At 43.6% G+C, this 68,944-nt stretch overlaps 1 protein-coding gene across 5 annotated transcripts; it reads left to right on the plus strand.

Annotated features, from left to right (window-relative positions):
* The first annotated feature begins 17,287 nt into the window (after positions 1-17,287).
* Positions 17,288-45,836, plus strand: MYB (MYB proto-oncogene, transcription factor). Of its 5 annotated transcripts, XM_075087693.1 has the most exons (16): positions 17,288-17,444; positions 21,324-21,441; positions 23,053-23,124; positions 23,781-23,873; positions 24,286-24,506; positions 25,998-26,232; positions 27,074-27,154; positions 27,555-27,659; positions 28,980-29,237; positions 30,298-30,663; positions 32,248-32,390; positions 32,788-32,902; positions 32,989-33,114; positions 33,789-33,899; positions 34,540-34,647; positions 44,397-45,836. In XM_075087693.1, exons 1-16 carry the CDS (start codon positions 17,422-17,424, stop codon positions 44,511-44,513), a joined length of 2,292 nt encoding a protein of 763 aa, XP_074943794.1. In that variant the 5' UTR covers positions 17,288-17,421; the 3' UTR covers positions 44,514-45,836. The 5 variants fall into 5 exon arrangements, with proteins under 5 accessions (XP_074943794.1, XP_074943792.1, XP_074943796.1 ...); XM_075087691.1 differs by lacking the exon at positions 30,298-30,663 and having other exon boundaries at positions 17,322-17,444; XM_075087690.1 differs by lacking the exons at positions 17,288-17,444; positions 30,298-30,663 and adding an exon at positions 20,697-20,814.
* The last annotated feature ends 23,108 nt before the right edge of the window (positions 45,837-68,944 follow it).

The following is a 68,944-nucleotide window of genomic DNA, read 5'->3' on the forward strand; positions in this document are numbered from 1 at the left end:
GTACAGAGGAATATGCTGTCTGTTTTCATTGCGTGTGCACAAGTAGCAATGTATATGTGAATTGCTACCAAATATTATGATGTATACATTTTCTTGTGTTATGTTTGCAAAATTAATACAAGATCTCATTGAATTATTCATCTCCCATTTTGTCCCTTATACTAATAAATCATGAAAAAATAGACAGTATCTTTCTCACCAAAATATATGGGGTAAGATGCGGCCCTGTTTTGTTTCCAACTATCTAGGGGGTTTTTATCAGTATCCCAGAGTCTGAGCTCCTACATGAGGGTAAAAATGTCTCAACTCTAGTCACAAGCAATTGGGTGAGTACACAGGGAAGAGGACTGACGAGTGTTGTTTTTGTGGCTGTAGCATTAGGATGGAAATGAGTGGAGTAAGAGGAATGAAAACAAGAGACAAGAAGAATGTCTGATTTCATATGTACCCCACAAAAACTGAGGAGAAAATGGTGCTAATTATCAGCTTAATGCCAGGTAAGAAGAAATTGTATTTCCAAATTTCGGGCAAAGAGTCACAATATGGAGATTTGCTGTATAAAAGAAATTCCAAGAGATTTCTGGGGAAACATCAAAACAACTGTATTGAAACACTATTGGAATGTTTCTGCTTCATGATGTCAGTTTGACAATACAAACTGTTATTATTCTTTCTAATGTTAAACAGAATACAGACATCATATTAGCACTAATGAAAAGGTTTAAAAAAAACCCCAAAAATATGAATGAAACAAAAATGAAATGGTAGAAGAAAACTAAAATAACACATAGAAGCTGATATTGCCAGTAAGATTCAAAATATTTAAAAAATTAAATACCTTGTAAACTATTTGTATTTTGACAACAGAATGGCATCTTCTGATTAAAAAAATTCCAATAATTTGAAGGAATCTGATAATTAACATCACAAGGATGTGATACATTAAGGTCATGCTTGTCTTTTCCATTTTTTTGGGTCATTTTGGGTTTTGGACAATAAAACGTGCAACTGGAGATATTAGTATCTAGTTCTTTTTGTATAATGGAGAAAGGTTATGATAGGATACAGTTTTAAAGGTATTTTTCCTTATGAATCATCTTTATTCTAAAATAATATAAAACAAATGCCCATTCCACTTATAGTCAGCACTTCCCTACTAAAATGCAACACCATGTAACGTGGTTCTTACTTTAAGAGCAAAGCAAGCTTTCTTGAGAAGTGTGAGAGAATGTATTCAGAGGAAGATCAAGCCACAACAGACAGCTCAAGCCGGACCCTGCTCAGCTAAATTTTTCCCTACATAGGGCTGACAGTATCCGTCCAGAACCCCGTTGCCGGTGATGCTGTGTGAGTTGATACCATTTCATCTATGTACCTAAACCTGCAGGACCTTAATTCCTGTTGCCCTGCTGTGTCTTGAAAACCAGAAGAAAAGGACACTGGGTAGGAAGCTGCTTACAATCATTCTGCTACATTTTATAAGATTAAATGAGGGGATTTCCCATCAAGGTGAAGGAGAAAGCACACCTGTAAAGACTGAACATCAGCAATAATTTGGCATAGCCTCCTTCCTGCTCTGAAACTTGCTGGAATGTTTTTCACTTTTTTCAAACTCTCTTTTGTGTTACCACTGAAAAAAACCCCAATTTTAAAACTGCGAAGCTGTACTTCCCCACCTGCTCACGTCTTAACATGAGTGGACTATCTTTGGTGTAGAAAAACTGGAGAATTGCTTTTATACCTCTCTACTACTTTACCTTCCAGTCTTGCTCTGTGATTTATTTTCCCTCACTCTGCCTTTCTCCCTCATGTGTCATTGTGTTGAGGGTCTTTCAAAACTGCCACACCCTCTGTACTGCACCATTGGGACAGCCTGGGCTTTTCTCGTGTTTGGATCACTTGCTTGGATGTCACTTTGCTGATAGAAGCCCGGAGTGCAGAAGGGAGATAAACCCCATTTCTCCTATATGAAATAACGGTTGTACAAGAGTTAACCAAAATACGTTCTGAAAGGGCCTGATCTAATATCCCCTGCAATCAATGGAAGGCCTTTAACTGACTTCAGCAGGTCTCAGATAAGGACCCACATTAATATTATTACCATTATCATGTATAACGGAGGCTCTGAGCACTGCTGTAGAGTATGTTTTGTAAGAATAAGAAAAAAATATGGGATAGTATGTTCCTCTCTGCTGTTTTAAAAGAACATTAACTTCATGCAAATTTTTGCTTGCTTTGTTTTCTTTGCTGCTTTTATATATCAAATGTTCCCTTGTTAGAAGTCCTCCATGTGTTTCGAGATCTCTCAAGCCTCAATAGAAAGATAAGAATATTAAAAATCAACAAGGAAGTTTTGCTCACAAATAGTTAAGCCATTTGCGGTGATTAAGTGTTAAAGAAAAAAGACTTCAGAATAATTCAGATGAAAGAAGTTGTCCTACCTTATTTAATCGGGTCTCACTTGTATGGGTGACACTGATACCATTATCCTTCACGTTGCATTGTGTTCCAGGAAGAAACAGACCTAAGTATCTGATATAAAAACCCAGGCTGAACTTTCTCAGGCCGGAGATGTTGAAGGCTTAGAAAAAGGCATAAATACTACTCCCATTTCAGAAAATTGCCTAAATATTATGTAATAAAAATCTGTAGAGATCACAAAAATTAATAGGTCTGTCTCTGCCTCTGTTGACCCCCACTGCGTGGAAAGAAGGAAGTGGGGCAGGAGAAATTGTTCTGAAAGAAAGATATCTCTCAGACAGTTTTTTTGCTTCAGTAACTTTCCATTTGATTTATATCACAATCATTTAAGTAACTCTCATGAACTTTAGTGGATTAACTTTTGCAATGATGTCCTCTAAGGAACGGAAATGTTATTACCCCTTGTAACAGTTCTTAAGCTGGACCTGCTGAAGCTAGATGACATACTTTGGGTCATGCAACAGATCAATGGCAGCATGCATTGCCTCTCCTCTTAAGCTCTTAGCCTGACAAGTGAGCTTAGCAGCTCCAAGATCACACTTGATCACTTGAGGAAGACAACTTCCTGTGTGATTTGCTGCTGGTCGTTGCTCTTGAAGTCACCACAGCTAGGACTGAGCTTCATGTGTTATGTTGTGGGCTTTGTCCTACTCTCATTTAGACAATTAGAAAAGTCCTTTTGGCTCTGCTATAAACAGAAGCAGGCATACAATATCATGCAAGGAGCCTGTTCAAGAATCAACAACTAAATTCAGGTTTGCATCTGAGTCTGAATTCTGCCTAAACTGATGCATATACTTACATATACACACTTATGTACATATCTTTTTCTATTGGTATCTAACAGCTGTTTCTTACACCACTTTCCTCTTTTACCTCCTCTCCCTGATTTGTTACATACCCTCACCCACCATCTTTGCCACTATGAAGTTGAAGCGAGCTTTTAAAATTGTAGTTTGTATGCCCAAACCTCAACACAGGAATGAAGCAACTAATCAATAAACACTTAAGTCATCTACTTCTTATCTCTAAGAAGTATCTCGTAACTTCCCCGAGTACTTTGGCTTGTGGGTTTTACTAACTCAGTACATTGAGAAGTGTATGCAACTAGGGAGTTTAAATGAATGTGAATAGTATTATTTAAATATCACGAGTGAGGTTTGTCTGTAATAAAATTAGATCATTTTAAAATTACATTCCAGTTAAACTGATGCAGTAAAATTAATTCAAATGTGTGATTTGTATAAATTTTATCACAAATGGATAGTTAAAGCTAAGTTAATACATCAAGCTGAACAAAAAGGATATCATTTATACCGTGTCTTGCACTGTTTTCACTAACTTGCTTTCCAGTGTGATTTCAAGATAAACAGCTTTAACTTTGGTAAAGTTGAAAACCTACATCTGGCCTTAGTACTCCGAAGCACTAAAATGCTGACGAAGTTACAGAATAGCCAGAATAGAATGAATTCTCACAGGTAGCTACCAAGTTTTAACACAAGGACAGTTAAAGGTAGGTGAGAGATCCCTCAGTTTGCAGTAGGGTAGGAGAAGAAAACATTGGTTTGCCAATCATAGATTTTCTAATCAAGGAGAAAAAGAAAAGAAAAAAAAAAAAAGATAAAAGCCTTGAAAGCCTCAGGAAACTTAACTATAACTTTATGTCCAAATAAAGCTTTATGAGATGGTAATACACCCAAAGGGAGACTGCGGAGTGTTTGCCAAGATGTAACTCTGAGAATAATTAAATTTGAGACAACATGGTAATTGTTATTTCTGAAAAGGATTGATGGATGACTTTCTAGACATATAACACTGGCACTCTAAAGAACACTGAGACGACCCTAAGAAATAAGAAGTCAGCCATTTAACAAAGTATCTGAGACAAACGTTATGAAAGTGTTTCCAACTAATGACAGGACACAGAAAAGCATAGCAAGCATATGGGATCAAAGCAGTAGGCAGTACTTTAAAGACTGATCTTGATCACAGATGTGCTAGAAATGCAAAGCGTAGGAAATGCCAGAGAAAGGGTCATTTTCCAGTCGTGTGCTGAACAGAAGGCACCCATGAGCATGCAGAGCCATTCTTCTCAGGCTCTATTACTTGTATCGGTAAGTCTGATGGACCCTGGAAGGTGGATTTCCTACTTCATGGTAAGCATGAGATCTAAAACAGGCCTGGAGTTTGTGTTGTCAGAGCTAGTATACAACAATCTTCATTACCAACCCAAACTAAAATAAACCAGTGTTGCCCTCAGTAGCTCAGCGGGAGAACTGGACTTGAAAGGGCAGTTTACAGAGACAGGACACAGTGGCTGTTTGTTGAGACCCAGTGTACAGGTTAGCAGTCTGTTGAGCTATAGTGTCATACCAATACAGATGATATAGAATTTCAAAGGGAGCGTCTGAAGAATGTGGGTCTCTTGAAATGTGAGGCAAGAAAGATGAAAAGCTGGAGAGGCAATTCCCCTGTAGCAGTGATGCAGAACATCAAATCTCATTTCTCGACAAGGTCTGGAAGATCCAGCCAAAAGATCCAAGTGCCACAGTAATGGATCCTGCAGGATGAAACATAGCATATGTCTAGACCAAAAAAAACCTAAGAAAATCCTGGTAGGACAGGAATATATTCAGGTAACTGCTCTCCCAAAGCCATCAGGCAGGCAGATATGTTTCCCCAGGATATGGTATTTCACTTGGACTTGGGCCGAACTTCCTTCTTGCAAATAGTACTTATTTTCAGATTTCTCCATTTGGCCAAAGCTTTTAATTTTGGTATTAATCTTTTGGTACTGGCAATATTTCCCCCTTCCAACACGAGAGGCTAATTGAGGAAGGAAGGTCTGAGACTTTTGTACTTCTGTACTCAGTACATGTGCTTAGCCAAAAGGAGGTCAAGAAGGTTTGGGTGTTTCCTTAAGGTTCATAAGTGCACAAGTGTTTCCCTGAATCAGGGCCTATATCACCATTACTAATTCAGAGAGCGCAGGAAATAACTGCAAGTGGAGAGCATCTTCCTCATGCAAAGGGAAGCATCTGGTGTGTTTCGTGCTGTTCTCCTGTGAAATGACACCAGTGGAAGACACTTACTCTACAAATGAATCTTTTGTGAGTTTCACTGTTGTCTACAATAACTCTGAGGTCATTCTCCGCAGACAGCTCATCTATATCAGAAAGGAAAGGAATACAGCATGACAGGACCAACACCCATTAAAAAAAAATATTGTGCAGTGTACCAAATTGGCTGAAAATGTTCCTTGTAAAACATAGAATATTCTTGGTATTGCTACTTCCCACGTAAAACAGTCCTCTTGCTTTCTTCCCTTATACGAAACAATGTGAAGCTTCTGTGACTTGTTCCTTACATACGATTTCTGCTAATAGAGTGTTGGGGTAAAATACTCCATGACCTCGTCCTACAGAGAGTTTTGATAACAACAGATATCCCAACTTGTCATCCAGTTACAGAAACAAAAATCTCAATATATTTATCTGTGGAGGAAAGCACAGACACCACAGCGTCAGGGAAATCTACAGGCCATTGCTCTTTGGGAAAGTCAAAACCAACAAAACTACATTTGCCTGACCAGAACCTTACAGAGTAGAGTAAATGGTCACAAAACACCCCCTGCCTTTTCAAACAGTAGTGAATTGCTAGCTACAAGCAAAAAAAGAATATTCTTTTGTAGGTTTAGGGTAATCCCTAAAACCTGGAGAGGAAACTGAAAATAGAAGACAGGATGGCCCTGAGGCTTTTAGAAACTGCTGAAAAAACCCACAATTTCTAGAGTAGCCTACAGCATGTAAGAGAGCCGGAGTATCTCTGAATTCTGACACTTTAGTAAGGCAGTAAAAAAAAAGGGGGGGGGGGGGGCGCGTTTTCTGATAAACCCAACTTTGTCTGAGGAAGACCGGAAGAGTGGATATCAATCTTTGTGCACTAGAGGGAGAGAAATAGCCAGCTGGTCTAGAATATTAGCCAAAATACTTATGAACTGTGTGGTTGCCAAGTACAACTAAAATGTCACTGGGAAGGTTAAGAGTATGTTTTCTTACTGGGGAATTCCAGAGGAACTATTATGAAAAAAAAAAAAAAAAAAAAAAAAAGACCATGGTTTATAGGGCAAGGTTTCAAAGCTTTTTTGGCAAGATATAATTTTACTGCATTATCACCAGCCCTCAGTATCCTCAAGCAAAGGCAGAGACTGGAAGAAATGTGCAGACAAGATGATCCTTCCTTGGCACAGTTACGTACAGATCAGCTCCTGTTGTGTCAGCTAAATAAAACAGACTTTGCAGAGAAGCACTTGCCATCTCAGTGACTGACGCTAGAAGAAGCTCTGCCTACCTATCTATCTACCTACCTACCTATTTGCAGAAGATAGAGGTTGTACAGACTATATTACAACAATGTCCAGCTGTCTCAGAAACATTTGGATTTAGATGGGGGTTTAGGTGAGGGGCAAAAGTGAGCACTGTCTGCAAAATCACAGGAAAATTTGTCTCAGCAAAATCATGTGAGGCTTTTCTACAAAAGACACTGAAGTATTATCAGGAGTACCTAAAACTGAGCATTCAAACAGAAACAGCAACGTTGCCTCTATTGCTTGCAAAGCCGAGAAGAATCTGAAGTTAAAAAAAATCACAGGATTTGCCACAGAAGCAACCTCTGGTACTGTGAAAATAGGTTTAACACACGTCTATTTCAGCTGAATGGTTTTATCCCCTGCAGTTGCATAGTCAAAGGAACTTGTGCAGTATGAACTGGTATGGGATTTATGCTCGTGTTTAAAGCAGCCTGGAGAAGCAGCTCCTGTAGTCAGCTCATGACATTCATTTGGCTAAGTCTGAAAACTAGAGATGGACCATTTAGACATTGTCATTGACTACTTCATAATTTATATTAGAAAAATTTAAAATGTTTCTCGGTTCTGTCAAAATTCCTCCAGAACTAGATTTCTTCTACCCTGGTGCAAATGCCTTCAGCTTCATTCTTGACCTATAGAAGGCACTGGCTCCTCTGAGGTGAGAGAATTTGTGCATGTATGTCTGTGTTAGCTTACTACGTTGAGATTTAGGGCATCTGAGGTTAATTTTAATGCCCCTTCCCATGTAATCAGATAGCTCCTACATGTCTGTCAAGAAGTCCTTTGTCACAGCTCCGTAATGGCACTTAGCTGGTGTGTTGACACTGTTGACTTCTAGTAGCTCACCCTAAGAGCTGAGTCCTGCGCTCCAGTTACATTTGGGCAGAGAATGGGGTATAAGCAGATATTGGCCTCCTCATCAAATTAAAACATCTGACAAGTGATAGATCAGTAAGGATGGATGCTTTACTTATTCATATTGCACCCCCCAGCAATTTAGCTGGTTCCCTAATTGTCTTGTTTCAGAAAAGTGAGTTGCCTCTACTTGTCCTACATTTCTACCCACAAAGCACTGAGGATCCACCTTGTTTTATCATTCTCAGAGCTACTAAAGGTACTTTTACCTACTTTCTTTTTCCTTTTCTTTTGCACAGCAATCACACCTCATGCCAGGCTGCCTCTCTGTTAGTGGCGAATTTAAAGAAGATGGAATTGTTCTTTAATTTTGCTTATGTAAAATAGGTATTTTAAAAAAAATCTCTCCCCAGAGGAACTACAATCATACCTGTATTTCTAAGTGAAAAAAGGGAATATCCCTGAAAATTTCAATTTACCTAAAACTGGAATAAAGAATTTTAAGTTCCATGTGAAAACGTAAAGAGAAGCAAGGCACTAAGAAATCATATATGATTGCAAGTGAACAAAAAATGAGCTAAGCATAATAAAATTATTATACTCATGCTTTATTCTTAATGAACCAAGTAGTAAATATTTCATTACAGACTTAAGACTAATAGGTGACTAAGTAAAGGAAAATTTTTCCAATAATAATGTTGCATGGCAAGTCACTCAGCCAGTTTTCACAGGAAAAAAAAGGAAGAAATATCCAACTTTGACCTAAAACTACAGAACAGAAAACGTGTCTTTGGCTGCATCTGATTCTAACCTAGCAATAATATCCCCATCAAACTGAAGTCCAAACAATTGCCCCCACAGCAAGTTCACCTCCAACACGAAGTTGAGCGCTCTTGGTGCTCAGTTTCTGTAGCATCTCCAAAACCAACTAATTAATCAGAACCCAACTGCTGACCTGGTGATACAACAGGCAGATGATGGGCCAGCTCCCTTTTCATGGGTCTTTGTGTTGTACAGTGCTGGCAACACCAGAGCTTGTTTTCGTCAGTATACTATCCAGATATGACTCAGAAGACATATGGAGAATAGATATGTGTACTACCAAGATTCAATTTTTAAAGTCACTTTTCTGTTCATAACCACACTGCAAAAAAAAACCCAAAAAACAAACCAACAACCACCATACAACAAAAATGTGCTAAACTGACAAAAACTGCCAGTAATAGTTGTCTAAATCATTATCTGGTCATCTCCTGCCCTCTAACTTCAGTGAGGATGGGAAAGGGGAAAGGTGCTTGATGTATAGCTATGAAAAACGTCCCTTTGGGGAAAGCTCTTAGGTTAACCAACCTTAACACTGAACACTCTCTATTTTACAAAATGAAAAACTCTAAGTTCATGGGAGCTGAACACATCACCCACATTTATTGGTTACTATTCAAAAGAAGGAAAAAAAAGAAATAAGATTTCAGTTTGCCATGGAGATTTTTGCATCACAATACACCTGCAAAATAAGACGTGCCTATAAACAGGAGAACAGACACTTGTGAAGTCCACCTTTGAAGCTATATGCATAACATGGCCATTTGCTGGGCGATCTGTAATCCATTCTAGAAAGCAACAGTAGATGGCCTACTTTTCACAAAAAGTGAGAACTAGAGAAAACCACATGTGCCATAGGGAGGGGAAGCTCAGGCATAGCCTTCATTATTAATTGGCATACACAGAAAGAGCAAGCAGAAACAAGACGAGTAAAAGAAAGGGAATTCTCCCCGGAAACATATGGGAAGCACAAAACAGAAGTAATAAAACATTAAAGAACAGGGATACAAACACTAGCGTGCTGAGAAAGTGCAATCATTAGTAATGAACGTAATGAAAGCACTGGAAGTGTGAGTGCAAAACTTAATGGCTTCTCTTACACGTGTGAGAGAGTGCACGGCAAAAGACCCGGGTATCTAAATAAGAAATGTATGAAAGAGTCTTCCAAGTATCATTTTCTATATAACTCACCAGCCTTCACTGAAGGGAGAAGTAAAGGAAAGCACAGAAAATTCCACTTTGACACCTGTCTTTTAAAGCTGTTTTCATTTTCACAGTTTATCTTTGTAGTTCCTGCATAGCAGAGCTCCTAAAGCCGAGTACTGTCAGCAAGTCACTCTGGCCACAGACCTGGGTTTCTGCTCACTTATGTCACCAGTCCACTGAACCAACTCCTTTTTATAATTAGCCACCGAGGCTAATTTTCAGGCTAACCTTGCTGTGTAAACCCAATACAGGCTCAAATCCCTAAAGAAAACTAAGCACCCAGCCACTGCTGAGGTGCCCTCTGCTCAGGAAGCCGAGTGTAAGCCTTTTCAATACTTTTGACCGTCCCTTTCCTATCTGGTTGAGCTCTGAAACCACAAGTTTCCGAGTGTTGTCAATTGACATTTTCAAGGTACCTCAGGAAATATCTTTGCAGGTCCCCAAAGCTTTTCCAGCCCTGGAAAACCAGTGCACGTAAATGAATGCAGACGCAATGTTACAGGCAATTCAGAGTTATTGCTAAAAAGCATTTGGTGGATGCATTTTCAAACAGGATACACAAAGTTTGTTGGACACAAATACTCAGTAATAACATAGTGATTGCTTCAGAGTTGTCTAAGCGATAAGGAATCCCCTATTCAACCACTTAGTCTTGCTTCTAGTTAGGATCCTGCAAACTTCTTTCAAAACTAATGGAGTGATGTAGGAGTAGCTTATACTGAATTAAATGGCAACGCTTATGGGCACAGGGAAGACAGGAAGGAGCACAGCGTTATTTGTATACACAACCTTACTGCAAACATAAGTTGACTAGCTCTTGAACAGCAGTGGGTAACATGGGTTGCAAGGTATAAAATGGAGGTGATTAATTCTGTCTTGGCCTGAAAAAATTACTTTTCTTGCCAATCTTTTGGCACCTCCTACTGACTAATACAGAAAGGAGTGACATAGGGCCTGAGGATGTAAAACAAATATAGTGAGAAATGAAAAGCTTTACCAGCTAGCTTGCGTTAGGCTACGACAGTGAGAGGGTAAGTATGAAGGAAAACGAAAAAAAAAGGGAGGGATTGATTCCACTTCACAGTATTCACTTAGTCCAATGCCGGGAGAAAGTTTGAGAGGCTTGGAAGGTTATAAGCCTATAAAATATTGGATTTTAATAAGATTATAATGTACCAAGTGGGAAATAGGCATTTGTGTGTGAATCGTAAGTGTCCATGACAAGTCTACAAGATGGGGTTAATGATAGGTTAACCTATAAAAGGAAACCTGTAAGAAAAGACTGCAACCAGTGAGTTAGGGCACAGGAGACACCTCTCCTTTATATATTTTCCAGTGCAAGGAGAAATTAATGAATTTTATAGACAACGGGCTTGACAATGCAAGAGGCTGTCCCCCCTTTTATTTAAACCAGCGTAAATCAGATGTATTTCCTTCCAATATATCAAAGTCAATAAAGCAAGAGGGGAGAAAGACTGCTGTAAGGAGGAACCAGGCCTCCCCAGTGGCTGACAGTGAAAAAAGGGTAAACACAAGCAGTTGGTGTCTATGGGTCATTGCTACGTTCTGCATCACACAAGTAAGTGGCTAAACTCATTCACACATGTTTACCCTGAACTACACTACTATGGTTTATAGATTAAGCTCTGATTTCAGATACAGCCAGGTATATATAGAGTACCTCAAGAAACATCAGTGGAGTCGCTCTGCATTTACCAGAGCAAAAATGGGAGAGAAGCAGCAGGCTGAATTCTCTGCTAAACCAGTGCAAAGGTGCTCCTCTGTCAGAGGACACTTTTAAAAGCAGCTACAGAACAAAAGCCTCTCTGCTTGCCAGCCGGGCATACATTATAGTAACCACACCCTTCTAGGTAAACCATGTACATAGAGCAAATCACTTCTTTTGAGAATAGGGTTTACTTTGTCATTTTGAAAGGCATATTGCTATTTCTTGACATATTAGTATGCTTAAATGAATCACTTAAGAAAATAAACTTATTTGCCTATGTTTACATTTATTTGTCCTCTCTGTTATTAATCAAATTTGTCTAATATTTTTATCACATTGTGTTTTAAATAAATAAATAAATAAATTCCACAATTGCCTTTGAAATACTAGATGCTAGCAATAAAATAAAGGCAAGAAATCACATAGTCTCCCATGTGACGAGAGTAGGTGGAAAGGATGTATTGCTCCAGGTATGCTGATAATATACAATGTCAATACTCCACCATATTGCTAATTTTCTAATGCTTTGAACGTCGGTGCCCTGCTACAGGTTGAAAAGATGGAGCTGCATATGCAAGTAATGCTTCTTATTGTTAGCAGTGTGCTTTAAAAAGAAAAAAAAGAAATTAAATCATTCTGTGTGGTGATGTAGGTTTTTACGTGGAAGGGGCTAGTTTTCATGGAGGGCAATGCACCCAGAGCACCACCGGGCCCACTGCGCTTGGGCAGCCGTCTAGACGTGCGGCTCTGCTGGTGGCCGAGGAGCTCATGCGGCTTACCCTGAGCCTCATTTTGCACCTACTATACTGTGCCGTTTCAGAACAAATGCAATAACAGCTTTTGTACAACATATGTTCAGTTCCTATAGTACGCTATTTTTGCAGTTGGAAGGCCTCAGGCATTGCTCTCCTTCCAAGCCATACACAAACAAAGAGGATTTACCACAAAAAAGAGCCTCTGCTGAAGAGTGTAAGGTTTACCTTTGCTCCCTCGCTCAAGATCCTAATTTCATCAAGTTATGCCCCTTCCTTTCATTCTATATTATATAGCTATAACCTGAAGTTCTCTCCCAGCAGCAGCACAGGTCCCTCTTGATCTTCTCTTACCTTTTAAACCGACACGATCATCCAAGATTTTGCCATCAGGAAAATCCAGATGTTACACCAGAAAAGAAATAGACCTTTTATTCTGCTGGTAATCCCTTTCATATGAAATTTCAATTGTTGCAGTCTGACCTTATCACTGGGTTCTATTGCTACCGGACCTGGGCTAAGGCCAGCAATACTTTAAAAATAAATAAACAGAAAGAAATAATGCAGTCAACTGGTAATTCTTAAATGTTGCTGTCTTATTCTAGCTCTGTTCCAGAACACACTGCAGATTTTCAGTGTAGGGGCTCTGGTAACAGTGGTCTAGTGGGTTCTAAGAACTTAATGTGCTAAAACCAGATGTGCAAACCAGAGACGTAGGCTATGCCATCTACACAGCTGGAGCGGGAGCCAGCAGAGCACCTCCTTCTTTCTCTAAGCACATGGATGCATAGCCTAGGGAGGATCTTGCTTCCAGTTACTGAAACAGTTTCCCCTCAGCTCACTACCTTTTCTCTGGCTTTTGAGCCCAGCTGCAAGAAAACGTGGGTACGACAGTGCGGAGGTAGCCACGTCTCCTGCTGGCCCACAGTTTGCTATCTGTTTTGGCCCTAACCAGGTCCACGCAATGTCCATTTTCATCAGGGCAGGTGGCTGCCACTCACACCTACCTGTTTGCTGTTCTCGGAGTCCTGGCGCACATGCAAATCCGGGTGGCAACACATCCAGCTACCTTTGAGGCAGGTACCCCTCAGGAAGGCAGCAGTGCAGCCACCAGGCTGGCCCTCAAGCACAACACTTTTTACCGGAACAAAAATGCTGATGCACATTGTTGGACATGATTTATATCCCCGGATAGGGGAATCTGGCTAAATATGTGCCCCTGAGTGACTTGGGATGTGATACAACCGCATTAAGCCCCAGTCTCCTCCTTGCCTCCCCAGAGTTTTTAATCAACCTCCTTATCTTCTTTTATGAGGAACTTATGTTAGGAAGTCTACATTAAAGGAAAACATACATTTTTACTTCGCTTCAAATGTGCTAACAGTATTTATTGAAATTATTTCTGCCCAAAATATCAAAAAACATTTGATTTTCAATGATAAAGATACCACAACTGCATTTGAAACTTTACAGTAACTATAGTCTAAAAGTGAAACTAAAAAAAGTGAAAGTTACTTGTTGTTTTTCACTGCACAAGCTGAGAGAAATGCAGAAAGTAAACAAAAAAGCACATACTAACATGCATTTATAAAAATGCTTCTGGCATTCTAAGATGCCTTTGGACCAGAGGGAAAGAAAGGAGGCTATTTGTAATACTTGTGATAGAAAAAAAAAGTGTGTGTGTGATCACGTAAGTAGTTAGACACTGATTTCACAGTATTCCTTGCAGATTCTGTGACAAACCCAGCAGAAGGAGGAACAACACACAGGTAGAGATTGCTGCTGGGATTTTCCAGAGTCGAAAAAGAATTTATGCAGCAACCTCCTATCCATTTGGAAAATCCCAGTGTTTGGGCTTACTACTCTTCTTCTCCCAGCTAAATTTCCTTTACAATTCCTTTTCTGTTTGGTTATGCCTAGTTAACTAACGTAGGCAAAGCTCAGCCCAAGTCACGCCAGCTAAACAGCAGATCGCAACAGGAAAGCATTAAGGATGAAGACAACACGTCTGGGGTTTGATGTTTAACTAGGATTCTTGAAACTTTCTTCGCATGCTTCTAACTCCATTTTGAGGTTCATGTTTGTAGTGGAGGTGCAGGAAATCAAGTAATTCAACGTGTATTTACCATTTATATAATTACTTTTGTTCTATTACTTATATAATTCGTGCAAAGTAAAAGATCAGCAGAACATGCGGTTACATTGTTTACAATTACTCTGTCGGTTGATGCAATTACTATAAATAGGCTCAGAGACATCACTAATTAATGAAGTTGGAAGGGCAATATAAGAAGTCGTCTGCTACTGCACATCTAGGGCATATGATCTCTAAGTTCAGATGCAGAAGGGTGATTACTTTTTCTTTAGGGCTTTGGCAAGGATATATTATAAAGAACCCTCACACCCCAAATTGCCTCAGGCTACAGATGCTCAGGAAAAATAAAATAGTAAAGTCCTGGCTGATTTTTAGCTAAATCTTAAACATTAAGAATGAAGCAACACCAGCAGAGTGTGTGCACACACCTTACTGATTTTAGTGGGGTTTATATAGGCAGACTTGGGAAAGACTGATCTTTAAACCTGGAGCAGAGGTGTCACTTCCCTCTTTATTTTGAACACAGCAAAAGTATATTTTACTTGCAATTTTAACTATTCTTATAAACCAAATGAGGGTTTGGGTGTTTTTTTTTTCATTCTGGGAAGGAAAAAAGTATTTATTCAGAGTTCCTGGAGAAGAAACATAGTCTTACACAAAACCTTCAGAAGAAAATTGTGCGTATTAACAGCTCTCTTGAGAGCAATAATAGACATTCTTTGCATTTATTCAGCAAATTTACATCCAAATCGGGAAGATGTTGGATTTGTCTCAGTTGAGACCGAAATATTTGCAAAAATCAACACGGGAAAATGTTTCCCACAAAAGCAGGAAGAGATAACCTTGCACAGTTTTGTTTGTACCTCTGTGGGAAACTATAGGCAACATGACCACACTGTTTCAGGGAAATGCACATTTGCAGTCACAGAATAAGTAGTAACTACCCTTAAGAGCAGATCCAGTGAATCCTGTGACAGCCTTACAGCTGCACTGACTAGAGGCCCAGCTTCAGGCCTCCTGTGTACATCAGCAATACTCACCGGCAGAGCAGCATTCAGAAGTCTCTTGTATTTTTAAATAACTTTCTGTAGAGGATTCAGGATTTGATCTTAACAGAGCTGTAGAAATATCATTCCTGGTAGTGAAAGCAACTTTTTACACACATACACACACACAAATTATACTCTTGTGGATTATTATCGGCTTTGATTCTAAATCAGTCACTCTGCTTCCTTGAGGAATGAAATTTAACGTCCCCAACACCTGGCAACAGTGGCCAGCCGCAGTGTGGACACTGAGGTGTCTTCCCATATTTTCTCTGGCCTTCCGACGTCCTTCATTCCCCAAACACATCTTTACCAGGAAAAAGAAAATCAAAGATCTGATTGATCTGAGCAGCCTTGCTCCCTGCTGATGCCAGTAGGCACTTTATAAAGTTGACCAGGTGTAGAACAAGAGCTGAATTGTTCCTCGAAAATATTCTTTTTCCCGTTCTCCCACTGCCATTAACATTAAAGCTCACCCTTCCTAGCAGGGAAATGCTTTCCAAAAATGCGAAGATGCCACCTCCACCCTGCACTAATGCTGGTCCCTGTGGTGCAGCAGACCCATTTTACAGATAGGCAAATGGAGGCCAAGAGAGAGGGCAGCTCCTGTCGGAGGCGTGGGTAGGGCAAAGCAGGAATGACGTGCGCCCTCCAGCTAATGTGGGACAAGGTGTGATCCCAAGAGGCGATTCACCTGCAGTGCTCGGTGCGACAGCCCCGGCTGCCTGTCTGCCCCCGCGCTGCCAGCGCCGGTGATTCCCGTTACGGGACGTACTGAGCCTACGGGGCATAAGAGACCCGGCGGGGCGGCGGCGGGGGCTGCGCTGCGCCCCACGCACGGCCCCCGGCCCCGCGGGATGCTCGGCCTCGGGGGGCAGCGGGCCCCGAGTCCCCCCGGCCCCCCCGGGAGCGGCGCCGCGGCCCCGCCCCGCCCCGGCCCAGCCCGCCCCGTCGGCGGCTCATTGATGAGCCGCGGCCCTTTGAGGAAAGGGCGAGTGCGCCGAAACCGCTGCAAAGCCCCGATTTTTCAAGCAGCAGCGCAGCCTGGGAACTTTGCATGTTTCGCCATTTTTCACGTCCTGACTCATTTCTGTATCAAAAAACGTGTTCTCTGGAGCTCATCGGACACCCACCGCCTCTCCCGCCGCGGCGGCGGCGGCAGGCACCATCCACCGCCTGGAAGCAGCAAGGGGAACTATAGCAAAAATCCCCCGCGGTGCGGCGGCCGCAGTCAGGCACTGGGCAGCTCCCTGCCCCGGCCCGCCCCGGAGTCCCCCCGGCACCCCCCCCCCCCGGCCCCCCCGCCGTCCCTTGTACGTTGTATTTCCAGTGGGGGGTGGGGTTGGGGGGGGTCGCTCACCCCCCGAGGGCTGATGCCGCTGCAGCCCGCACGCCACGCCGGGCGCGGAGCAGGTGCACCCGCGAAGGGCCACCCCTCGTCGGTGGGAGACACCTGCGTGGCCCGCCGGTTGTCGCCGAGACCCCCCGTGGGGTGGGCCGCGCCGCCCCACGGCGGGTCTCACCCTCCCCACCCGCCGGGTACAGCAGAGGGGAGGGTCGCCCCGCGGCCCCCGACGGCTCCCTCAGTGAAAGCCTCACGCCGCGGGGGCTGGGGGCCGCGGCCGCCCCGTCGAGGAGCTGCGGGGCTGGCGCGGCGGGGGGTGGGTGTGGGGGGGGTGGGTGTGGAGGGGTGTGTGTGTCCGTGTGTCCCGGCAGGGGGCTCCCGGCGGGGCGGGGCGGGAGGGCTCCGTCGGCCGCGCGGCCCCGGTCCGCCCGCCCCGCGCCCCGCCGCCGCCGCGGCACGGGCCCGCCGCGCGGCGCCAGGCGCCTGCGCACTGCAGGGGCGCCAGATTTGGCGGGAGGGGGTGTGTCCAAGAGCTCTTTGTTTGATGGCATTTCTGTTTACAGAGTTTACTCTTTAATCTCAACCTGTTTCCTCCTCCTCCTCCCGCGGCTCCTCGGCACTCCCGTGCGCGGCGGCGGAGCGCCTGGGCGCAGCCCGGCAGCAGGGCGCGGCGGCGGGCGCGGGCTCCCCCCGTCCTCCTCCCCCAGCGGCCGGTGCGAGGATGGCCCGGAGACCCCGGCACAGGTAACCCGCCGTCTGCGGGCGGGGGGCTGCTGGCCCCGCTCCGCTCCGCGCCTGTCAGGCGGGGCGGGGGAGAGGGAAGGCAGCGGCGGGAGAAGGGCTTGGCCGGCGGACGCGGCGCCGGGCGTGCGGGCGGGCAGCCCCCCGTCCTCCGCGCACCTGGGCTACTCTCCGCCCCCGGCCCCCGAGCGCAGCGCCAAGCGCCCCCCGCCCCCGGAGGCGCCGGGGCAGGGGCAGCCCAGCGGGACGCGCCGCAGAGCCGCCGCCGACGGGGCGCCCGCGCCGCACGCCTGCCGGCCGCCGCGGCGGGGACACCGGGGGGAGAGGGGCTCCCTGCCCGCAGGGGCTGGCACCGAGCCCGGCGGGGCTGCGCGCCCCGCAGCCGCACGGTAGGGCGATGCCGGGCTGGCTCGGCGGCTGCAGGTAGCGCGTCCCGTCTCATTCATTCATTCATTCCCGGCGGCGGGGTGGGACGGCAGGTGGGCGGCGGGCGCGGGGGCTGGGATCCCTCCGTCGCTCCCCACCCTTTTTTTTTTTTTTTTGTTACTTTTTTTTCATTTATTGTCGCAGTGGCGGCCCCTGTGCCCTCGGGAGCGCGGCTCTCCCCCGCGGGTGCAGCAGCGCCCTGCGGGGTTGGGCTGTTTCCCGCACACGCCGCTCGGCACATGCCGGAGCGCGGCGGGCGGCCGCGGGGGCTGCGGGTCCGGCGGCGGGGCGCTCGGCCGGAGCTGTCACCCCTGCCCGCCCGCCGCGCTGCCGGGCGAGGGCCGTCCCCGCCTCGCCGTGCCGCGCCAGGGGCCGGGGGTGGCGGCGCGCCGGGGGCGGCGGGCTGGACGGGACGGGGCGGGACGGGACGCGGAGGCAGCGCCGCGTGGCCGTGTCCGTGCTGCCGGGCGGGCGCTCGGAGCGGGGAGACCGGGGGGGAGTTGTTGTCTAATTAGCCGGGGACGGCGGGTCGGACACGTGGAGGCTTTTTTCTCTTTCTCTTTGCAGCCCGGCATCCTCCCCTCTTCCCCTCCCCTTTGGCTGCGCTCTGACAGAGGAGAAGGTCGCAGCCCTGCCTTTCCCTGCCCGGCTGCCGGCCCCGTCCGGCGGGGCTGGGGGCTTGCGGGGGGGGGTTGGGGCGGGGACTGGCGGGGGGGGGCCTCTTTTTTTCGAGAAGAGGGGCTTTGCGGCGCGGGAGGAGGCAGCGGGCCGCTGGGCGAGCGCCCGGCCGTACTTTCAGTGTCAGAGCTGGGGGTGTCGCTGGGGCTGGCGACGAATCACCCGGCCCGTCTCTCCCGAAAGAGAGGGACCGCCGGCGGCCGCCTCGCGGGCGCCTCCCGCAGGGACGCGGCGGGGAGCGGGGCCGCCCCGGGACCGGCCGCCACAGCCCCGCCGCGGGCTGCAGGGGCGGCGCGGAGCCGAGCGGGGCCGCCCCGGCGGGAGCGGCGGCGGGAGCGGGCTCTGCCGCGGGAGCGGGCTCTGCCCGCGGGGCTGCTGCCCGAATTCCTTCAATCACGGTAGCAGCAGCAGCAGCAGAAGCAGCAGCGAGTCATTTCCTCTTCACCTCCTGTCTTTTTTTCTCTCTCTCTCTATTCCTCCCCCCCACTCCTTTTTTTTTTTTTCTTTTTTTCCCCCTTTTCCCCGCCGTATCGTTGCATAAGTCGCTGCCCGGGCGAAACGCGAGCGCTGCAGCCGGGGGGGCTCCATCCCCCCGCCCCGGCCGCGGCGTGCCCCTCGGGGCGGGCAGGGGGGCTTCGGGGCTGCGGCCGGGGCTGCAGAGTAATAAAAACTTGTAGAGCGGCGCTGACGGCCGGGTTGGCTAAAGGAGCTACCGAGCTTCCCGAAATCCCAGGAGCCTTTTCTCCTGCTGGAGAGCACAGGTAGTACAGCGGGGTTTGCCCCGTTTGGCGGTGCCAGCAAGGCCCCGGTTATTTAAATAAACCGGTTACATTATAGGCACCTCACTGAAATCATGTTAACCTGTTCGCCGCTGATGCCCTGCTGCCATCGCGGAGCGGCGTTCCTCTGCTCTGCCTGAAACACGTCGCCGCGCGGGAAGCGTCACGCTGATGGATGCGTACCTGGTGCTTTCTTTTACCGTCGGCGAAACTCGTTTTCAGAATGATACTTGGAAATTGAGCCACAAAACTTCCTTTGGCCCATGGGCAGTCGCACAGCTGTCTCTGTGCGTCGCTTAGAAAAGTGAATGTACTTTGAGCGGCGGCAGGCGAAGGAGCAGCTGGAGTGTGTGAGCTTTGCTCAAGCGTGCTGCCCTGCCGAACCCCGGGAGGCTCCAGCTGCCGACGAGGGGTGCGCACGCTCGCCTTGGCGCGCAGACCGGGAGCTCCGGTCAGCGCTTCCCCGAGGTGGTTACGTGGGCCGGGGAACGGGAGGGGAGCCGTGGGGGCGGCCAGGCTGGAGGACCGGGGCGCCCGTGGGGGCGACTTGAGGGTGGCAGCAATGGGCCGGGTGGGTGAGTCAGGGGCCACCCGGCAGAGGCTCAGGGAAGGCCACACACATCACGGCAGCCTGTGGAAAACTTCCTACGTGTAGCGTAGTTTTCATGGCACGTGCCACAGGCCAGAAAGCGGCATCGAAGATGGGAGGTGTGATCAGCCCGGTGTACTTTTAAAAGAATACATGTTTAACAGCTTGCATTTTGGAGGTGTTTGCGCCTTGAGTAGCAGTCTCTGTGCTGCTGCACTGCAGCTTAATTTAAAGAGCGATTTCCTGAAAACAGGTTAACGGGATGAACAATGCCTGATAATTTTATTAGAAAATAACTTTATTTTAATGTCTTAGTCATACCTTAACATACCACAGCATGCCATACCATCAGCTATATCACAGTTTTTAGTCTCGTAGCATGACATTGTCTCCTTTCTAGCACTTGTGGTTATCATCTGTTGGCTGAAGTGTCAGAACTGCTGCCCGTATCCTAAAAGTTGAAAATAAGTACTGCCCGCCAGAAGGACAGCTCTTGTTGCAAAACACTCTCTTTTAGTTAGCTGGGTAGAGCAACTGCTGTTTGTGAAAAGAGTAATAGAGTCCTTTTTACCCATAGATAGCCTCTGGGGAAATCCCTTAGTCATGAATTAGGTGAGTAGCAGAGTATTTCGAAAACAGCATGAGGTGTTTAGAAATGGAGTAGAGGTAATAAAGTCTTGAGTTAGAGAAATGCAGAGTATAAAAAGGTTTCAGTCATTCATTTGTTGGTTGCAGGACATTAAATATGCTTGTCTCAGCTCTTGTCTGTCCAGGCCCACAAATGGCTGGCACATTTTATAACAGAGCTTAATTGCATGTTAATGTTGCCACTTACTGGCTTTACTTTAATTACAGGAACTTTTGCCTTCACATACAGGGTCCATAACCATATTCTCAAAAGGTTATTATTGGTTACCTTTTTGTATTTATACACAGCCTGTTTTATTTGGGAACGATATATAACCATCTGCTCTGTTAAATGTACAAAAACGCTAGGATTTTTCAGAATGTACGGCATGAGTTAAAGATTTTGAACGTGCACTTGTGTAATGGACACAGCCTCTAGTTCTCTTTATTGTCCCAAACATTGTATTTTAATTTGCAACCTTCATTGGTTGAAAGCTTGCCAAATGTGTAATTCACCACTGATCTAACAGTAAGAGCAGGTCTAAACATGCACAGTAATACGAAGGTTGCCAGCCCTGTGCTTGTATCTGTGGATACCAAAAACAGCAGAACCAGTTCAGAATACTAGAACAACAGAATGCAGAACAAAATCTTGTTGTGCAAGTTTTAAAACTTTTATCTGAGTAACCTTTGTAAGGATTGTAGTGGGGTTTTTGTGCTTTGTAATTAAGCAGCTCAAGTCCTCATGTTCCACTCTGTGTCTCGCTGTGTTTCCTCCTGCAGTATATATAGTAGTGATGATGATGAAGAAGACGTTGAGATGTATGATCATGATTATGATGGTCTGCTTCCTAAGACTGGAAAACGTCACTTAGGAAAAACCAGGTGGACCCGCGAAGAGGTAAATCCAAGTTCATTCATCTCCTGCATGTAAGAAGACGGAGAGAGCGTGGATCACGTTCTTCTCTGAGTCGCTTATCTGCAAACTAACCTGAGTGACAGTCCCGTGTATATGAATGAGGACAAAGTTTTTGACCCTTTAGCTACACTCGGTGTTTTATTTACCTTCGAGGACTGTTCTTCTCTTTTAAATAAAATGTATAAACACCATTATTTTTTTTTGTGTCCAGCAAGGTCTGCGTTACAGGCATGTGAGTCTCCGTGTAATTCCTGTTGGAGGAGCAGATTAAGAGTCACCTGCAGCAATGCTTGCTTGCTACTGCTGCCCCTTTTTGTTTGAAAACGGTTGCTATGCGAGCACTGACGTGTGTTCAGTGTCCCACAGCAGCAAACGACTGTGGCAGAAACCGCTGCAGTCCTTTTGTGCCATTTGCAATTTGCACTTTAATTGCAGCATTATGATTCTGAGTGGAAATAAATTAAAAGCTGGAAGAAAGAAATCCAGCAGTACCAAAATTGAGCATTCAAGGAGTATTTTGGTTTTGAAGGTCAGAATGTGTTTTAGTCACGGTACCCTTGTGCTGACTTTCCGGGTAAATTGTGGTATCAGACTCCTTTGCCACGTGGGTATCCTGTGGCCATTTAACTGGTTTGAGTTTATTGTGAAATACATTAATACAGTTCTTAATCTGTGTTTTGACTTTCTCCTCTCTGACAATGTATATTGATATATAAACAGTGGCAGGTCACCTCCTGCAAGCATTTTTTAATCTTTTTTTAAAATCATAGTCTGCTCTTACAGAGGTAGATGTGTTTGTGATGTGGCGTGGGGAAGAAGGGATGGCCCTGGAGCCCAAAGGCCGCTTTCCTGTCGTATGAACTGGGAGCGTACTGGGAGGCGCTAATCGGGGAAGGGGAGGGTTGTTCCCCTCCTCTTATCTCTTGGGGCAGTTCTCACTTATCTTACACTATCTCAATTTTTCCCAGTACATGAGATTGGTTTCTTTTGTCTTTAGGGTCTGTATTTCTGGCCTCATGATTAAAAATACTGGGCCAAATTTCTTGCTGTGTCGAGTATGCAAAACTCCCTCACAGTGATCAGGAGCAAAAAGGAGCCATTAGTTTTATTGTGCATTCATTGTACACGGATAGGCAATGAGCAAATTACTGGAACTCCCATTACTTGCAAGACATATAAAGCCTAAGGCTGTGATTTTCAGAGGTCCCCAGGCAGCTGGGTGCCTGCGTGTTACTGGATTTTGTTGTTATTCTGATGCCTGGCATCCAAACATCCATGCCCTCCTGTAAATCCAGCACAAGAATAACAGTGATGTTGCTTTGAGCAGTAAAGTGGGAATGTATAATGCGAGTCAAAGAACAGTACAGCAAAAGTCAGTCTTTCTCCTGCAGCCCAGTAAAGAACCTACCAAAATCCACAGGAGCAGAAAAATAGAGTCGAAAATATGAGAAGACTACAGACCACCTCCCCTTACACTCAGGTTGCAGAAATAGATGCATGGAAAACTAGAAGGAAGCAATTTTTTAAAATGTATTTCATTTGCATTATAAGAAATTGCATTATTAATTATGTCTGGTTTTTTTAATGATTCAGGATGAGAAACTGAAGAAGCTTGTGGAGCAGAATGGCACAGAAGACTGGAAAGTCATTGCCAATTTCCTTCCTGTAGGTGGATATTGGTTTCTGTTTCCAGTTCTAGCGACAACTCTTTATCAGAGGTTTCCAAGTAAGGGAAAGGGGAGTGGTTGCTTTATAGTTACGTTTTTGCGGGAGATATAAAACCTCCACAGATGGAGACCTCAGAAATGTAGTTAGAATACTGTGGAAACCCTTACCTTAATTTTCCTTTCATATCTCAGAAAGGGTTGGAAAAAAATCAAACAAGCAAACATGGGGGTCGGAGGGGTGTTGCACAGTAGACGTTTGAAGTGACACTGAAACAAAATGTCTCAGCACAGAGAAAAAACAGCTTTGATGAATTGTGAAGTGTGGTGTAGAAGGTAATTGTTTTGTGAACACGTTGGCTGTTGTAGAAATATTGCATGTGAAAGCACGACAGCAATTGTGCCAGAGGGTGAAGGTTCAGATTGTGTAGTTTTGGTGATACGGTCATCGCTGCAGGAACGATGGAAATACTCTCTAGTTCAGTGAGCAAAGTGATAGCTGAGCACCTTCTTCTCAGACCTACGATATTGTTCCATATTGTTTAGTAGTTGTAGCTGAAATACACTGGGAACAAGTGTGCCTAGATAAGAGCGTTATCACTCTACATTCTTCTTGTCTAAAGAATGATCTACTTTGCATATTTTACATTTCATTAGAATCGGACAGATGTTCAGTGCCAGCACCGATGGCAGAAGGTACTAAACCCAGAACTTATTAAAGGTCCGTGGACTAAAGAGGAGGATCAAAGGGTAACCAATTTTCCTTTCCATCTGATTAATGCCTTACTAGCTGATTTCATGTGTTGGGGCAAAAATCCTAGGGGCTTTGGTGGTCTCAGTGCTACACGGCCAGAGGCAGACCGATCCTATCGGTGTCAATGCTTAGTATTTGTGTAGTGCTTTTTAAGTTTTCTACACAAATTAATTAATGCTGCTTCACAGCACGGTAATGTAGAATTGCAGTCTAGAAATGCTTTAACTATTACCAGATTTCCCCTTTTGGGTAAAAGGATGAATGGGAAGCGGGGAACCTTAACTGTGTGTTAGTTTTACCGTGGCAATCCTGAGAAATGTTGTTGAAAATATTGCTCCACCAGAGAAAAATTTCATTGGTTCTTTATGCATCGTTAAATACAGGCAGTTTTTATGTCCTTCTTTGAAGGTAATAGAACTCGTGCAGAAATACGGTCCAAAGCGCTGGTCTGTCATTGCTAAGCATTTGAAGGGAAGGATTGGAAAACAGTGCAGGGAGAGGTGGCACAACCATTTGAATCCAGAAGTGAAGAAAACCTCCTGGACAGAAGAGGAAGATAGAATTATTTACCAGGCACACAAGAGACTGGGAAACAGATGGGCAGAAATTGCAAAGTTGCTGCCTGGACGGTAATGACACATACCTTTAGCCCTTAAATAGGAAAAAAAGGAAAAAGCTGCAGGTCCGAGTGGTCCATTTGAGTTGCCTCAGGCTGCACTTTATAAATCAAAAAATTTTGGAATCAAAACCTGGGAAGCCAGTGACATCGATGTGCGTTTTTCTCGGTGGGGAACTGTGCTGTTTGGGTCAGTGCATGGAACAGTACGCTATTTTTACATGCTTTTAATGTTTGCCATAGGTAAAAAACCCCAGTAACTAGAGCAAGACCATAACAGTTTCCCAAATGTCTGTGCAACCTTATTTGTGCTTGCAATAACTGTCAAAATTTAAATTGATTTAACGGGGAAGGATCAGGCTCTGCAAGTGGAACATAATTTACATTCAGCTAAGGGTATACCTTCAACATGAAATCCAATCTGTTTGTTCAAAATGATTTAAGAGAAGGCTGCTTCAACATTCGTAATTGCTCCTGAATCATCCAAATTATTTTGACCTGTTAAAAATCTATGTATGAAACAGGAGAAACCTGACTTCCTCAAACAGTGGTCCTGGAAATACTTGTCTCATTGAAGGCTTAGGCACAGCTTGCATATAACTTCAGAGATTCGGCGTCTTATTCACTCTGTAGTAAAAGTGACTTAACATAAAGTATAGTCAAGCAAATAATGCAAGCCAGGGAGAGGTTTCCCTTCCCATTTTTATCCCTGCTATTCGGTGAAACATCTTCAAGATCTAAATATAATGCCTAAGATCATGATAGCCCTTTAAGCGGGCGTTCAGGCTCCTTTCACCTTTTAGAAGAAAACAGAAATGGAATTACCCCTTGGAAATTTTTTTTTTGTAGCTTCCACACATCACAGCTACCGGTTTCAACAACGCCGTGCGGTGGTGATGTTTTTCAAATAGAGGAGCTGTTTCTAAGTGTACTCTTGACAGACTTGCTAAGTTTGCTTTCTCTGACTCATGTCTGTGAGAATTTGAATCTCAGTTTTTTCTGCAGCTAAGAAGAATCCTAACAGCTTTGTTTACTGAATTTGTGTGTATAGCATGATGTTGTCATTGTCTAGGTGGCCAGTTGGAAGGTTGCTTGGAAGTTAGCCTTTTCACAGCTGTTCTCTACAGTCTCTCTTTCCAGCAATGAGGTACAACACAATTCCACTGTAATGTTAAGACTTAGGAAGATGATGTTGGCACTCCTTTAAGGTAGCCTCAAAGGGGTGTTAGCCTCTGCTGTCACCTTACCTCATGGGAATGAGGTGAAGCTGAAGTTATTAATTTCTTACAGTTTGAGGACCTGCTTTGAGGTTGCTTTAAAAAGTACTTAAACAACTTAAACAAGAAGTTGAGGGTAACATTTGTAAAGGTGGGAGCAGGGGGAAGGTCAGAGAACAGCTCAAGGTTTAAACAGAAATGCCAACAGCAGTTTCCTGCCTATTAATCTGTCTGCATTCGAAACACCTGTTTCTAAAACTCCTGAAACGTATGTATTTCTGTTGCAGAACTGATAATGCTATCAAGAACCACTGGAATTCCACCATGCGCCGAAAGGTTGAGCAGGAGGGCTACCTGCAGGAGTCCTCCAAAGCCTGTCACTCCTCAGCAGCCGCTGGCTTTCCGAAGAGCAACCACTTGATGGCCTTTGCTCACAACCCGCCTTCTGCACAGCTGCCGGTAGCCGGCCAGCCCCCGCTGAGCAGTGACTACCCCTACTACCACATCTCTGAGCCACAAAACGTAAGCGCCTGAAAATGGCGGGGGGGGGGGGGGAGGGGGGGTTTTGTATTGCTTTGTTGAATAGGTGGGTGCGATTTAGTCATACACGATTTCAGGAAGCACGAAAGGTTTTCTCCCAGTCTTGGTCGACTTGTATGTGTTTGATGTCAGGGGAAGACTGCTTTGGCTTTGACTTCGTTCAGTGATGAAAATATGTACATTTCAAATTGATGGCCGGCATTCAGGTGGTGGAATCGGGTTCAGCGTTTCTAACATCTTGTAAGCAGTGAACATGTTCCCAGTACTGTTTCTTATCATGGTGAATATTACATTGCTTGAAAATCAGTTTAATATGGTTGATTCTGGTGTTCTATGTCAAAATCTCCCACGTTCCCTTCAGCAATATTCTGTTTGTGGGTTGCCTGTCGGAACCAAGTGAACAAGTATTGTTTTTAATCTGATTCCTTTTCTATTAATGATTAATAATGAAACAGGCTGCTGCTTCAGTTAAATTGTAGAGTTTTAGATGATAATAAATTGTATCTTTTGCATTTTCACTTCAATTTAGAAAAATCTTACAAATGCATCTATAAATTATTCATCTTTTCTCATTCAGGAAGGGTGGATATTTCATATATGAATTTTCTTTCTTCCTCTGTAATGCTCGCTGTCATATTCCTAAAAAACTGTTTTCTTTTCTTGTAAACATTGTTGGTTGTGGTTTTTTTTTTTTGCTATTTCATCTCCATAGACTATAAATACGAAATACCTAAAAGCAAAGTACGTTTAACACAAATTCACAATGCAGGCAGACAATATGGTAGAAATAATAACTTTTAGTGTCTTTTGCTTTTTGGCCTAGGTCCCTGGTCAGATCCCATATCCAGTAGCACTGCATGTAAATATTGTCAATGTTCCTCAGCCAGCTGCTGCAGCTATTCAGGTAGATAACTTGAACCTCATTTCAAGAGTCAATTTGTTAAACTTTTGATAAGTCAAAATGCAGACACCGTACATTAAGGAAAGATTTTAATGTAATAAGTGTGGCAAAGAGAGAAAATGGGGAAGGTGGGGGAGTTCTAACATGGCTAATAATTGCTTCTTCTGAAGTGGATTTAAAACACAGTAGTTGGCATCTGGTGTGATAGCTTTCACTTTCTCCGTTTCAAATGTCTGTACTGAAATTCAGCAGGGACTTTGGTAGTGGAAAACACAATTGACGTTTGTTTCATCTTTGAGTCTAATTTGGCTGTTATAACCACAGGACGGCAAGCCATAAGCATTTTAGTTGCTACATCCTATCAGACCTTTATCTTTTCTTTTCCCTTAACTCTTAATTTCAGAGACACTATAATGATGAAGACCCTGAGAAAGAAAAACGAATAAAGGAATTAGAGTTGCTACTAATGTCGACTGAGAATGAACTGAAAGGGCAGCAGGCATTACCAGTAAGAATGTCACTGTGTGCTTGGATGGAGGGATAGCAGCGTTACCCCAGTGCTTGTCTTTTTAACTTTTTACTCCCCCTCTGCCTTCGATACTAATCAAGGCTCTATATTTCCGTTTTGAAAGAATGAAACATAGCACATATAAAATCTGTATTTGCTTTGTAAATTCTTTTATTGAGGAAAAAAAAGCAAACAATTTGCAGGTATTTTACTTGGCAAAGCGGGAGCAGGGCTGGGCTCTGTCACGTGATGTAATATTGGAAGCATGATGACTGTACGAAAATGAAAAATCCCACAGATCTTAAATCAATGGGATCTGCATTTCTGAAAGTGTGCAATGGTTCATGTGATGAAAATGTAGTGCCTGTACATTAGATTTTTCTTCTCTGTTGTATTCTTTCCTTCAGCTGTGTTTTATATACTTCGTAAGCTTCAGACTTGGTGCATGTTTGACAGTTTGTTTTACCTCTCCAAATAATGTTAGATTCTTGGTAACTGCATGTGTGGAGCAAATGCTGGCTATTACTGAATTCTCGCACTTTGTTGTATATGCCATTGGATGTTAATGTGTGAAAACCCTTATGTAATTACTTAACACCATCACCAAAGCCAAGAATCCCCAAATCATTTTTGAAGATAGGTGATAGCCAGCAGATTCTTTTTTTTTTGGGTAATATTTAAATTAATAGTAAAACAACTGCATGCATGATACGTTAGTTTGGCCACTTTTTAACTTTAGTTAATGTTTTGCAATTTCTTCTGTTGCATGATCACACTGGAAAGAAACTTCTGTTAATTTGTTCTTCTGCTTTCCTAACCACGTTGATTTGACAGCCTCTTCATTGCATTGGTGTAAGCTGTAGCATTAGACAGGGATAGAAGAAGAAAAGGAGATAAGCAAACAAAAGCAACTCTAACTCTTAAACCCTTTAGCCTTCTACAGTGCTGAGCGCTCAGTAGGGAAATCCTGCCGTTTCTTGCTTCTCACAGAAAATTACTTGTAGACACTTTTTGAGCTTTTGGAGTAACACAGTATGCATTGATTATGTGTTGGTAATGATACATGCTCCTAATCCTGGAAGTAAATTATGAGGTAACTTTGGAATAACAAATACAATGCCAATATTACTTAAAATGAGATCTTGCACTGATGAAAGGAAACATCTTGACAATTGTTTCGTAGGCATAAGCTTTTAGATGATGATGCAACTACTTTTATCTTTCCTCCAGTGGCATCTGACACCTTGTGCAATTTCATTGCTAAGTTCCTTCTGCCTTTTTTCCCCCCCCTTTTCTTTTTTTTTTTTCTTCTTCCTTTAGACACAGAACCACACATCAAATTACCCCGGCTGGCACAGCACCACAATTGCTGACAGTACCAGGACCAGTGGTGACAATGCACCTGTTTCCTGTTTGGGGGAACATCACCACTGCACTCCATCTCCACCGGTGGATCACGGTTGCTTACCTGAGGAAAGTGCATCCCCTGCACGGTGCATGATTGTTCACCAGAGCAACATCCTGGATAATGTTAAGAACCTCTTAGAATTTGCAGAAACACTCCAGTTAATAGACTCCGTAAGTAGACTTGCTGCCTCAGGTGGATTTTTACGTGGTCAAGGAGTGAGGGGAGAGGAACTGGGACAGTCCTAAATGTGTTTCTTTTGGTTTTTTTCTGAGTAACTTTTAATTGCTACGAGATCTGAAGCTTAGCTTCTGACATAACAAAATGCGGCTGCTCATAAATGAAGCCCTCAACTGTGGATGCATATGCTTTTTGTGGGTGTCTCCCTTTCCTGCTACACCTTGGTATGGGAGTGTGATTTTTAGCAAACTGCACAACAGACGCTTGAAGCAATCTCTCTATATGAAGTCTCCTTAAAATAGAATCAGAGTGACCATGAAAGATTTTAACCAATGAAATTATATTTGTTTATATTTGAAGTGACACATGGCGTAGGTTTATGCGTGGCTGCTCATGTATCTGCACCACATTTAAAAAGTTTTTGTTGTAGCTTCAATAGCTGCTTCTCAAAGTTTAAGGAGCTTGCCCTGGCATATGTGAAAAACTGGAAACACCCATTTTAAATGCCAAGTAGCTGACTGACGTTGGCATGGGCCTTTTCTCATTATGGTCTCTGGGATACTACGTGTAACAGAAGTGGCACGATGAAATACGATCGCTGGTGGCACGCTCCTTCAGCAGCAGAGGTGTCTGCTTCATGCAGCATCACGTCCCATTCAGCATGTCCAGAGCAGGCGTGCAGGTTAGGAGGAGACCAGTCTTGGTTTAGAGCCCAAGGCACACATTTTTTGGTAGTGAAAGGCACTGTCTTCATACCAAGCAGAAAATCCTGGGCGAGTAGATAGTGAAGACGTTGTCTGACTCATTGTTTCTTTAGGGACTCAGTTGCCAGCAACACTACTAGGATGTTAGACAGTTTGATGTGATCAAGGTATATATTGAAAACACAAATAAGCGTTCACAGTGTTACTACTCAAATAAACAGGGTCAAGCTGAATTGAAGTGGGAAAGACTTTATTGTTGTTGGTGGTTATGGGCATATCCTAGCGGTGTATTTTCATGAGGTGGCACTATATACTGTCTTATAGCTCCGTGCCTCCCACGTTGTTTCAGGATCCTTCATCATGGGGTGATCTCAGCAGTTTTGAATTCTTTGAAGACACAGACACTTCGGCTAGCAAAGCTCCCTCAGGCAAAGTCTCGCAGCTTCAGCAAAGAGGGGCCAATGCTTGTAGACCTCGAGGACACCCCATCACAAACTTGAGCAAAACCATGTCGAGTCAGGGCTCTCCTGGCTCACCAAAGTCCTTATCTGCCTCACAGGGCAGCGCGGCTCCGTGGGTCCTTCTTCGCAAAAGGAGAGGGCAGTCCAGCCCCTTAGCCAGTGGCCACGGTAGCACCTTGGTCCTAGCTGACGTCAGCAGCTCAACTCCTCCTAAGTGCTCCCCTGTCAAAAGCCTGCCCTTCTCTCCCTCGCAGGTAGATCAAGACTTCTGCACAGATGTTACTAATTCTCAAAAGTCACCCCAGCCGTAACAATTTAGAAACTAATCCTTTGGAACAAATGACTAATTACCGTTGCGCTTGTTGATTTCACTCCGTGTTTGAATCTTCTTGCTGCTCTTAGTCTTCACCCCTGAGTTTAGATCATCAGCAAGCTAACTGTTGATTCTCTTAATTTAAATTCATCTGTGGGCCTTGGGTTTTCTTTTTTATTTGGATCATTTTTGTAGGGTAATACAATTGCTTGCTTTGCTCTTGCTGTTAACTCCTTCAGCTACTAGAGTTTAACATTTCTGATCATTTGTAATACTTTCCATCTCTGTCCACTTACAGTATGATTCATTGACCTAGAAAACCCCAAACTGCATTTAAATAGCATTCAGGTTGTGAGACAAACTGACAACAACCAGAAAGTTCAAATCACGGTTTGCCATCCTCAACCTGGGCCGTGTGGGGTGGAGCTGAATAGGAATGAGGAGGAAAATGGCCTGTTACAAAATGGCCTTCCAAATTCCTGTTGATGGTTACTTTGTTTCACAGCTGTAGCACTATTTAAAAGTGTTTTGGTTTTTTTGCTTGTCTGTTTGTGTGAGTTTCGCCTTGGTTTGGCTTTAGTCCTTGAAGTCGGATGAACACCATTTCCTGAAGGATAGTAAAAGATTGCATGTAATGATCTCCCACCGTATGTCCCATTTCCTATTAGGTATTTTAATCATATATCATTTATCCAGTGAAATCTGTATTTTCTTACATGCCATATTTTTATAAAGTATTTTAATCCAATGTAAGTTGAGTCTAGAAGGTAATAAGGTGAATCGCTGTCAGAATAAAGGATACCGCTACACTCACAGATTTGTAGACACTAGAAATGGAAACAATATTTTAGGTTAGTAGGTAGAACTCATGCAAAAGCAATTTTCTCCAAACTAATACTGCTGCCTCCTTTTCGGTCAGCTATTTCCATTCCGAAACACTCCATGCACCCATCACAGGTGGCACTTTTCATTTTGTGCTGTGAAAACAGAGCACTTTGTTCTGAGAGAGATGATAGGAAATTTATTTTCCTGTCATAAATAGTTTATTTAGTGCCTTAAAAGCACCTAGGTTCCCTATATAAATCTTTGTGGAATTTAGCCCCATTTCCTGTGGGTTTGTTCCTGAAACATCCCTTACTCATTTTCACCCAGTTCTTCCTTGGGCACACTGCTCTTAATATTAATTAAAATTTATTTGCAGAAAATCCAAACCAGGCTTTCAGGATGTGGCTCTTAAAGTGGTGGAGAGTGTTTTTCATTGGAGCAGAGTGTCATTTTCTTTATAACTTCCCTCTCTTGAAGTGCTCATTTTGGCTTCCTGAGTGCTCCAGCCAAACTCTTTGAGTTTTGTTTTACCATGTAGTCAGGTACCCCATATACACCTACCTGCATCGTAGGGTTGGGAGAATCACTTAGGTCAATCAGAAGGAAATAATTTCTTTTTATTTTGTTCAATAACATCAACTTAAGAAGTCAACAATGTAATCTGGATGTTCCTGTTGGTTTTCCCTTTCCCTACCTGCAGTTCTTAAACACCTCATCCAGTCACGAAAACCTGAACCTGGACAACCCTGCGCTAACTTCCACGCCAGTGTGTGGCCATAAGATGGCTGTTACCACGCCTTTCCACAGGGACCAGACTTTCAAAGCTCAGAAGGAAAATCACGTGTAAGTCTGTTACCACGCTGTCTTGTCAGGTTCATGAGGGTCCATTTCTTCAGGTTTGCACACAACTGAAGCGCTGGGTCACTGTGCTTCCTGCAGAGCTGTTTGCTAGCACATTCAGATTTTTCTTAGTTTGGAGTAAAACTTCCACTTTATAACTGTGAAGGTAAGTTACTAATACAGAACGATCATGCATATAGACTCGCCAGTTTTTTAAATAAAGCCAGTGCACCTTATCACACTTAAATAGATGTTCTGCCAGAAAAGTAAAATGGATTGTAGGATTGCAGGAAAATATTTGTCGAAGTCTTACAGCAGCCACTGTCTGTATGCACATATTCTGTAAAGAGGTAATAATTCCAAGCATGTTCCTTTAAAGTTTTTCTCCCTCTTTTTAAAGTTTCAGAACTCCAGCAATCAAGAGGTCGATATTAGAGAGCTCTCCAAGAACACCCACTCCATTCAAAAACGCACTTGCAGCTCAGGAAATCAAATATGGTCCTTTGAAGATGCTGGTAAGAAGGAAACAATGATAAAAGTTGCTTTGATATTAGTGCAGAGGGATGTTCTGGGACTTGGATATAACGTTTCTTCCTTTCAGCCTCAAACTCCGACTCATCTTGTAGAAGATCTGCAGGACGTTATCAAGCAGGAGTCGGAGGAATCTGCAATAGTGGCTGGGCTACATGAAAGTGGACCCCCTTTGCTGAAGAAAATCAAACAAGAGGTAAATCTCAAACTTACCTGAGGCAATTTAATTCAGCACTCTTTGCTGAGAAACTTATACCAATACCTTTTCTGTTAAATAGCAGTGTCTGTTTTTCTTTCATGTGAGCCCCAAGATCTTAGTGTCGGTTCTATATAGTATACTAGGCATGCCTAATTCATCTCCCATTGATTTCCATAGAAGTCTTTCTGCTGTTTTCAGCAGGGGTTTGCTTGGGCCGTTCTAATGCAGTTTTCATTTGAAACTTAAAAAGAAAAAAAAATTAGACAGGAATTTGGATTGAATCTTTCTAATATTGGTGAAAACTATAGAAGAACCCCACAGGGACCAAGCTCCATGGAGTGACTTAGAAACCTGAACAATTGAGGACATTGCATTATACTACTTTGACACTAAAGTTCTAAAAATACATATATTCTCAGTCCTTTCTAGGGGATTAAACTCCTGAATACTGACTGAGAACGCCGAGTGCAAGCACTCAAAGTTTTTTTAGGTGGGGGTTTTTCTGAGAAACTTGAACTTTTTTCTTCTGGGTGCTGTAAAAGACAGGACTGTAAACATGCATTATGCACAGCTGTGAAGAATATGTATTCAATTTATTAAGAACTAACAGGTATGTCTCCTTCTGGTCAGTTAGGTACTGCTTTTTATCATGGCACCTTTCCTGCTTTCAGGTGGAGTCTCCAACAGATAAAGCTGGAAATTTTTTTTGCTCGAATCACTGGGAAGGAGAAAACCTGAACACTCAGCTCTTTACGCATACGTCTGCTACGGAAGATGTGCCAGTAAGTGCAAGTTTTCACACCACCAAATGATTTTTGTGGTTTACATCCCTGTTCAGATCTTAGATTCAAGAGAGAAAATATTTTGTCTGACCCTCCTCACAAGTACTCATTATTCATTATTTCCATATCATTTTCCTGTATTAAGCATAAGAAGCAAAATCCCACTCTTCATTAGATCACTGTAATGCCTGTAGTAGAAGGCAGCAGAAGTTGCAGTCATTGTGCAGCCCACAGTCTTTGTATCGAGCCTGCACTCGGAGGGCGCCTGCACCTGGGTATAGAAATGACTAGATCACATCGTTGAAACTGGTAAAACAAAGAGAGAGTCTGATTTGTTTTGTGCAAAGGAGACCTTGCATGAGCATGGATCCCTTTGCTTCCCAGGACTAGTCAATGTTATTGTTATTCTTGCACTTGGGAGCTTCACTGGATGAAAAACCTTTGCACATGACAGTGCTCCTGCAAAGCCAAGTCCCAGGGACCCAAGGCTGAGGTCTGCTCCCAGGCAGAGCGTTCCGTCTCTGACCATGCCCAGTGTTGCACCCTCTGCAGTCAGGCTGAGTCTGCTTTTAATATGTTCAAATTTGAATTGTTCTCTTGAGTTACTGAAAAACTGTTTTTTTTTTCTTTTCCTGTTCAGAATCTTCTTACGAGCTCCATTTTAAAGATGCCTGTGCCTGAAGAGGATGGTGGTTTTCACAAAACTTTTGCAGTACCTAGGAACAAGCCACTAGCTAGTCCTCTGCAGGTAACTATTCTTTAACAAAAATACCCTTTGCTTATAAAAAACCTTATATATATTGCTTTATCAGAGACTGGTTTTGAATATGGAAGAATGAAACATTCAGATGAATGTGGCTGAGGATCTCACCTTTCCTGTGGAGGGTGGGGACGCCAAGGCTACAGCTGTGCCAGGAAGCTAAACAGGGCAAAGCCCTGTGTGTGGGGCACTGTAACTCAGCTGGCTCCAGTGTTAAACAGGTACGAGAGGCTTTTTCCTATAGACTTCTTGTAGGTGGCTCTGCTGTTTAGGAGAGCAGGAGAGCTGAGTGTTTTGGTGGTGGCCAGAACTTGTCACTGGCTTCGGGGCGAGAGCTAGCTGCCCAGCTGGCTGGCACAGATTCAGTCAGTATTGCCAGCCCAGCCAAGCACCAGGATGGCCTTTCCCTGAACGCAGGCTGAGGTCGCACCAGAAACGTGGTTGTAAACAGTGGTCTGAAGGGGCCTCGTAACGCTTACAGAATCTCTGAACTGAATTAAATGTGTGACTGTTTTAATGTAAGCCAGATGTGAGGCTGGGTTTTACATATTTATGCATTTTCCGGCTGTTAACAAACGTATACATTTGCTGAACTTTAAAATATAGCTGTTACATTAGGGCCTGATCCAAAGCCCACCAAAGTCATTGGCAGACTCTTTGTCAACTCTTGTGCACAGAAGTCATTCAGAGGATGAAACGCAGTGTAGGTGATGATCAATTATCCTTCCACCACACCCTGTATTTCTTAGGTAGATGAATAAGCGATTTTATGTCCATTCTCCAAATGGGCAAATTGAGGGAAAGTGTCGCGTTCCTCCGGCTGAGTCACTGTCAGAAAGGAAATTATAACTCCATAGTTCCTGACTTTCAGACAGATAGCCCACATGGCTAATACTCTCTTTCCTCCCTCTTTCCAGAATTTACGATAGGGGTTATTTACAGTAGGCAAGAATGAAGAAAACCTGGTTTTGATTAAGCATCTCTAGCCAGGCATTATAAAGCGACATATTAAAATTTCACGTCCCTGTTTGGCACAGTCTGCCACAGAGCAGGTTTGTATTTTGCACTGCAGAATCATTTGATGAAAAGCAGGTTTGGAGAGCAGGGACTGTGTCTCCCTTCTGCGTGGGTGTGTCCACAGGGGCCAAAGACTCACTCCCTGTTGCTTATTCGCTCTTTTCTCATGAACTGTGTTTCTTAGCTGCACAGTGGTAGACAGCTAAGAGGAGGGTTTGAAGATCCGCTGCCCCTGGGATAGGGCGGTTATTTAAGGACTGAATTCAGACCATCTCATGTCAAAGAAGCCCAGGGCTCCAGCTTTGATGGGGTTCTCTGGAGCTCCCCGGCCAGCATGTGGGAGGAGGCTGCTGGTCCTGCTGCCTCGCCAGCATGCTGATGCCTGGCCGTGTCCCCCAGTCAAACTCCATGCTCCTCCATAGGCTTAGGGTAACGTTTTCAGGTAGGTACATAGAGTATGTTGTAGGTTGTCCTGTTAGTGGCAGTTGCCTGCATTCTGCCTGTAATAAAAATGAAGCGTCTGAGGTGCCTGTAACATAGGATCTTTTGATCTTTGGCATAACAGTGTTATATTTCCTACTATCTAAAAATAATTTCTTTACAAGCTGCTGTAAATGAAAGGGCTTGTTTAACCTTCTGTCCTCACTCACACTGATTTTGTTCAGGAAGTTTACATGCGTCAATTTGTGGCCCATTCTGGATCCCATTCTTAAGCGCTTGCTCAGGAAAAGCCTTTAATTTTGCATGTTAGAAGTCAGGTATTCTCATTGTTTGGATAAAGATGACTTCTCCTTTGGTAGAAACTAAGTTTAAAATTATTTCCCAATTCATCTTAGTGTTTAAAGCATGTTGAACTGAAAGAAAAAACAGTTGTAAAAAGCTCCAAAATGAATACTGAGTATGCAGCTTCTTGGTGTACCAGTATGAAGGTAAAATTATTCTCTCTGCCCATGAAGGAACATTGAGTGTTTCAGCTGAAATGTAATCCTAAATGAAGAATGAGCTAGAGGTTTCTCTGACGGTTGCACAGACAGATTTTTCAGAATGAAATACAGACCTTTTATAACAGCACAGTCTTGTCTGCCGATGGCTGCGCTCTCTGAATTGGTCTTAGTGTCATGGTTAAAAGTGAGAATCTGCTTCATCCCTGGTAAGACTTGTTTGGCCTCACATCAGCAGGGAGTGTGGCCCTGTACAGCTCAGAAAGGGCAGGCGGTCTGGCTCGCTTTCATGCCAGAAACTGCTGCTGCTCTGCCCTAATGCTTCTCCCCCTCCGTCCCAGTGGAGTCGGACGTCTGTGATGAGGACACAGCGTGTCTAAAGGGTGCAAAGCAATTGAAAATGTTAGCATTTGTGCTTGATTTTGCCTTGTGTTCAGTTTTTAGCATGTTCTCGTTCTATGCTTTCTAGTTTATAAATTGGTATATCGCCCACATGCATGTACACACACACTGACACACACACAAACACGGGACTAAATGCATTGATTCCATGCAGGTAGACATTAAACACGAGGGAATTCATCTGGGTGAAATTTAATTGTGTCTGCATATGTTTACATTGCTGCTGTTAATATTTTGGGCCTGATCCAACTGTTCTTACTTAGGCAAATTCTCACTGACTTCAGTCCAAGGAAGAATTATAGCACACTCTGTACCTTGGGATGTGTGCATGGAGAGGGAAGAGAGAAAGAAAAGGAACGCTAAACTTACCTTTTTTCCTAATATGCTTGGTTCTTAAAATTCAATTTTCTTCTAAATTTGAACTTACATGAGAGGGAGGTAGCATGTTTACCAGCCCACAGTATTTTTCATTGCTTCAGTAATTTGCACTGTATTTACATAAAGGCGAAGATTATTTGGCTAGCAATAAGCTCGCCAAAGTGCCTGATTACTTATTGTTTTGCTGTTAAATTCCACAGAAGGCGAGAGTAACAGATGTTCAAAGCAATCTTTAAGGATATTTTTTACTGCATTTTGGACACCCAACTGATCATACGCAACTTAGTAGATAGTGGTTGCTGACCATAATCGGATAGCACGATATAATTCACCATCGCTTAGGAGGAACAGCATGTCGCATCATTTGGCATGGGAGATCAGGTAGCTGCATATGACTGCACTGGGAATGTGGTGCTATCGGTGCTGCGCTACAGCAATGGGAGAAAAAGCCCTCATAGACCCGGTATGAGTTTGGGCTTCATCCTCATTTCATCCCCTGGTTAAGTCTCTGTAAAGCATTGGATGTAAAGGCAGCTGTGTGTAGGATCTTTCTGGTAAGGTATGAAGGTTCAGCCAGCTTTTTTATCCTGCATGGCAAATCTAACGCTTGTGCATTGGATAGTCTCTTACTGGCAGGAATAGGGGATGTCTGACCAAACCCATGTATTACCTTGGGGTGGAATTACTCTTACACTCAATTGCATGGATCCCAAATACTTCTGCTTTACATTGCAGGAGTTAGTTACAACCTGTATTTTTGTGTCCTATATTTTTGTCGCTCAGACAATATCACTGTAGGGAGTTTTTGGCCTCACTAGGAACTTTTTCCAAGGGTTAAGACTTTGGGATAACCTAAGAAGCCCTTATTGAGGAAAACTGATGATCTGGACCGAGCATTTGCTTGAACAGTGCCTTGCAAGGGGTTACACGAAAACTGTGTTTCTGGCCCTTCCTGTGTAAAAATTACGGTTTATTTCACATTATGTTCTGTAGCAGTAGCAGTACATAATACAGACTATCCTAACATAGACATTTTAACAGGTAGAAAAGTAGGCTAAATCATAGACCATCCACCTAACCCTGCAGGCTATCAAAAGAGACCATGAAATGGAACCTTTTAAGAAAATAGCGCTGCTTTGATATCTTCTTCCCCCAGTAACAAAGGAAACAACACAAGGTAGAAGCCCTGCAAGCTAAAGAGAATGTTCTTCAACCCCTAGCTCCTGTCACTTTCCATTTTTTAACCACAGACTGACACGTTTGAGCTCTAATTTCCTGACTTTCAGCGGTTTATGTAACCATTTTCTTTAAAGACTAAGTTTAAAGGATTTTAAAACAGTTACTTGGTTAACCTTTTCAAGAATATGAGCTGTCACTAGCCTTGATTTTCTCCATTTAAAAAGTGAAAGGTGGAATTTCATTTGCAGCTGGTTTTCGGACAAAATGTATAGGCGAGGCAGCATGCTCTCCTGCAGCAGCAGACTTTCCCTGGTTTTCCTCCATGGCTTTTTTAGGGCAAGAAGGTACTGAAGTCTCATATTCTTCTTCGTTTAATCAAGAGAGAGGGGGAAACACGCTGTGCTGAAGCCCCAGGAGGTTTAAGATTTGCACAGCAAGGGGAGGTAGCCCTGCAGATTTCCCTCCCTTGTGTTGTCCCTGCTCTCACCAGCGGCTGATGTGTACAGGCACAGCTGAGGGAGCAAAATGAGGTTTGAAGTTACAGGTCAGCCATCACATCGCGGAGCAGCAGAACTTGGGTTGGCAAACAGATCAGGAATTACAGTCGCCCCGAGCAGGCGATGGTCTCTCAGAAAGAAGAAAAGTGACAGCTGAACTATCAGCCATTTGCAGCAATGTATTCTGATCAGTGAGTAAAAAAAATTACTGAAGGACAAAACTAGAAAGGGACTGAATATCCTAATGTGAGTTGCAGGTATCTCTGTATCTCTTCCATTAATCTTACTTGGAAAGCTCATACTTCTCAAACAGGAGTTTTGTCTGAGTAAGGGCTTCAGGGTTAAGCTCTTAAAAGTGCCACCAAATAGCTCTTTCTAGCTTTGGTATCAGGCTTATAATAAAAACTGAAAAGTCAGACCATCTTACTCTCACGCATTTAGCAAGCTGTATTTCTGAGCAACCGGGGAAGCCCCAGAGTTGAGGAGAAGGCTGCCCCACGCCCCATAGGAGAACTAGCAGCATGAGCAGAAACAGTGCTCGGCTTTAGAAAATGAAATGGAATTCATTTACGGTCACAGGAGTTTTTAATTCGTCTTTACTGCCTGGTCTTGATAAGTAAAAGGTCTTTCCTTGGTTCTGCATCCTTACAGAATAGAAAGCTGTACTGTTCTACACGATACGCATCATATTCTGCTAGGAAATTGCTTTGTTTAAGGTGCTGATTGTTTTGCTGTTTCAGAAGGAGTACTGCATTTCTGTTGCAAGCCTTCTTTTCAGCGGCATGTTCTGCGAATTGCCCCTACCGTGTAATCCAAGGGAAAACTGGCAAGAAACGCAGCTTTTTGCAGTAGAGAAACACAATGAGATACCTTCTAATAGTCTGAGCCTTCTAAATATTTTAAACATTTCGGCTTTTTGTTTTGTTTTGTTTTAAATGCCAGCACAACTTGGCTAAACTAATGGAAACATATGTAACACCAATAACTTTGCTGGAGTTGCTGAAGACACCTGCCAGCGTAGCGGAGATTTAAACTCTGTCTTGTAACGCAGTTCTTTGCCCAAAGATTTTTACTACACTTCCATCCGTCTGGGAGCTGGGTACTGCAGGACTGCATCAGTGTTTGGTTTTGGCATCCACTCCTGACAGGCAAGGTGTTGTAATGCAGGAGCTTTCTTAAGCGATGTAGACAGCCCATGCCCATGAAATGAGGTCCAGACTCGGAGTGCTGAAGGACGAGTTCTGTTCTGAAGCGCCTTTCCACAGTTTTTTCTTTCCTTACGCTGGTCTGTTTTCTCTAGATGGTCCAAGTTTTTATTTAAAGTGCTTTAACTGGATATCCCAGTTAAAGCTTTGACGGTTTGTTTACAGTTTGCATCTGCCTGAGGGCAGTTGAAGGCGCATTACAGGATAAGTGAGGTAGTTTTGCTGTCAGGAAAAGGATGTGCTGGTAGGATTACTGAGGTTAAAAAAAAAAATAAGCCAAGGAGAATGGCATAGCTGGAATTGTACCATGGGTCTGTAATTTTATTCTATGGGAACTCATAGTATTACACCACCTTCTCCCCCCCACTCCCTGTATAACTTAAAGAGAGAAAACTGCTGTGAGTGGAAGAGAAAAATACAGCTGGAAGTACTGGCTGAAAGGCTTAAATTCTTTTAGTTGACAGCAAAACTGAGAGTAGTCTCCCAGTCTTTGAGGCAATAAAAAAACAATACAAATGGAATGAATTGTACTGCGGAAATCCCTTTCTTTTCCCACTGGCTAGGGATTTAGGTGCCAAAACGAACACCTCACTCTTAGATGGCTGAATTTAAGTGGGATGAATCAATGAAAACATGCCCATCACTTTCAGTGGGTTTTGGGGCAGGCCTTTTGGCTTCTAGTTAGAAAAGCTTTTGTGTTTCCATCTGTTGATTTGCAGAGTTGGACCTTTAAATGTGATAGGGGAAATGAAATGAGCATTCTGCAAAAGGAGTGTTTTGGCTTTGCTTTCCGTGCTGTCTTGCTGCATGCCTCTAGCTTTCTGCCCAGGTCTCTCTGCTTTTGGTACGTTTGCCAAGCGCTGCTTTCTGCGAGGCACTGCCACTTGCCCGTAACAGAGCCCTGTCAGTACTCACTGCGGTGCTTTTCCCTTTTCGCTAAGTGCTCCCAGAGCTGTGCGTGCCCAGGACGGCAAGGCGCTCTGTGTGGGTCCTGGGACCCAGCGCTCCCTGCCAAGAAGGGAAGTAAAACTTCTCGCGTCCGGATAACTTTCACACGTGCCTCCGGCGCTGGGCTGCAGGGCTGGCAAGGCAAAGGCATTGTGCTTTGTTTTGTGTTGGCTGCTGAGAGCCAAGGCTTCAGACAGAAAATGTTTATTAAATATACCCACTGAAACGTTATCTGGGTCCCCCAGGATAAAATGGAAAGCTGTCTCAGTAAATATACTGCTGCAGTAAATACACTAATTTGGGTCAAATTCTGCTTTCTCTACTGGAGCAAAGCTCTCACCACCGTCAGTGGGACTGCAAAGTTAGTTTCTTTTTATAAATTTGTCACAAGAGGGGAAAAAAATGGTGTAATGTATTTCTAGGGAAGTAATCCAAGGGTCAAAACTCTGCGGGGAGATTCTCCTGCACTGTCTCTAGGGCAAAATTTGAGTACGTTGTTTCGAGCAGGCTCAAGTCAGGGGTCTAGCTGATCCTCCTGCCGCTTGCTGCGTCTGCTGCCCAGCACTTCCCCGGGGCGCTGGAGGGAGGGCAGAGGGTTACTGCGTGCCTCAGCGGCTTCTGCTGCACTGACATCAGGTTAAACGAAGACCAGGCTTTCAGTGGAATGAGTGACATGTAGCAGCCTGCTGAGATGTTGGAGATATCAGGATAGAGATTTATTATTTTTTCTTTTCTAAGCACATGGCTGTTAATACAAAGAGCTCGGTGTAGATACTAACAATTACGCCTAATTTATGAAATCGGGACACTCCTTGCCTGAAGTTACTTCTCTTTTTTAAAATTGACGTACTGTGACAGATGGACTTCTCCATACATGTTTTCAGTTATTTAGCAGACCGCTGATCTCACTTTTCTAGAACAGTTCATTTGAGCTTTGGGAGATCACGGGGAAGTATTGGTGGGACATGTATTTTTGTCCTTCGAAATGTTGAATATCGTGGAACTACCAACGGCTTTTGAGGTGTACAGACCAAATCTGATTTCTGAGTAAATCCGATAGCATTGTACCAGGCATGAATTTGGTCCCTCATGCAAATACCTCTAAAATAATAGGGTAAAATATTCACAGGTGCCTGAGTCCCACTGAGGATCAACAGGAGGCTGTAGGTTCCCAGCTGATGTAGGTGCCTTTGAAAAAGTTACCCTGGAAGCTGTTTAACCAAAACATAAAAGAAGCTGTAATGTGTCGCATGCATGTCTGCGGCATGCAGAAAGTATGTCACACCTGCTTTTTGGCTGTGGTGTGTGCCCTAGGCTGAGCCACAGCACAAGGTACACAGCCAGCCCAGGTTGAACCACTCTAGAAAAGAGGTGTACGGCACGTTTGTTCACTTCACAGATGCGGCTTTCCCACAAAAAGCTGCAGAAACTTATTGATTTGAGGCCTGACCTGGTTCTCCTTCACATGGGGAACTCCCACTGATGCTCAGCAGGATTTTTCCCTGCAAAAAGGCATCAGGAACAGAGAAAACATTTGGAACTTGTCTACAGAGAAGAGAAAGCCATGTCTAGGGAAGCCCAGCAGTTCACAGAGGACTAACATGCTTGCGCTCATCTTGGCCATGCTGCTTACTTATTCACTCGTTTTGTCCATTTTAAGACTATAAGCCTTCTGAGGCAGGGAACTTCGGTCCCTGTGTTTGTACCAGTGCCCAGATAAGGGCATGTTCTGACAAATTATCTGTATTTCATATGTTGCCCAGCCTTTTACTATCCATATGTCTCAGATAACACTGTTTACAGTCAGAAGAGCATTCTCTAAACACAATTCAAGGATCCTCTTGCACAGTTAGCAACTAGAAGGAGCAGCATAAAGAGCCATGGGCACGCTGGGGCAGTTCTGCTCTTAGGAGGCGGTTTGCAGTCCACTGAATTATGCTTCACCCAGTGTCCTAGATGTTGGGAAGGCGTTGGGTATCTCGTTGAGCAATGCAGATCTTGAACTGCAAAGATGACCATTTTTGAAAGCACGGGGAAATAGACAAGGGTTTCTCTTGATTTGTCTTTGTTGGTAGATCTTGGGGGTAGACCTTCTCAATCTTCAACAGGGCCGGGATCTCCTCGTTGGCAGGCAGCTTTCCATTAAGCACGGTCGTGTGCATTTTTAGAATGCAGGGTATTCATGCAACTAGCACCACATAATAACAGAGTTTTTATTCAGGGCTTAGTGAGTATCTTGATGTGGAAAAGTGGGCACACTGCGTATGTGAAAGAGTTCAATAGAAAAAAAAAAAGTGTGTGTAACTGTGTGTGTATACTGGTAAATCCTAGGAGCTTTGAAATTTCATTACTGTTTATAGCTCAAGGCAATGAGAAACATCTCACATGTGTAGTGAGTAAATAAAATACAGTGTGCACAGCCCTCTGCAGATATGTTTATCTCACTTTAACATTATACTAAATGGTGTCTGTAACCTCCATAAATACCACAAGAAGTGAAATGGCTTACACAATAATTAAAATGCTCTTTCTGCTGAGAGTCGCCACCCCCCGCCTTCTCCGTTGCCGGAGGAGCTCTGCTAATGGGCACGTGCTAATCGCTGCACACAGGTGAAAGCACCTTTGAGCACGGGACTTTTTGTTAGCTGTGGTCAGGCAGCCAGGATTGTCAGGTCCATTTAGGGAATGAAGGGGCAGAGCAGCTGTATTTCTAGAGTGAAGGGTTGGCAGGAATTTGTGTGTGGTGGTAGCACTGAACATTATAACTGTGGGCTTTAACCTGTCTGTGCCCCGTTGACTGTAAAGTCCACCTGCAAATAGATTGTCTTTTTAGACCTTTCACGGAAAGGAAGGATTAAAGGCAAGGCTTTAAATATGGCCTCACTGAGAAGACAATGTCTGAGAGAGAAGTGAGGAGGTTTGGATCCCGGCTCTTGTGGTATGCCCCTCTGCAGGTCGTCTGGTCTGCCCACCCCTCCGGTCGCTACCTGAGAAGTGGGGGCAATAGTTTTTTTTCCTGTTGTGTTGAGATTTCGATTTATCTGGAGCTGAGACAATGTCCTACTGTGTGTTCATGCAACACTTAATGGTGAGCGGGCCTGGCTTCGGCTGGGGCTATGAATGAGCCACATGACGTTCACCCCAAATCTCTCTGCCTGCTTCTAATTTAGCATCTGAACAACGCCTGGGAGTCAGCGTCCTGCGGGAAGATCGAGGATCAGATGGCCCTGACGGATCAGGCGCGCAAGTACATGGCCGCCTTCCCCACCCGGACTCTGGTGATGTGAAAGGGTCAACGGACAGAGAAGCATTATGGTTTTGAGAACACTTCACCTCCGCTGGGAAATTCCTGTTCCTCAGCATGAAAACTTTTCATGAATGGGAGAAGAGCCTATCTTTGTTGTGGTACAACAGTTGGGAGCAGCACAAAGTGCATTTAGTCACTCAGCATATATATTCTTGTTGGATTTCACCCAACTTAAGAGGGTTTTTTTTTTTTTTTGAACAGATTATACTTGCCTAAATTATTAGGTATTAAGTTTGAATCAGTAATTAATGATCTTAAGTGCAGACTTAAAATAAAGGTAATTTTTTTGTACTTCTTGAGATCAAGCCGACCTAATACACCAGTATTGTTATTTCAGTGATGTGTTAGCCAGGGGCGGGGTTTTGTTTGTTTCTTTTTTTTATTTTTTTTATAATAAAAGAGCAGGTACTCAAACAGATATATTTTAAATCACTGAACAAAATGCATTGGTGTAAAATACTGAAGTGAAAAGCATTACTACAAATGTTAGTCTGTGCAAGGGGGGAAAACTGATCAAGATTGTGAATGCTCAAACACCCATGCCTCTTGAAATACTCTTTCATTATGTTATGGTTCTAGGCCATTATACATTGTGTGTTTCTGTTTGGGGGGGGGTAATTAGCTTGCTTTAAAAAATATTACTGTATGAAACATAGATTTATGAGAAAAATTATATTTTTATTCAGTAATTTAATTTTGTAAATGCCAAATGAATACTGTGTTTTGCTGCTACAGACCTTAGCGTGTAGACATGCTGCTAGTGTAAAAGGAGCAGTAGAGCTTTATATGGAAAGAAAAGAAATGTTGATGTTAGCTAATTGACTATGCACTAGCATTTCAGACCTTTTTATTTTAATTTTTTTACATCATTTATATTTTCCCCCCTTTTTTATAAGCAATATTTTTGAACACTGTTCCTGGGAGATTTCTTTTTTTGTCTGGATGTGTTGTTTTGTTTCTCATTGGTTTGTAACAGCATGCATTGCACCTTCATACGTTTGGGAGAACACTGTCTTGTTCATGTTGTCTGTTTTGTTCCATGTCTAGCTAATTGTTCCCTAATTTGGGTCTTGTGTACTGAATCAGGTTCTTAGAAATATATGGTTCTTCGTACTGCCATACCAAATCTTTATAGATATGGCAAAACACTGATTTTATTTTATTTTTTTATTGTTTTTTTTTTATAACAGCCTCTGACTTTGCTGCCTTAATAGCATTTAGTGCAGCTTCATCTGCACTTAATTTTTTATACAACAATGTACTGCCTTGTAGATAAATAAAGTGTGTCCTTTTTATACTGAAACCAGCATGGTCTCCTAATCTTGTTTGTCTTTAATGTTTTGGCGGTGGTGTTGTAGGCAACAATCAACCCAAGAAGGTTTTTTCCAGCACACTTAGATAAGTAAGGAACAGAGGTTTGCACACCGCAGGTAGCCTCAACATCCTCAGTTCTCACTGATTGTTAAAGAAGTGGAAGGAGCACAGCACAAAACAGTAAGCATTTAGAGTGTTGTAAACTCGAGGCACATCTCTAGTGACACCAAAGTCCAGGTCAGCTTCAGCCGGTGGGAGGCTTGCTGCACCTTTTGTGCAAAACTGCCCATCTCCCAGAATAAAGCATTTGGGAGCTCTTATCTTAAAAAAGAGAATTTATTTCTTCATCTAAGGCCATCGGATCAGGACCCAACTGTTTAAGAGCAAAATATTCTGGAGTTCCTATACTGTAGAACAGATTTTTTCATGCTTGTCTTAAGAAACCAGGGGTGAGAATATACTTTGAAACCTAGTGCGTTATGCTGCACAGCAAATTATTGGGCCAACCTGCAGAGCTTCATGCAGCATAAGCGCTGAGGACATCCAGCCCCAGGAATGCTAGAGAGTAAAAGCAATCACCAACAAAACAAAAATAAGAGAAAAAAGATGCACCCTGCCAGGAAAAAAAAATTGCATTTTATTTAGTAGCTTGAAAATAAGTTGTTTGCTGAAATGTAAGTTCATGCAAGTGCTTCAAAGGCAGACTGATGCTCTTGAGGGCAGACTTCAGCTCCATGAAGGAAGTAATTTCTATTTCCAAGCATGTGTAGCCACATATGGGCTGAGAGCCCCCAAAGGTGCCTTCTGGGCCTTTTTAATCCTTCCCCAGCAGCCTGCCTAGCCCTCCCAGGCAAAGCCACATGCTGGCCCTCACGCCATGCAGTGCACAGAAAAGGAGGAGCAAAAAAGGCCTTTTTCACCCTCTGCAAAGTCCCTTCTCATGTGCTTTTGGCTTTCAACGTGAGATGGGACTAGTGCTTGCAGCAGCCCCCTCCAGGTTTTGCCTGTGTCTCCCATCTATCCCTCGCGTGCAGTTTGGGCTCTCAGTGAATGCTGGGGGGCTGGGGAAGAGTCAGCCCTGAGGTAGTTTCAGAGCAATTACTACAGGCAGGACCCCGGTGCTGGGTATGGATTACAGAGAAGGGGAAGTCTGCGGGAGCACTTGCCTGCGCAAAGGCTGCAGGCTCACGCCGTAAAAACGCTTGTGCAAGATGTAAGGGAGGACTGCGGGACTCAGTGGTGTGCAACTTGGGAAGAGGGAAAGGTCTGCCTTTGAGGCATGCCACAGCTTAAGCAATGTGTTACAGCTTAAAAGAAAAAAAAAAAAAGGGAAAAAGAAACATCAAGCTTACAACAGGTCTTCGAGGCAAAGCTCTTGCCTTGTAGGACTCCAGCTGTAACTGCACCAAGCCTGGCTGAGTTTAAACAGATCTTTATCTAGCGGCCGGTGCAGAGCAGTGCCGGGAAACATGGAGGCTCACCCTGCAGGTGCCCAGCATAGGACTGGGGTTTTTTTTTTTCACCTCTGTACCTTCTGTTGTTTTAAAACCCATTTTTAACATGCAAAACCATTGCAATAATTGCCTTATTGATGGGCACACTTAGAGCTAATACAGAGGAAAATGTTTCTTTTTCCTCTCATTTCATTGAAAATGCAAAACACTCGGTAGATTAAGGCTGATTTGCATATGTTTCTGCATGCATGTGGCACTCAGCACGAGTGAAGGAAAAGGCTTTGTTTGAATGCTGTAGCCCAGGAACCTGGTTATTTTCCCCCCACCAATACTCACTAAGTTTCCTTTGCGACAAAGTGCCACCTCCTACATGTCTTTCTCGCACAAAGGTCCCCATGTGACCATGTTCTGCTTACCTCTGAAATACAAATCTTTCTTTTTGAGGTCCAAGAGAAGTCCTACCTGCCTGTTAAATTCCATTGTGAGCATCAGTCAGGTGAGACCTGTCCTGAGACAGGTCCATGTAAATGGTCTTGGCTATGGCTATTTGGCCTTGCGGTGGCCCTTTGCACAGGTGTACAGCCTTCCCGGACCTATTTAAACCTAGAGTAACCTACCAAAATGAAGGGAAAACAGGTTCAGTCAAGTTCTCATTTAATGGAGGGTAGATATTTGGCTCAAAATCCTATTAACCTTTTTTCTTCACTGTAATTATAGCTTAATAATGTTGTCAGTGGGAATTCTTTTCATTTCTGAAAAGAATTTAAATTATCATTTCAGCATGTGCCACTAATTAAAAATGAAGAGGCAAAGGAGCCAGGGCAAAAATAAAGGAAAATACCAGAGCGTGAGGTGTTTCCCAGCTAGAGCCTGTAATTCTTCAGCTCTCTATGCAGAAAGTCCCAGGGGTTCAGCTCCCACAGGTCTGACCTATGTGACAGTTATAAGCCCAAACTGAAAAGTGCCAGAGCTTGGACTGGTTTGGGAAAAAACATTACAGCTTGAATGAAAGAGCCAGACTTTGTAGTTAGGAGCCAAAATAACAAGTCTGCTGAGGGTAAAGCGCAGAGTGCAGCAATGAACATTCTGTAGCACAGAGTGATCCTTCAAAAAAGCCAGAAGAAAAGGGTTTTTTTTTCTCAGTATTTGCAATCTTGATCCTGATCCAGACCAGCTAAGTCAATGGCCACCAGCCCTCCCTCAAGCCCGCACAGTCAGGCATGTAAGCAAAGACTGTTTCTGTAGGGTTGTGATTGGAGCATCACAATCATCACCTCCTCTTACTCATGCCACAGGTAGTTGTAGTTCTACCTCAGCCCTGATTTGAGACAGGGGTAATGGCAAAGGACAGAAAGAGCCCTTGATCCTAGAAATCATTTTAAGTTGGTGTGGGTTTTTTTTTAATAAAAACATCCAAAAAAATGGAAAAGAGCATGTTAAAAATATTTCAGTTCAGCAAAGAACAGTTTGGAGGCACTGGTCTGCATCTTGCTTGCCTCCTTGTTCCCTAATACGAGTGGATTCAGTTGATAGCCCAGATGTTGCTCAGTAGCAATGGTGGCATTTTGCCTGGGCGGCCAAGTAAAGACACTGGCCACATCTTCCAATCACCAGGCTAATGCCTTAATTCAAACAGAAGCTGTGTTTCCTGACCAAATGCACTTGTTCCCTTTGCTTGCCTGTTTTCTTTGAACTTGACTTCGATGTCTCAGCAGTTCTCACTGAAGACTGAGGTACCAGCATAAACTTGTTTGTGACTTTTTTGCTCTCAGTGACTGATGCGGGTAAGATAATGAAGATAGACCATAGAGGGCCAAATGCTGCGTTCAGCCATGTGTGCAGGCTGGCAGCAGTTATACAGCTCATTGTTAAGGGCTGTAAAATGTATTCACACAGCTATTGTTTTTCTATAAATTGTCCGTGATCAGGTGTTGGTTTTTTTACAGTCCCTCTTGGTACATAACATTTCTACAAGGCATTTTTCCCATCCATTTGAGTATCAGAACAATTGCTGATTTTAAAATTTTTTTTTTTTTTTAAGAGAGCCTCTGCTTCTCAGACTGCACAGATCCACATTTACAGCCTAGCTCAACTCACACCCGAAGAAATTTCATTTCATGGGGAAACAACTTTTACTACTTGATCAAATTACTACTCATTGCTACAGCTCCAAGATGCTCTCGGCGCACACATCTGTCAGAGAAGCCCTCGCAAACGGTGAAGAAGAAAGTTTCAGGAAGCTCTCCCCAAACAGGTTTCTATACTAACCATAAGAGACCACCTCTGCATCTCCCGGTTCCTGCCAGCCCAGCTGCGAGCCTGCCGTGGCCCTCCCGATAAAGTCAGTCCCAAGAGAGTCTTGAAAGGGTGCCTGCAGGTGTGCTTTCCTGCCTGCGCTTATCTCTCCCCGCTGCCTCTAATGTTTCATTAACTCTCTCATCAGCATACATCAGCATAGGAGTTATCTGAAGGCAAAGGGAGGCCTTGACTATTTAAGCGATGGGTTTTCGGTATCTGTATTTCTACAAGCTCAAGGCAGAGACCTCAGAGGCGCCGGCTCAGCCTTCCTGTGCAGATAAAGGTGCTGCTATCCTGTGCTGCCGGCTGGGAAATAGAAATCTGCGCAGGGTTATAGCTCCTACCTGCCAGCCAAGCCTCACTGCACCTAAGAATAAAACAGAGAAACAGCCATGGTTTGCTGCAGTCAAAGGCCTAACATATCTTTCAAAGAAGGAATAAAGATGATACTTTTCTTTTTGGCTGTGCTCATCCTCCTGGCCATCCCCTCTGCCCCCATAGCTGCTTCTGGTGGGCTTAGCTCTGTCTCACCAAGGCACACACCCCTGATGCGGTCTGACCCAAACCCTGCTGAAAACTGATTGAAAAAAGTTGCTGGTCTCCATGACCTCAGCGAGCCCAAGCCCACACTTTGTGAGGGCTAAGGACATGGATGATTTCCTTGCCCATGGCTGACGGGCTCCTGCCACCCCCACTCAGGAGAGGCCCCCACGCACTCACAACAGTGCTCCTGTTACCTCCAGGTTCAGGCTCACCTTCACTAGAAAGCAAGCTCTGGTTGTATCTCAAGTTGTGTCCTCCAGTCAAGTCCCATCCATGCACAAAAGCCTCTCACTGGGAGTGATTTGCCCCCGGGCTTGGAGGCCCACCAGGAATGGGCAGGACGGGCCACGTTATGCTCAGCTTTGGCACCCTCTCCACAGCTGCCCACCTGCCCAGGACAGGGATGAGCTCTCCTGCTGCCCCATGAAGGTCCCACGGTGCACCCCAGGCTCAGCAACTCACAGAGAGACCTCTTGAGCTAGCGCTGATGCAGGCAAACCTTAACTCTCTCTAATCAAAGAGGTTAGAATAATCTTTTCCTTCACCAACCTCTGATTTGTGGCCACATCCTCTAACAGAAAACCCATAACAAATACAAATGCAGTTCGTACGGTGATAAACTACAGAACCGATGTGATAGTCACCCCTCCATCACAGCTCTAAAAACCATTGCTTCCTAGCGCAGGCTTTCATTGCATCCCATTGGTGTAGCTACTGTTTGGATCTCAAAAAAAAGCCCTGCTGCTGCCACAAGCGAGGAGTCAACCTGACACACACCTGACCTGCGATGTTGCCACAGGTATCACAAAGCAGCAGACTGACTTACATGATGATTAAAATAAGCTGCTGGATTTCCTCCCCCCTCATTGTTAAGTTGCCACTTCTGAGGTTTGCTGTGCTGTCTGTCTGCCATCCAAAAACATACCTGTTACCATCCTCTCTGGCAAGTGATCAATGGAACAACTAGGTTTTTACGTGACAGCTTGAATGGATTGAATGTGAAATTTTAAATGATAGCTTAGCTTGCCTTCCTAACTGTCAGAGTGGTACAAGCTCTTCTTCCTTCCTCTTTAACACCCATAACTGACTTTTTTCAAAGAATTTCCAATAACAGAAATCAGCTTTTGTCTAGAGCACAGGAAGTTGTCCAGAAGGCTCGATGTCCCACAACACGCTCCTGCACTTTCTTGAAGCCGACGCTGAGGGTGCTACAACTTTAGCCTTGCTATGCCAAAGCAGGCTTTCCTACCCTAAAACAAACAACCCAGTAGAATTGAGCTTTGTGGAAGAAGGAGAGCCTGACTGCTACACAGGTAGGTTTGGACTTGGTTTTCTACTTGCTGCGCACACAGGCTGGCAAAAAGCAGGTCACCCTAGCCCTGGAGCAATATTCAGGTATTACAGTGACGAGGGTGTTACGAGAAGCTCCATGTAGAATAACACAACCGAGCAACACAATGTGTTGCTCTTGCAGTTTCCACAGCCCCACATCTCCTGAGGTAGTTTTTGTTGGTTAGAGAGCTGCCGCAAGTCAGCAAAGGCGGAGCATTGACTTCCCTGGGAGGTGATGATTTCCCTTTGTGTTTACTTACGTTAAGTAAGTGCATGCAAATATATCCATGTATGTCTCTATACATACACTTACTTACCTTATTGAAAATAAAGGAAAGATATTTTACTGAGGAAGCCCAAATCTCAACCAGTGGTCTGAATCTATCACAGGTTTTGTATCGCGTGCTTGGGTCATGGAGACTCTTGGTCACCAGAACAGGAATCGTAAAGAGAGAATTCAGACGAACATCAGACTCCCCACTCAGAAAAAGAGAAAACGATCCAAACAAGAGGTTGCTGTGAGAACATCTTCTGTGATGAGAACTGAAACTGCAAGTCACTGGTTTTCATTGAAAGCAATGCAACCAAGAGTCTGAAATCAGTCATGTCCCCCAACTGATGAGTCGTCTGAAATCTGCCACCTTCCAGAACACATGGATCCTGAGATCTCTCAGCTTCCTCATTTGTGATCACAGATTTCTGTAAAAGAGTATTTCATGATTAAAATCAAATTAGTAATAATAATAATAATAATAATGACGACACCACGGAGAAAAACATACAATGAAGTTGTCCGAGGTGTTCTCTTTTCCCCAGTGAATAATGGATTAATTTTTGAACTTATGATGCAAGTGGTTTCACACAAAGCCATTTATGTTAGAAGTTAGGCTGTCAGAGATTTGTCCAGATACACTGCAGTTTAGAGTGGACTGGACTTAAATTCACAACCATGTTCTAATCTAATTCTTGCATGCCTGATGCAAGAGTTTCCAGCCAAGTCAATGGGAGTAATCATGTGAATAACACACGCAGGTTTTGGCCTGAAAATCCCTTCCACCCTCATTTGTGGGTCAAGGTTGGTCTGCTTGGGGAAAAGCACAATGCAGTGCCAACAGTGAATGGCCTTTACATGGTCCATTTCCGAGAGATATAATGATACCACCAAACCACCAGGACTGTATGCACATAATGAAAAGTGACAATGCAGTCATTTGTGAAGGGTACAAGACAGCCATGGTAGTTAGGGCAACATTTGCATAATCACATTAACTTTAAGGACCTACTTTAAAATTGACCTAACAATGGCTGTCATTGTTTAAAGCCACAGCTGTCCATGCTGATCGGACAACATGCTTGGTCAACTTGTGTCGCCGCATCTTCTTCAGGAGGATTTAGAAAGTTTGACTGAAAAAATCGTGGGCTCTGGGACATCCTGTGAACGTTTGGAGTCCCATGGTGGTTTGGGTATCTGGGAATCTATGTCTTTCAGAGCTGCACAATGGTTGCATTTCTGTTGGGACTGATGCAATTTATTACACAGCTTTATTTTTCAGAATTGTTCATCAATGTTGTGTGAAAAAGCACACACAGATTACTTATCAGCTGCTAAGAATATTACAAAACACAGATAGTCCGAGCCCTGGTTATTTTAGGCTTGCGTGAGTTACTGCTAGGATTTGAAAAAAAATCAGACCTTGGACTCCAGATGTGATATTTCAGCCACATGTTCCTTCTACACACAGGGAAGGGTGGACCATTTTGATCTTCACACATGCCTTGCACAATCATCCCCCACCACAAAATTGCTGATATTCAGCCAAAAATATACCTGGTGAATCTTCTTCAGTAGAAAAATATTTACTTAAATTATCAACACATTTCAGGGTAGTTGGCCCATATGCAAAGTTCTGATGAAAAACCAAACTCTTCTTAGCTAAGATTTCTTCTTCTTGTTCTCATTTGTTTTAGAAAGGCAGCCTTGTCCACCTTGAAAAACATGTTTATTTTAAGTATTTTCAGGATTCTCAGACAAGCAAGGTGGTACTGGACTAGCTGCAGGGAACTCAGAGTTTCAGTTAGAGTGTGTCTTCTTTGAATAACACTAACCACAGGTAGGAGAATGACTAGAGCACACACTCTAGACTGGAAAAAAATAAAGAGAAATATCAAAGAAAAAAAAAGTTGTAGCAAAAACGGTTCAGCCCTTTCTGAGAATGAGGTTGAGGAAAACTAGTTTCTCCTTGCCCTGGTAGGCCTAGTTAGCATAGCTGCTAGCATGAGTCCATGAACTTCAACTGACTTTGTATTTTGCATTGCATATACCTGTGATTAAAAATCCATTTAGTCTCCACACTGCCACTTGGTCTTAAACCATGACACATAGTTAAGACAGTTTTGCATCACTTTCAATTAAGAAACTCTCCTGCCTCCATGCTGTGGATCAGGGACTTGAAATCTTACATGGGAATGTCACTTGTGGCTCTTATTCCTATGAAGATCCATGTAAATTCAACCAGGTCATGCCCTCTGAGCATTTCATTTGACACAGGACTAGAATCATAGGATCATAGAATAGTTCAGGTTGGAAGGGACCTTTAGAGGTCATCTAGTCCAACCCCCCTGCAGTGAGGAGGGACATCTTCACCTAGATAAGGTTGCTCAGAGTCCCGTCCAACCCGACCTTGAATGTTTCCAGGGATGGGGTCTCCACAGCCTCTCTAGGCAACCTGTGCCAGTGTTTCACCACCGTTGTTGCAAAAATTTTTTTCCTTATATCCAGTCTAAATCTACCCTCTTTTAGTTTAAAACCATTACCCCTTGCGCTGTTACAACAGGCCTCGCTAAAGAGTTGGCCCCCATCCTTCCTATAGTCCCCCTTTAACGACTGAAAGGCCACGATAAGGTCTCCCAGGAGCCTTCTCTTCTCCAGGCTGAACAACCCCAACTCTCTCAGCCTGTCCTTGTAGGAGAGGTGCTCCAGCCCTCAGATTATATTTGTGACCCTCCTCTGGACCTGCTCCAACAGGTCCACGTGTCTCCTGTATTGAGGGCTCCAGAGCTGGACACAGTACTCCATGTAGGGTCTCAGCTGAGTACTAGAGGCTCAGTCCAGTTGGGCAGCTCCTCCCCTTGCACACCCCCTGGGCAGCACGCATCACCCATTTGAGTCTTGGGGGCTGCAGCTGGCCATCTGTGACCCTGCTTCTCCCTGTTGGGGGCCGGTGCGGTGCTGCACAGCAGCTCAGCTCAGTTGCCTTGGTCTCTAAAGTGACCTCCTGCTGCACCTTGCTGAGTCTACACGGGAAGCAGGTTACCCAACACGAGTGCAGAGGGATACAGAGCATAGTGGGTGTAAAGGCAAGTTGGTAGCGGCGGCAACTACTGGCTAGGAGCCAGATGTAAATGTGTATATGAGTGTGTGCACACACATAAATGTGACTGTGTAATTAAGATTAGTATTATAATGCATATACAGAAAAATGGGGAGTGAGGGGAGGGTGAATTAATTGCATGGAGAACCTCAATTCTGACTCTCCTAACTTTGAAGTACTGTACTCCCAAGCCTTAATGAGCTTTTAATTTATACTTTAAATGATAATTTACCTTTTGATTATTCAAAAGATGGGCAACATTTTACACCAACCCTTCACACTGAAGCAAAGTAATTGAAAATATGCAAATGCCTTTAAAGAACAGATAAGCAGAATGCCCTTCTGAGTTAAGCACAGGTAAAGTGAATAAGCATATTAATATAGGCAAAGCTTCACTAACCACACTGTTATTTATATTTTAGGCACTTAGCTCATCATAAGGATCAGCATTCTTTCCTCATACTTGTATCTGAACATATTAGGGCTACTGGAATAACTCAGCAGAATTACAAGAGAACTGCAGATAGGGCAAAGATAGAGATGAGATCTGTGAAACTTCTACGCTGTTTCAGTACTTCAGAAACTCCTTACTTTGGGCCTGAAAGAAAATACAGCTTCATGTCACTTTGGCTCACATACATTTCCCACACCAAGGAAAACCTCAGAGCCTCAGTATGTTTGAAAGAAAAAAAATGCAAGGGTTGTGCAGTACTGCCTTCTGACAGTCAAAATCAACCTTTGGCTGAGAAAATTATATAACATCTTCATTTGATCTTATTTTAGGTATCCCAAGAACTATGGCAGCCCCTTTATCGTAAGTCAATGTCAGGATGCATCCTGTAATTTTTACTTTTGGAAATCAGCATTGTGCTGCTCATACACTCCCATGGATTTGGTTATTGCTGAACACCCTTCTATTGCAATGAGTTAACTAGGTATTTCATTATACAAAAAGTCTTGCATAGGTTTGCGCAGGGCTCCAGGACTGAATGGACATTTTTAATTTTTCAGTATGGCAAGGATGACATTAGTAGCCGTGGGATTTCTGTCTGGAAAAAATCTTAATATTTCACACGAGAGACCAAAACGTGTAGAGCACAAAGGGGTGAACTACAGAATCCATTAATGCGCTTATTAAATGGAGTACCAAACCCCTCATCATCATCAGACATGTCCGGTACCACTTGTCTGTCAAGAAAATTTCTGCTTTCACACTGCAAAACACGTGCCATTAGATGCCATGCCCAGCGCGCCCTCACATACAATCCCATTCAATACAGGCTAAAAAAAAACCTTTACCAAGTGAAAGGCACAGCAAAAAAGCATAGCATTTAGCTCAGGCCTTCTCCACTAGCTTGGCCCATCTGAAGTTTGTACACCTGAAAAGTAAATTCTCTTCAGAAAATCACACTCACCTTTCAGGCTCAGTCTATTTGAGGTAAAAACTTGCTCACTTGGATAATCGATCAGCATTCACTTTCCACAGTTACCACTCTCTGCTGTAGAGTATTTCAGGTTTCAGCTCCACCGTTTTACACAGACCATGCCACTTACGCTAAATCACGTCTGCATTGGAGAACAATTTGAAATTATGTCAAATAGGTGCTCACAACAGCATACAGTTGCCTATTCACAAATAGCTCCTGTGGTAAAAAGTACAGACTGTAAACATTGTATTAAATTCAAACTGTCTGTAAGACAATAGTTAGCTATTACTAATACATCTGCATGTAAAACGCTGCCTACGAATAGCATTGTAACTGCTTCATGTAGCCCTCCAAACCAAAGGGAAATAGCGAGTCATTTATCTTAATGACATCAATATTCTGCCAAACATAAGCTAAAACTGCAGAGTGTGGATAGAAAGCTCAGACACCCATTCAAGCACCATGCAACATGCAGGTTCTCATCAGCTATCATGAAAAGTGGCTCATTTACAACAGTGGAAGACAAGGTTCATTGGGAGAGCAATATTTTTATTAGACTGCCAGATACAGGCTCTTAGACCAAGGGTTGAACTAACGCAAAGATAGTACAGACTTTGATTTTCTCCATAGCAGATAACAGAATCTCACTTGCACCCTTAGGCAATCACAGCTACAAAAGCATTCATTAATTACATGACACACATGGGACAAAGTGATGTCCCATGACTACGTATGAAACTAGTGGTGCAAAATGAGTATTGGCAAGACCCTCCTACACAAAGTTAAATGTGGCATGAACACCACATGTTAGAAAGTCTAAATAGCACAGATGCTTAGGAGCACACTGTATATATGCTAAACCAGGTAAGATCCTTGGTCCAACTATTATCCTATTCTGCCTTACACAGCAGGTGGTGGTACCTGTTGCTGTAGAGACAGGTAGGATCTATCTGCAAACCAGCTAAGTACTTTCTAAAGTGGTGGAGAAGAGGGAAAGCCGTTCTTTTTGGGGTGCTGCATGTCTTGACATGTGAGATTTTGTTAATCTTTCTTAATCCCAAATGTTATTTTGTAGCCGGTTACCCATGCTATGTACATAAATATACACTGCTTAAAGACAGATTTGCATTAGAAGGTCATAGGCAACTCAAAATAAATTTTTTTAAAAACCCCAGCTACCTCCTCCATAGCCCCCACATACTTCATTGCAATATGCATCCGGGTTATTTTCAGCTGCTGTAACTCACTGATCTTCATTTAGCAACTTCTGTATTTTTTCCTCTTTTTATGGCACTTTGAAGGCGTGGGTTTGTAGAGCAGTGATGTAAAACAACAACCTTAGAAAACAACCTAAATTAAGCATCTGTTCATATCACTGAAAAAAGAGGGAAAAAAATCAGATGTCTTTTGCTTGTGATAGCATTTTCAAAGCCCACACAAACAGTGCATAGCTTTGTAATTCAATTTTTCCATTGGATATTTTGGGGTTTTGCCCCCTGCTTAAAGGCCTTTCATGGAGACCGTTATCCTACAAGTCTTATGTTCCACTCACATCTAGATATCTCAGCTCTTAATACCACTATTAAACTATTGTTTATTTCTGTCACAATAGCAGTCAAAAATGTCAAGGAGAGCCTGGTTGTATGACACAGTGTAAAACAACCCCGGAAAGTTCCCATGTGTCAAGCAGAATTTGCTGTTATGAAATTAATTTAATAGTATTGTATTGTTGGGAGAATAGATCTTGCGCCTTCAAAGAGTCCGTGCGTTATCTGCTGCTCCATGACAGGCAATGAAAGTACCTTCACGGGCAGGTGGGACTATTTATTTTCATCATACACTAGCATATTATGACATAAATCTATAGGGTCTCTGTGAGAACTTCTTTTGTGAGCATACATCAAGCCGTACAGTTGGAGCTCCCGAGCGATCCTCTGCCTTGCACTGGATTATTGGAAGAGCTGCAACAGCTCCTCTGTCGAGGAACTACACTAATGATATTGCATGGTATGTGTTATACAGTGGCGGCTTGTCCCTTCTGTGTACAGTCACTCAGTTTGGGACTCCTTCCATCCATTCATCACCTCTTTCAAAAGAAAAAAAAAAAAGGAAAGAAAGAAGGGAGGGAGGGGAAAATCTCAAGCTATTTCTCTCGAGTCGAGACCTCCCTGCAGTGGCTAGGCACGCGCAGCCTGTTGCCTGTTTTGTGCTCTGCTGCGTTATGTGGCAATGCAATAACTTTGATCCCTGGGGAGGTGAGGCGGAAGTTGGTCTTCACCATTAAATTTTTTTATAGATAGCAAAGTCCATCCTTCCACCTGCATCCAAAGCACTGAGGCAGCTGGCAGAACAAAGCGCTAGAGAAAAATAGTTGACCAGAATCTATCTGAAATTGCCAGCATACAGGTGCAGCCTTGTTTTTCATCTCTGTCACAGCAATCCCTAGTGACTGTCAGTGTTTTACTGCAACTAATTAACCCTTTTTTGCCTAGGATGGATCAGAGATAAAAAACCACCAAAAAACTCACCAGCCTGCCACCTAAGCTTAAAATTACATGAGTAGAGAAATGCAATAATCATGCCTAATCCAGAATCGTGCCACAAATAAAAAGGTTGCTACAAAAGTAAAAAAGAAACAGCAAAAGTATGGGGAAACTTTGCATCTTGGGATTGTTGAGACTGTTCCAAGGTTAGCATGTTACTTCTAACACCTGAATGAGGTGGTAAAGATAAACAGAGAAATCACCCACTGCTGAAGCACCGCCAACTCCTGAGTGCAAAGGAGCAGTTGTTAAACAAGGAATAGTAAAACTGAACAATAAACTTGGATAAGCACTGTAGACAGGAAGTCAGGAAATATAAACAACTGAAACTAAAGATAAGAATTTGAGGATAGATAAGAATTCCCAAAGCTGCAGTTCAGCTGAGCCGTCGACATTAAACATTCCTTCAGATTTTCAAGGAGAAATGGTGGCCAAGGAGCCTTATGATTTTTACTTTCTTCCTCAAAGAAGCCAGGGGAAATGCAAATGATCCGTGCAAAAGGCAGGACTGTTCCCTGCAATGCAGTGCCTTGTGCTCCTTCTCTGTCTGGTTGTTCAAGTCCTAAACTACGGGCTTGCACTACTACCCTGAGGAGATGATCCCACAATCCTAATGTTAGGATTTTTCCATTTACATGTAGCCTAAGTTTTGCTTCTCATTTTCATCTCATTCCTGCTATTTATACCTCCTCCATTAATAAGAAAATGTCCAGCGTTATTATTTGCGTGTTCCAAATATTTACCTCATTTTCACGTCCTCTCTAGCTAAATGGCTATATAAAAATAACCAAGGTATATTTAGTTCTCTGACAGCCTCCGTGGAAGCCACCCATTGGTGACAGCAGAGCCGATCCGAATCCCTCCAGCCCTCCAGGGCCAGGCTCACTGTGGCCACAGAGGGGGAAAGGCCCTTGCCTCTTGCTGTGGTCACCAGATACCTCAACATGGCCCTCTCAAAATGCACTGGCCTTTTTTCCTTCTCCAATCACACGATGAGTGCATGTCTAACTTCACTAGCAGAGAAGTTTCTTCCCTTGTGGAAAGTATATTTGGTCCAGGTTACTTTTTCTCCCAACATCAGTTTTTCCATAGCAACTTGAATTAGACCTAACCACGCCTCTGATCTGTCACAAACACTGACAGCTTTGCCTACCCACCACCAAACGCCAAGTGATGGCAGGACAGAAAGGTCAAACAAGTTGGCAACATCTGGGCTTGTTTTTACCCTCATTCTTTGGTGTGACCATGTTAGGAGGAGAAAGCCTTGCTCTGTTTTTCTGCTAAGCTTTCCGCTTTCATAATTTCTGTGCCTCAGTTTCCAGGGTGGAGAGTTTGGACGGAGGCTCTGCGGCTGCTTTCCAGCTGTGACAAAACCCAAACCCAGATCTGCCAAAAGACCCTCTAGCTGTAAATAAGGCAGTTTTGGTAAACAGAGAGTAGTGCATAGGTCTGGGGTGAAACGGACAAGGCAGGCTGCAACAGGGGGGAATGCTCAGTTGTGCTCGTACGGCGGAAGTTCAGTGCTGGTGTCAGAGCTGCTGAGGCCTACCAGATTCACTTCAAACAAGCCAATTCAAAACACCTCACCAGCCCAGAGCTGGGGATTCTTGAGCTGCAGTCACATTCCTGGCCCTCAGTGAAACCGCCCACTCCGCTTCTCAGGAGCAGCATCAAGGAAAGTGATGCCTCCAGACCCGAGAGGTGGAAGCCTGCCACAGGGCTGGAACTGCTGGAAAGCTGGTCTGTGATGCAATGCTTTGGCAATCATCGGCTGTGCTGCAGTTAAGCTTGGATGGCTGTGCCAGTTGTGCCTTCCATATCCCTCACTTTGAAGGATGTCATGCACAGCCTCAGTGAAAGGGAAAACGCTTCCTTTGCCAAGACGTTTCAACAACAAGTCTTGGACATTTTGTTGGCTATAAAAATAGAAAATACAGTTGGAAGGCATCTCAAGAGGTCATTATGTTCATCCTCATGCTTTTAGGCAGCATCAAGCCTGGGAAGAGTTCCTGCAATAGACTTGTTAAACATCTTGAATGTATACAGCAGCAGAGATGCCCAGTTTCTTCAGCCACCTCTGTTTTTAACCCAATGCTTTCTCACAGTCTTACCTGAATCTTCTTTGCTGCAGTTCAAGCCCATTCCTTCTTTTTGATCAGCAAAATCACAGAGAATAGTTTGTTATTTTCCTCTTTGCAGCAATGTAAATAGTTAGTATTAATAAATAATCATCCTCTAATGAAGTGGAATGATGTAGAAATATCAGTCATTAGGAACCTTCAGCTGAAAAGCAGTAAAATTTGGTAATGTAGTATGACAATTCCCTCTGGCTGTAAAAGGGTCTTAAGTCTAATATTTCAGGATTTAACTGGATTCACACTGTTAAATTGAAATTCCACAGCAAATGGAATTCTAGGCTCGCAAAACTACTTCCTCCCATTCATAAATCATATCACTTTGCATATATTTGAATGGTCAAACATCTATTTAGTCCCTGGAATGATTTGTTCTTTCATTAGTGGAGACTAGATGAAAGCCGCAGATAAGAGCTCATAGTGATTGAACATAAAGTAAAACTCCTTTATTGTACAGGATCGGCAGCCCGAGTACCATGGCAATAATCTAATGATGCCAAAACTTGGATGCCCTTCAAATGCTTCAGAACAATAGGTGCTGTCAACATGACCTACACAAGGTACCAGCAACTGAGGAGCCAGAGTCTGAAGTTACACTTTCCCTCTGCCACCATGGGCAGCGTGTAAGGCCAGCACCTCAGGGGCACCCAGGAAGCCCTGTGCATGCAGAAAGCTAGGCATGGGGCCGGCGCCACTCAGGCCCAGCCTATTTGTGCTCTTGTTTTCTTTTTTAGACCCTCTAAAATCTGGCTGCCATCAAAGCCGCTCCTAAAACTCTCCCAGAGGTGAATCAGAGCCCTTGTTAGGCTATTCCAGAGTGGTTAAGCCCAGCAACTCCCACTGACTTCAGCAGGATTTGCCCAGCAATGAAGCATGTAAATATTTATGCTTGCAGAACTTCCACATTTTAAAGTTAACAGGGGCTCCGCTTGGGTAAGGAGTGTGGGATGGGAGCTATCCCTAAAGCTGCTCCAGTGCAGCAGAGGAGCTTTCTCAGGGCCAAGAGCAGCACACTATGGACAATAAAATATGTTGATTGAGTGCATTCAGCTGTACATCAGCAGCCCCTTTAGAAGAAACATCCAGCTTCCGTTGTTTGCCACCAAACCCCAAATTATTTTAATGGCCGGTGGGATTTTTCAATGTATATGCCATAAAATCCATATGTACACTGTGTAGTATAAAACTAAAATACAGCTGGAGCGAATACATTTTAGTTGCAAGCAAAAAGTGGTTTGTCAGACTGATACTTGGAGTAGACCCGGTGCTTTCAGAGGGATGTGGGAATGGGAAAGGGTGGGGAAAATAACCCAACCAAAAGATGGTGTAGTTAATTTCCTGACTATTATTTCCCTCCTTTCTGCCAAATGGTTGCATTCACTGACTACATTATTTCCCGAACAGAAATAGTGTTAATTCTGAGTTGCAGAGAAAGATTCCCCCGTTGAGAAAAATGTGAGATCATTACAAACCATTCACTGACCGAGATCACAAAAGAAGAAAAATGAACATGAAAAAAGGCCAAGTTCTCTGACAATGAGGCATTTCCAATTGGACTACGATATTTATTTTAGTTTAAACATATTGCTCAGTGAATTAATGAATTGAAGGTGCATAGGTCAGGACCCGCCAGGAATACCCTCCTCTCCTATCACAGTATTAGGCTGTATATTTTTCAAAAGCCTAAGTGGTTAAAGCCCTTATTAGTCCTGTTTGTATCTAAGGATACCTCCACTCCTTAATGAGGGCACGCTCACAATTGACATGAACACTGGAATTGCAGCACGACCCTCCGATCTTTCAATGTGGCGTTGTTATTTCACGGCCTGTAAAATAAGCACGGTCTCCTCGGCTACTTCTTAACACATTTCTGTTTGGTTATCGAATCAGCACACCATCCCATATGCCAGGCAGGCATTCCTGTTTGTGGGGGACAGCAACTTGGGTCCTTTCCTTGCCAGTTTATCCAGCGTTTATCTTCTTTCTCTGTTTTGATGGTAATTATCAGTTATAAATGCAAGAAACCTGAGGGGAAAAGTAACCTCTCTTTCATTGCCATGGAACATACTTCAAGGCTTTGAGTTTTTCTGGCCGGGTTCCCATCCCAGATTTTTGGAGCTCCAGTGCGGCTTGCTCTACAGTCTATTATAGCTGCCAGGGGAGAGTGTATTGTAATAAGTTATAGTCTCCAACTACAGCTGAATAATCCACCCGTACAAACAAAGGCCTTTTTCGGAGCTTTTTCATCTTGTGTTTTATATTGCTAGCCCAAAAAATAAGATAATAAAAATTGCCTATCCCAGCTGTAACACTGAAAAACATGAGTTTACAAAAGTATGTTAAAAAAAAAACAACTCAAAACTTAGTCCCACCATAAATAAGGACTATTTGCCAACTACTTACTGAGTCATATAGGTGCGTGACAGCTATACTTTCAAGATTCTGCTAGGCAAGGGCTTGAGGACTGCACATTGTCAAAGCAGTCTTACACAGATTAGCTCTCAGGCTGTTCGCAGGAGAGATGATATTAGTATCTCCAGCTAAAGACAGGGAAATTGAGGTGGAGGTTCAATTTACCCAAGGCCGTGCCATAAATCATCAGAACAGCACGATTAAAACTGAATAGCCATAGGCTCATGAGTTCTAAAGAAAGATTCAGGGTCAGGATTTTTGCTCCATTTAGAGATTTATGACAGAGGAGATACTGAATAAACCACTTTCACTGTAATTTTTTTCTCAAAGAATGGTTGTTAAGCACCAACACTGTTCTAGTGGGTCTTACAGATGCTATTTTAGAGGAAGAAAAAGGCAACTAATAATAGTATGCATAACACAGAGAAAGAAAGGAAATATATGACCATCTAATTTAAATGGTCCCAGAAATACTTCTTTTTGCTCTGTCACACTGCTGTCAGATAAAACAAAGCTTGTTCACAAGCGAGAGAGAAAAAAAAATAGACCTGCTTCGTAACAAAATCACAAGGACATGGATCACACCAAACAAGGCTGCCTGACCTCTTGCTTTCTGTAAAAACCTATACATAGTTAAGCACTGGTATTGTGCCTCCCATTCCTTATCTCATTTCTACACTAACAAATCCAATTCCTTGCACATCCCTCGTTGGTTTCTGAACCTCTTGTCACTCGCATTGCTGTTCCCTGGACCCTCTTCAGTTTGCCTACAGGTTTCAGTATGCGGTGCCCAAAATGAAAGCAGAGTATTCCTGCTGAAGCTTCACCAAAATAGCTTGGAAGGAAATAATCATCTTCTGATCTCCCACATTTCATCCCTGCTAATATCAACACTCAGATGACATTTTTTCGAACAGACATAATGTGTTGTTGATGCATTTGGTTTGTGTACGAACCTATCGCCTTCAACATCTTTCTGCAATAAAACTGAACAAGCATTTTATATTTTTGCCTTTGGTTCCTTCTCCCTTGACTTTGCACAGATCTTACTGGCTGCTATTTTACTGATTTGCACTATTACTTATATTTTCCAAAATAATTTTTAATTCTGATCACGTCTTGCAAAGGGCCTGCAAACTCCTGGTGTCACACGTAAGTTTTATAAATACTACTACATCGTCCAACTCATTAATGGAAATAGTGAATAGAAGTGACAGAGAACTGACCTCAGGGACCTCACTTGCAATATCTCCCTGGTATGATAACTAAACTTGGGTAACTCTTTTTTGAATGCAGCTTTTCTTTTTTAATTAGTTATGCATCAACTCCTCATGATAGTTTCATCTAGACCATATTTCCCCCCATTGTTTATAAAAAATATAATACGAAACAGTATAAAAAATCTTACCAAAATAAAAATTTGTCACACTAAATATGCAGTCCTATTCACTTAGACCGGTTATACTGCCAAAGGAGAAAATTCATTCGAGTATTCAACATCAGTGTTTTTCAAACAAAGCTTTTTTCCTAAAAAAAAATGGTCTTTAAATAAGCACAGAAGTTCTCTGTGAAAAACTGCCAACATTGTTGGAGTTTTCTGTGACAGCACAATTACTCTTTTTTTTCAAAATTATTCCAAAATCACTGCTGGTATTTTTTATTAAATACTGATAAAGCATAACCTAGGCTAATGAATTAGGTCATTAAGTATTTAGACAACAGTTTCATATTAAAGTTAATTAATCTGCTTTCAGTTAAAAGTCACAAAACCAGGTGTAAATTAAACCCAACAAAATAGAAACAAATAATCATTTCAACATCTTCTGAGAAACCATTTTCTTGGTTTTCAGACAGCACTAAGATTCCAGATCACAGCTTTAAATTTAACTTCCCAAAGCATTTCCAAATGCTTTTCATCCTAGAGCGGACGCTTCAGCACCTTAGGACACAAGCAGCAAAAACCAGTTCCACTCACACCTTTCTAGTCAAAAGAAGTTATAATGATGGTGGAAAATAACTAGCCAACCAACCTAAAGAAAAGAGCCAGCCTTCGAAAAGGCCGGTACGAAACAAGGCAGCTATATCAATATTTGCACAAATTTGTCCAGGATTGAATAAGCTCTTTGAGTCACACGAGGCATGAGTGCATGAAGAAGTGAGTCACCCCAGGGATGGACAGCAGGGTGTCTGTCAGAGAGATAAGCGGCGTTTGATGCCTGGGCATCTGGCACGCTGCCACCCATCCCATTTCTCCATTTCAGCTGGGGTTTTACAGAGGAGGCAGGAGGCCAGCGGGGAACTGAGGGCGGCTGGGAGGGAGAATGGGAGCGGCACCACAAATTGCATGTCCTTCCGGGAGCCCTTAATCTCGTGTGACATTTGCCACTACTTACAAATCCGCGTATAGCAGGGCCTGTTTTCCAAGCTGCTGCACCATGCAGTGAAGAGACTACCAGTGTGACGCTCAAGCACTTCTCTACTGGTTTTGCACAGCTTCAAATGACAAGCAAATTCTCTTTATCTCTTTCTCACTGAACTCTTATTCAACTCTCAGGATCCAACCTGACTCTGCAAGATGTACTCATGCCAAGAAACTCCAAGTCACAAAGGAACTCTGCAAGTGAGGTTAACCACTGCTCAGCTACAGTTTCAGGCACAAATACATGCGTCTTCAAATTTGGAACCTGTGTCAGTCCATCGTCAGGTCCTAAGAAAGCAGGTATCTAAACTTAGCTGCTTCTAGCTCTAGGAAAAGACATCCGTGTTCCAGAAAAAGATACGAACAGTTCAAACGAATAAGGAACAGGTTTCTTCAATGATACAGAGATAAGTTTCCAATACGTATTACCACACATTCAAAAAAGGAACAAAACCAGAAAAAAAAAAAGATACTCCAAAACATTCACAGATGTTACAGTGCTGCTCTTAGCGTGGGAAACTGGCAGAGTTCAAATGACTCAGTGAAGCAACCTCAACTTACAAAAAGACCAAACCTTGACAGGGTTTGACCACCGCTGAACTAGTCACTCCTCCCTCTCCATACAAAACTTGTTCCTAGAATAAGCAACCTGAGCTAAACATTGGGTTTATCATCTTTGGTGCTAGGCCCAGTCTAAGTGCACTTACCACTCTAGGCTGAAGGGGATTTGAGTCTTGCAGCTTTCTCCTCCAAACCTCCCAGTTTTTCCTGGCCCAGAAGAAATCTTTGCTGGTAGTGGTATGACCTGACCATCAGCATTACTAGTCCTGTATTGCCTCCTGTTGCACTGGCATGAAAAAATACCAGCGAATGCTAAGCATTATCAAAAAAGTTAGCTCTCCTGATGAAGCAAACTGAATTAAGCTGTTGCTAGATGATAGTGCAAACCAATCAGGAAATTGTTCCCAGGCCATGCCTACTCGGGTCTCTGTCCTTCCACACAGAACCTGACCAAAAATCAGAACCTGGTAATTGCCAGACATCTTTTCTCAATATGAATTCAGCCTACTCAGGGACCTAACTGGAGGCAGCCAAGTCTGCATCCCTTGGCCTACGAACCTGATGTCAAAAACACTGCCTCCAGTGACGCTCAGCAAAAGCCAGGTGTCCAGGTTTCCAAATGTCATCTGAAAAACTACACTATTTTGCTGCCACAGAGTATAAAGGGCAAAATTCCAGAGATGCTGAACTCAAAGAGCTGCCATCGAGGGCTTCTTTGGCTTTATGAGAGCAAGCCGAACCCTGACTGAAAGAACAGTAAGAAAAAAGCGGCTGTAGCTACAGCTTCACCCAGGCATGTGGTGGAAAGCGCTGTCTAGAGCTTCCATCCTCCTTCCCTGTGCTGGCTGGGTGAGTGGAGCCCGTCCCTGGGGACAGGAAGCCTGAGCCCTGGCCCTGCCCAGCACCAACCTGCAGCCCTGCTCTGAGGAACATGCCCTGGGTGCCCCCCTCTGAGGCATGAGCGTGCCCTGCTGCCTACTGACCTGCCCCCGGGGCAGCCCACCTGCTTCCGAACCAAACCTCTGGATGCAGGCAACAAATGAGGAGCTTTGGGGTCAAAATCAGGAGTTCTGATGCCAGGATGCTTCCTTTGGTGAATAGGACCTGCAAGGCCATACCCTTCATTGGGCAGCAAGCCAGCAGACGGCCAGCGCTGTGTTGCTCCACACCTGCTGTCTGCCTGCGCACATCCATGCTGCGTCACCGAGGAAAGCCGCCCCAAGATATTTATTGCGTTGCAGCATTTTGCCTTAGTTAACAGAGAAGCCATTTTAGTCGTCCTCAGTTGTAACCCAGATGTGATCAGCTCTGGTCATGGTGTTGGTTGAGCAGGAGGGATGGTAGGAGCCCTCGGCCACACCACAGAGTGCATTTACTGCCCCTTCTGCCCTTTCCCTGATGTCACTTTCTCATTATGACATTATACCAAAACATAATGGGGATTAACCACCCCTGTATAAGCTTATTACAGGCTTATGCAGGCTGCCAGAGCTTGGCTTTAGATGGCATTTATTTTAATGAGCCTGGGGCTGATGTCACTACTACACCCATGCCTGTATATCCCCATTAAGCACTAAAATTAATGCAGAACATAAAATTAAGTTGCTTTATACAGCATCTATACAAAGGTGTCAAAATCCTGATGACATACACTGAAAAAAAAAAAAAAGCTGTTGATGCAATGACAAAATAAAAATTTCGAAGTGGAACTAAGGGAATAATTATAGTCCATAATAAAAAACCACTGCCAAGTGAGTAACACTTGGTGATGGCAACTACTTGCATTTACTCTGCACCACTCACCTGCAGCAATGGATACACAAAGGCTTAAATTGTGCCCAATAAAACACACAGTGCAAGCAAGGAAGCAAAGCAACCTGCTCTACTTACCAAAATTTGGGAGGGAAGAAAGAGGATTTTTCTTCAAGTTATACAGTTGTGCAGTGCTCAGTTGGCTATATTTAGCTGTAGATTAATACCAGGGTATTCAAGACTGAATGTATCCCCAGAAAAAGATGAAATTCAGTATTTCTTCATTTTAACTGAGAGGCGAGGCAACGAATTTAGGATAAGCAGTTGAATGTAGGGAGGACCTACTCTAGTTGCCTTTGTAAGAACTAAGCAGTAAGAGACATTGAAGAGTTGATTTGTGAGAAATTTGTACTAATTGTCTTTTCAACCCACAGACAATCTCATTGGAACTCTTTCACTATTATTAAACAAACCCAAGTGTCTTTAACATGGGCAGAGAAACAAAAATATGGACTGATCAAGAAGAAAGTTAAACCAGCAGCAAGTGTCTCAGCTCCACTTACTAATTTCATCACCAAAACACATGGCTGGGGCCTGCACTGACTCACCAAATATATGAAAGTAAGTTCCTCAGTTGAACATGTCCACAGAACTTCATTAACTCCCCTTCTGACTCCCAGAAGAGCAGGATCTATGCCAATATATTCTGCAACAATTTCCTTTCCAGCTAGTACCTCTGCCTGCGCTGACTTTGCCACAGACACTCCATGGTGTCGGTGAATGCGAGCCTGGGAAAAAATTATAGATTCAGAGAAATAATGGTAATTTGGGCTGTTTCTTTCTTTTTCTT

This window comes from Phalacrocorax aristotelis, chromosome 3, assembly GCF_949628215.1.
Source record: "Phalacrocorax aristotelis chromosome 3, bGulAri2.1, whole genome shotgun sequence".
In the NCBI taxonomy this organism is placed as follows: domain Eukaryota; kingdom Metazoa; phylum Chordata; class Aves; order Suliformes; family Phalacrocoracidae; genus Phalacrocorax; species Phalacrocorax aristotelis.

Bases quoted from the DNA above. Each gene is read 5' to 3' on its own strand.
- MYB (XM_075087693.1), top strand. From the start codon at position 17,422: ATGGCCCGGAGACCCCGGCACAG. The intron at 17,445-21,323 runs GTAACCCGCCGT...TTCCTCCTGCAG, and splicing joins GCCCGGAGACCCCGGCACAG to TATATATAGTAGTGATGATG. The intron at 24,507-25,997 runs GTAATGACACAT...TTTCTGTTGCAG, and splicing joins GCAAAGTTGCTGCCTGGACG to AACTGATAATGCTATCAAGA.